The sequence below is a fragment of the Salmo salar genome, chromosome ssa23 (assembly GCF_905237065.1).
Source record: "Salmo salar chromosome ssa23, Ssal_v3.1, whole genome shotgun sequence".
In the NCBI taxonomy this organism is placed as follows: domain Eukaryota; kingdom Metazoa; phylum Chordata; class Actinopteri; order Salmoniformes; family Salmonidae; genus Salmo; species Salmo salar.
In genome coordinates, this window is record NC_059464.1 from 32,485,864 (window position 1) to 32,546,811 (window position 60,948).

Genomic DNA, 60,948 nt, shown 5'->3' on the forward strand with positions numbered 1-60,948 from the left:
GATAGGCCTTCCTATGATTCCCCTGATTGCCATTAAAGGTCCAATGCAGCCGTTTTGATCTAAATATCAAATAATTTCTGGGTAACAATTAAGTACTTTACTGTGATTGTTTAAAAAAAAAAAAAGCTTCTTAGCAAAAAGCAATTTCTCAAGCAAGAATTTTGCTAGAACTGTCTGGGAGTGGTCTGAGTGAGGGTCCTAATTGGACGAGCCTAATAGGAGGGATATGTAACCTGAACTAGCTGTTATTGGCAGAGAGGTTTGAAATTCGCTTTGTTATTGGTCTATTAACTTATACCACCTGGTGATGTCGCCAGGCTAGCCAAAACTCCCACCAAAACAGGCTGAAATTTCAGGTGGTCTTTTCAAACAGCTCTTACACAAAAACGATCATAATTTTCACAATTTCACAGTATTTTTCCAATCTCAGGAAAATCAAGTTTGACTGCATTGGGCCTTTAACATACACAGCACCACAGAGATGGCAATGCAATAACATTTTCCGGTGAGTTCTATATATGCACAATTTCATTCTGTATATGCCCCTTGCTTGGGGATTAGTGTTTGGAAGGTGCTCTGACTCCAGAATGTAGGGCAGAGAGATGAAGGGAGAACTGGGATGGTAAGGAGGCCAGCGCTGGATAGAGATACACCATCCAGGAGATCTCATTCCCTCACTTTTAGGGTTGCAAAATTCCAGTAATCTTCCCAAAATGTACAGGTTCTCCAGAAATCCCAGTTGGAAAATTCTTGTAATTGGGAGGGAATAAGCAAGAAATCCAGGAATCGTCTAACCATGACTTCTGGAAAACCTAGGGGTTTTTGGAAAGTTACTCACTTTTAAGGCTTTTTTTATACTTTACAAAAATAGCAGCTTCAGTTTTTCTAGTTTTATAGAATATGGTTAATTTATGTGAAATATGATAGCACAGTGGAGGGTATTAGTCCATTATTAATGGGGTGGATACAGATGTTTATAGCCTTATGTACTATATAGTGTCAGTTCATTACCATTTCTCATGTAGTCCCCTATTCCTCAGTCTGTGGGCTCTACGCAATATAAACAAAGGTTATGCAACGTCTCTAGTGAATGTTTGTTTTTGTCTCCCCCAACGGCCACTCATAAATGTTCTCTGCCTGACAGTACAGTAGCAGACAGGGTTGGGTGACAGTGATGGTAATATGCAGTGTGTGTGTACCTCCCCCTTTAGTCAGAGGCCCTACCTCAGCTCTTTGATGTGCCCACCGGAGGTAATGGGATTTGTCATGTCTTCAGACTTCACTGTATCTTCACTCACTCCTGTTCTGTCTGTGTACAAGAGATACAACTGGCCATGTCCCTGTTGCCTGAGTGATGCTAGGAGACAACCGATGAATGATTCAGCTCATTACAAATATGGATTTCCTCTCTGGACCTGTACACACAAAGTAAAGTTTGGTATTTGAGATGAGAGCATCGCCTTAGTTTTATTTGATGGAGCTGGGGGAGAGGATGTGGAGGAGTGGAGTGTTACACTCATGTTTCAATAACCTCATCGAGAGCTCATTTTCACTGACTTAGTGTCTGGAGATGAGATTTCTGATTGGTCTGCCTTGCCAGCAGGAAATTAAAGTTGGATGGTGTGAGATTTCTGTGACGATGTCTATGTGAAGTGAGCAAAAACCACTTCTGTTTCTGACAATAATTTCAAAAGAAAGTAGGCCTATGCCGTCAGAAAATAAAATATCCCCCAGCCTTAGTGCTCTGTATAGCTTGGTGATCTCATTTGATAATTTTCTCACAAAAGGCCATTTTGTGTGAAGTAAGTTTTCATCCTGCCTTGCCTTGGCTGGCAGTTGATCATTGGACATAATAACAGCTATTTATTTATTTGTGCAGGTAAGAGAGAATTTATGGCTCTCTAAAAGCGTGTGATGGATATAAACTCTGGAAGGCCAAAACAATCTACCTTTCCTTTATGCTTGTGTGCTCCCAATATTGGTATTTGTCATATTGAATAGAATGAATGCTCTGCCAGTCATGTTTTTTGTTTTAGAATGGGAAAATGAAAACCGATACTAAGACTAAGATGAATGCAGAACCAGGAACGTGTCAGGCCAGGGTGAGTGCAGCCATGTGTTTTTGAAGCACCATGGCCTATAGAGAGACCGGAGGAGGGAGTTTTGTGAGTCATCAGTCTGGTTTTATAGTGCTGCTGGTACGCCAAACGAACATGGCAACTACAGCCAGGGTTATTATGTAAGAAGCTGTGAGCAGGGAGCTCTGAATAGGACTGTTGAACCGCTAATCATGAAAAGGAGTCCAACTACCTACACTCACAACAAAACAAACCATTTGACTGAAAATAAGCTGGAAGGGAAAAAATGTGGAAAGGGGAGCGGTTACATAATGGCAGCTATTTGTTTCCTTTTTCTACTATGAAATTAACTGCGGTTTTTTTTTTTGGGGGGGGGGTTCGAGTCATTCAGAGCACTGTGCTCTGACAATACAATAGCTGATATATATTATACACTGTACGTACATACATACACACATACATACATACATACATACATACATACATACATACATACATACATACATACATACATACATACAGTTGAAGTCGGAAGTTTACATATACCTTAGTCAAATACATTTAAACTCAGTTTTTCACAATTCCTGAAATGTATTCTAAGTAAACATTCCCTGTCTTAGGTCAGTTAGGATCACCACTTTATTTTAATAATGTGAAATGTCAGAATAATAGTAGAGACAATAATTTATTTCAGATTTTATTTCTTTAATTGCATTCCCAGTGGGTCAGAAGTTTCCATCCACTCAATTAGTATTTGGTAGCATTGACTTTAAATTGTTTAACTTGGGTCAAATGTTTCAGGTAGCCTTCCACAAGCTTCCCAGAATAAGTTGGGTGAATTTTGGCCCATTCCTCCTGACAGAGCTGGTGTAACTGAGTCAGGTTTGTAGGCCTCCTTGCTCGCATATGCTTTTTCAGTTCTGCCCACAAATGTTCAATAGGATCGAGGTCAGGGCTTTCTGATGGCCACTCCAATACCTTGACTTTGTTGTCCTTAAGCCATTTTGCCACAACTTTGGAAGTATGCTTGGGGTCATTGTCCATTTGGAAGACCCATTTGCGACCAAGCTTTAACTTCCTGACTGATGTCTTGAGATGTTGCTTCAATATATCCACATAATTTTACTTCCTCATGATGTCATCTATTTTGTGAAGTGCACCAGTCCCTCCTGCAGGAAAGCACTCCCACAACATGATGCTGCCACCCATGTGCTTCACGGTTGGGATGGTGTTCTTCGGCTTGCAAGCGTCCCCCTTTTTCCTCCAAACATAACAATGGTCATTATGGCCAAACAGTTCTATTTTTGTTTCATCAGACCAGAGGACATTTCTCCAAAAAGTACAATCTTTGTTCCCATGTGCAGTTGCAAACCGTAGTCTGGCTTTTTTATGGCGGTTTTGGAGCAGTGGCTTCTTCCTTGCTGAGCAGCCTTTCAGGTTATGTCGATATAGGACTCGTTTTACTGTGGATATAGATACTTTTGTACTTGTTTCCTCCAGCATCTTCACAAGGTCTTTTGCTGTTGTTCTGGGATTGACTTGCACTTTTCACACCAAAGTACGTTCATCTCTAGGAGACAGAATGCGTCTCCTTCCTAAGCGGTATGACGGCTGCGTGGTCCCATGGTGTTTATACTCGCGTACTATTGTTTGTACAGATAAACGTGGTACATTCAGGTGTTTGGAAATTGCTCCCAAGGATGAACCAGACTTGTGGAGGTCTACAATTTTCTTTCTGAGGTCTTGGCTGATTTCTTTTGATTTTCCCATTATGTCAAGCAAAGAGGCACTGAGTTTGAAGGTAGGCGTTGAAATACATCCACAGGTACACATCCAATTGACTCAAATTATGTCAATTAGCCTATCAGAATCTTCTAAAGCCATGACATCATTTTCTGGAATTTTCCAAGCTGTATAAAGGCACAGACAACTTAGTGTATGTAATCTTCTGACCCAGTGAAATTGTGATACAGTGAATTATAAATGAAATAATCTGTCTGTAAACAATTGTTGGAAGAATTACTTGTGTCATGCACAAAGTATATGTCCTACTTGGCAAAACTATAGTTTGTTAACAAGAAATTTGTGGAGTGGTTGAAAAACGAGTTTTAATGATTCCAACCTAAGTGTATATAAACTTCCGACTTCAACTGTACATACACTAGAAACACAAAGCCATCTTGTCTTGCCCAAGTTTGTATTTTGTATAGCAATGCCCACACTAATGCCAACAGTATATGCTAGCACAAACAGAGTAAAAGCAGGCATAGAAAAGTGATTTAGTTGTGCTTAACACCACACCACCTAATCGGTTCTCATGGCCTGACTGGAGCACTTCCAGGCTAAAACAAAATGAAGCAGTGGTCAGCACACTCTACAGCACACACTCTCTCACAAAACTAGCAAAAGAACCCAGTCCGGGATATTCATGCCTTGCATTTGATCTTTGTGTTTGTGTGTGTGTGCATGAGAGTGTGGACAAGTGCACGGTATGCATGGGTGTGTGTATCAGTGTATATCCATAGAGAGAATCATTCTGCAAGTGAGATTGATTCTCATGAAGCTCACTTAACGTTATCTGAAAACCATTCAGCACTGAGCACCCAGTGATACCATTTTTTTTTACACAGCCTGGAGGTGTGTTGGGTCATTGTCCTGTTGAAAAACAATTGATCGTCCCACTAAGCGCAAACCAGACGGGATTACGTATCGCCGCAGAATGCTGTGGTAGCCATGCCTTGAATTCTAAATATATCACAGACAGTGTCACTAGCAAAGCACTCCCACACCATTACACCTCCTCTTCCATGCTTCACGGTGGGATCCACACATGCAGAGATCATCCGTTCACCTACTCTGCTTCTCACAAAGACATGGCGGATGGAACCAAAAATCGCAAATTATGACTCGGCAGACATAAGGACAGATTTCCACCGGTCTAATGTTCATTGCTCGTGTTTCTTGGCCCAAGCAAGTCTCTTCTTATTATTGTTGTCCTTTAGTAGTGGTTTCTTTGCAATAATTCGATCATGAAGGCCTGATTCATGCATTCTCCTCTGAACAGTTGATGTTGAGATGTGTCTGTTACTTGAACTCTGTGAAGCATTTATTTCGGCTGCAATTTCTGAGGCTGGTAACGCTAATGAACTTATCCTCTGCAGCAGAGGTAACTCTGGGTCTTCCTTTCCTATGGCGGTCCTCATGAGAGCCAGTTTCATCATAGCGCTTGATGGTTTTTGCGACTGCACTTGAAGAAACGTTCAAAGTTCTTGAAATGTTCCGTATTGACTGAACTTCATGTCTTAAAGTAATGATGGACCTTCGTTTCTCTTTGCTTATTTGAGCTGTTCTTTCCATAATATGGACTTGGTCTTTTACCAAATAGGGCTATCTTCTGTATACCACCCCTACCTTGTCACAACACACCTGATTGGCTCAAACGCATTAAGATGGAAAGATATTCCACAAATTAACTTTTAACAAGGCACACCTATTAATTTAAATGCATTTCAGGTGACTACCTCATAAAGCTGGTTGAGAGAATGCCAAGAATGTGCAAAGCTGTCATCAAGGCAAAGGATGGCTACTTTGAAGAATCTCAAATATAAAATATATTTTGATTTGTTTAACACTTTTTTGGTTACTACATGATTCCATATGTGTTATTTAATGGTTTTGATGTCTTCACTATTATTCTACAATGTAGAAAATAGTAAAAAAAAACAAAAATAAACCTTGAATGAGTAGGTGTGTCCAAAGTTTTGACTGGTACTGTACATACACATATAAATACATATATATATATTTTCCTTTATTACTTTCTAACCCTATCACCCCTCCCCTAATTGGAGTAAACTAGTGAACAACAGCGCTTAGGCCTCTACTTCCAGCTTATATATACTAAACTCAGCAAAAAAAGAAACATCCCATTTTCAGGACCCTATCTTTCAAAGATAATTTGTAAAAATCAAAATAACTTCACAGTTTAAACACTGTTTCCCATTCTTGTTCATTGAACCATAAACAATGAATGAACATGTCACAGGGGTCGTTGAAAGGGGACCAAGGCGCAGCGTGTAAAGTGCTCATATTTCTTTTATTTATGATAACACTTCAACAAAATAACAAAACGATAGCCAACAGTTCCGTCAGGTATTAAGACTAAAACGGAAAACAACTACCCACAAACCCCAAAGGAAAACAGGCTGCCTAAGTATGGCTTCCAATCAGACAACGAAAGACACCTGCCTCTGATTGGAAACCATACCTGGCCAAAACCTGGAAAACAAAGCATAGAAATAGAATATTAGAAAAACCCCACCTATAAACAGAAAACCAAAAACCACCCAACACAACCACCTGTCACGCCCTGACCGCTCTACTATAGCAAATTACCTGTGGAACGGTCGTTAAGACACTAACAGCTTAGACTGTAGGCAATTAAGGTCACAGTTATGAAAACTTAGGACACTAAAGAGGCGTTTCTACTGACTCTGAAAAACACCAAAAGAATGATACCCAGGGTCCCTGCTCATCTGCGTGAATAAATTGCAATGTCCGTACTGTGAGACGCCTAAGACAGCGCTACAGGGAGACAGGACGGACAGCTGATCGTCCTCACTGTGGCAGACCACGTGTAACAACACCTGCACAGGATCGTTACATCTGAACATCACACCTGTGGGACAGGTACAGGATGACAACAACAACTGCCCGAGTTACACCAGGAACGCACAATCCCTCCATCAGTGCTCAGACTGTCCGCAATAGGCTGAGAGAGGCTGGACTGAGGGCTTGTAGGCCTGTTGTAAGGCAGGTCCTCACCAGACATCACCGGCAACAACGTTGCCTAACCCACCGTCGCTGGACCAGACAGGACTGGCAAAAAGTGCTCTTCACTGACGAGTCGGGGTTTTGTCTCACCAGGGCTGATGGTCGGATTGCCGTTTAAGACATCCTCCTCCCTCATGTGGTACCCTCCTGCAAGTTCATCCTGACATGACCCTCCAGCATGACAATGCCACCAGCCATGCTGCTCGTTCTGTGCGTGATTTCCTGCAAGACAGGAATGTCAGTGTTCTGCCATGGCCAGCGAAGAGCCCGGATCTCAATCCCATTGAGCACGTCTGGGACCTGCTGGATCGGAGGGTGAGGGCCATTCCCCCCAGATATGTCCAGGAACTTTGCAGGTGCCTTGGTGGAAGAGTGGGGCAACATCTCACAGCAAGAACGGGCAAATCTGGTGCAGTCCATGAGGAGGAGATGCACTGCAGTACTTAATGCAGCTGGTGGCCACACCAGATACTGACTGTTACTTTTTATTTTGACCCCCCCTTCGTTCAGGTACACATTATTCAATTTCTGTTAGTCACATGTCTGTGGAACTTGTTCAGTTTATGTCTCAGTTGTTGAACCTTGTTACGTTCATACAAATATCTACACATGTTAAGTTTGCTGAAAATAAACGCAGTTGACAGTGAGAGGATGTTTCCTGTATATACGATCTTTACTGTATATACTGTATATACTGTTTACTGTATATACATTTTGTGGACACAGTCTATTTTAATAGTTGTAGATTGTTTGTTTTTGCTCCTGTTCTTCCTCTACCCTCAACCTCTCCCATCTATTTCTAAAGTCCATCCGGTTTGATGTCTTTTTGCCATATCTTTGAAACTGTGCTCTTTCACAAAAATTCTTAACCCATATACATTTTATTGTCACAGTATGTTTTACATAGTTATCTTGTTATTATTTGTTGTTATTAGTCCCAACCTTAAGCTTCATTCAACTCCTCCCGTCTATCTCTTAACACCATTCATATTGGATACCATTTTTCTAGTAAATTCAGATTGTATAAACTAACTCCTTTGTGTTCATCTAATTGTGAAATCATGTGAATTCCTATCCTCGTGTGAAATCCTCCTGGAAACCACAGAGAAATGTGACCCTCTCCACCGCTTTCTAATCCACCCACCATCCTCTTGTCTCAGCTCTGCCTCAATCTGCATACTGTGTGGGTGGCCATTGTGTGGCCTCACTGATCTGTGTGAATAGTTACATTACTCTCAGGTACACATGTATGTGGACACGCACGCACGCACGCACGCACACACACACACACACACACACATAAATCACTCCCAGGGACATTGGGGGCTATAATCAAGGCCTGGAGAGAAACAAAATCATTTACATTGTCAGAACTCCGCAAAAAGGGAAACATTTCTATTGCAGATTTTAGAAATAACTTAATAAATAACTCCCTTATTAAGCCTTGAACGTCATATCTGATGTCATATCTAAAAGCACATTGGAATTTCAAATTAATTTCCCAAACACATTGAGCCCAATGCTTTACATTGTTGCTGTTTGCATGTTGAGAGGCACTCACACTGCCATGGGCTAAGGCTAGTATGACACTGTTGCTGTTCAGGGCATATTTCTGCTAGATTTTGACGTCGCATGCTAATCTCAATTAGCCAATTTAATTTAACATCTGAAATAATACCCAGAGGATAGTGCAGCATGAGCAATTGTTACCATCCAGTGGCATCTCGTACTGTAGCTGCAGTGTTCGGGGAACGGCACCTCCGTACCTTCAGGCTCTGATCAGGCCCTACACCCAAACAAGGGCACTGCGCTCATCCACCTCTGGCCTGCTCACCTCCCTACCTCTGAGGAAGCACAGTTCCCGCTCAGCCCAGTCAAAACTGTTCGCTGCTCTGGCACCCCAATGGTGGAACAAGCTCCCTCACGACGCCAGGACAGCGGAGTCAATCACCACCTTCCGGAGACACCTGAAACCCCACCTATTTAAGGAATACCTAGGATAGGATAAAGTAATCCTTCTAACCCCCCCCCCCCTTAAAAGATTTAGATGCACTATTGTAAAGTGGTTGTTCCACTGGATATCATAAGGTGAATCCACCAATTTGTAAGTCGCTCTGGATAACAGCGTCTGCTAAATGACTTAAATGTAAATGTCATGTAAATACGCTTGACCTAACACTTTCAAATAAGAGGATACACATGTTGCTGAGAGGAAGTTTATCAAGGAAAAACCAGAGACATATTTTTGGGCTCTGTGAAACTGTTGCTGGGAATAGCCTATCTCCCTCTTTCTCTAAGCTCCTGTATGACTTTACCTTCCTGCTGAGTATAATTCACTGGTGGAATATTTTAGACCTGAATTTTCTGGGATTCTTTACAGACTTCAGAAGTTCCTTCCGAATGAGGAGGAATGGGATAATTGAGAAGCTGATTGCAGGCATGATGCTAGAGCTCTAGTAATAAGAGAGAGTGCTTTGTATCTGGAATGAGCAGAATGCCTTTAAGGAGTAGACAGTCCTCATGAAATATATTTTCTCCATAATCCCCACTTAGCTCATAAATTTCCATCGTTCGGATATTTGCGTTTGAAATCTGTATTGTGTTCAGGCTATCTCTTTCCGGTTCCAAGCGGTTTAAAGGCTCTCTTCCTTTGATAGTAATGGTAGGAATGAGCTGCCTCAGAAGGCAAAGCGGGGTTCACTAATCCTGCCCTCTATCTCCTTCCACCCATACACTTCTTATTTACTCCTGACAGCTCCAAATTGAAACTGTGATCACATTTTCCACACCATCCCTCATCCCCCACTTCAATCTTTAAGCTGCTCTCTTCCCGAACACAGAAGTAGCATTTTTGCTTTCTCTCTTCCTGGCTGTCTCCTCCAAGGTTGCCTTCGTGCCTTGAGGGCGCTATCAATATCTGACCCCTGTGCGCCCTTGTTCACCCTGTCACAGTCTTTGGAGAACACTTCATCTGTTAAGATGGAGGACTGCGGTGTTGGTGGAGAGCAGTGGGGTGGATTAATCACAGCTGATGTATTTCTCCCTCTGACAGCTACAGCCAGTCTTGTCATTACTAGCAGATAAAGATGAAGAGAACCAGCGGCTGGGAATTGACTGGGCCATTTGTCCTACCATTCCTCTATCGCTGGTCACACTTGGTGTAAGGTTTAAAGTGTAAACAGTGACAGACCTCTGCCAGGCTCAGCCCAACAACCTCTGGGTGAAATGCATGAGTTAGGAATGGTGTATATTGGATAAATACTATACTATAGCCCAATGCAATGTATATAGCCTAAAGCACATTTTTGTGTACACACACACATGCGCGCACACACACACACACACACACACACACACACACACACACACACACACACACACACACACACACACACACACACACACACACACACACACACACACACACACACACACACACACACACACACACACTTAATGGGATAACACAATGTATAAACAGCCATGGCCTGTTGGTGGAGCGTAAACTGGGTGGCTGTGACAGCCGGTTTGTGTGAGCTCTGGCCCTGAGCCCAGGCTTGCTCTGGCATGTGGTTGTGGGCAGTGCGCTTGACTAGGCTTTGTGTTGCTCATAAAAGTGGCACACAGGCCAGCTCTCAGGCAGGCTTCAAACAGAGACCGAGACGGGCAGCTCAGCTGTCCATAGGGAATCCTCTCCCTCTATCTCTACACTGCAGGACTGCATCAGGGCTCCCCACTCATTAGTCTACCACGACCTGCTGCTGCCAGATCCACCTGCCTCTGATGAGAACTAATAACTAGCTAGAGGAATGCTGATACACAATTCATTTGCATGATCATTCAGCACAGCAGCCTGATTCATGGAGGGGACAATGAGTGGGATTAACAGCCATTTTATAGAACATAGCTGAATGGATTATGTTTTAGACTACAGTAGTACATAAGCTGGCATGTGAATAGAGAAGCCAAACAATTATTACAATTCCGGTGAAGAAATTAAAGCAGCTGTAAAGTTCAGAGGACAAAGCAATACAGACATATGTTTCTCAAATCAATCACATGCGTTGGCGGCGGGGGTTGGAGCCAGGCCCTGATGACTGAGGTCCTCCTCCTGCTGTCCTGTGTTACTACAGAAAAGGAAGTCTAATTCATGTTGACTGTGCCATGCCTGTGCTCCCCAACTTGCCCCGATGTCTCTATTCCCATTAGGTTTTAATGAACTGCTACTGCAGAACTACAGGGAATGAGAAAGGGGTGAAATGATCCCATAGAGCTAAATGTAATTGTTTTGATAATGCTGCATTGTTTTGCTGCCAGGGGCCCAATAATTGTCTTACCCATGCTCTACATTTGCATATAAAAATAGAGAAACAACCAATTAAAGGTGACTTTTTCCTTGTTTAAATATAATCCATTTCCGTATGCCATTGTACCTTGTCGTTGCTACAAATCAAGTACACAACTCACAACACCTACACTGTCTTCACTACAGAGCTTTCACTGTCCTTTGAATTAAAATTCATGTTTTCATTTCAGTAGAGAATTGCTGTGTCTGAATGTGAATTTTGTGTACAGTTGGCAAATATGTCTACTTGCATAATTCACTTAGCCGAGGATAATATGTGCTTTGTTGAAAAACATAATGGACAGCTGTGTATACACCATGAGCATCAAATACATTTTGATTTGTCACATGCTTTGTAAACAACAGGTGTAGACTAACAGTGAAATTCTTACTTACGGCCAGAGAAGAATTATAGAAAAAATAAATAAATAAATAAATAAATACACAATGAGTAACTATAACTTGGCTGTGAACACGGGGTACCAGAACATTATACAAAATCCATGTTAGAGCATGTAAATACCACGACTGTCCGGCAGGATCTGTCCCTACTGTGTTGAGCAGAGCGGCAGGGTAGGAGATCCCTGTGGGTTAGCCACTACTAATACAGGGCTTTGCTGACCTAGTGGCCAGGGCCAAGTTTAGCTGTGTTTAAGCCAGTGATGAGGGACATACAGCATCTGACTAGACAGGTGGGTGATGATGGTAATGACCCAGTGAGCTCCAGACACTATCCCCCCTACTATAACTATAACACTCCCAGGGACTGGACAAACCAATACAGACTAAACAGCATACTAAACAGCATAGATAGGCTATTTCCCATGTGGTCTGGGTGCCTGTTGTCTTGCATGGCAGTTACTACCGTAATTTCCGGACTATTAAGCGCACCTGAATATAAGCCGCACCCACTGAATTAAAAAATATATATTATTTTGAACATAAATAATCCGCACGTCTATAAGCTGCAGGTGCCTACCGGTACATTGAAACAAATGGACTTTACACAGGCTTTAACGAAACACGGCTTGCAACAAAAATAAATAGGCTTTAACGAAACACGGCTTGTTACAACTTTTATTTTTTGTTACAAGCTGTGTTTCGTTAAAGCCTATTTATTTTTGTTACAAGCCGTGTTTCGTTAAAGCCTATTTATTTTTGTTACAAGCCGTGTTTCGTTAAAGCCTGTGTAAAGTTCATTTGTTTCAATGCTTTAGTTGTCTTTTTGCACTGAGTCAATTCCTCACGCTGCTGTTTCCAACGTCTTATCATCGACTCATTAAGACCCGTGCAGCAGCTCTATTTCCTTTTCCAACAGCCAGATCAATCGCCTTCAACTTGAAAGCTGCATCACATGCATTTCTCTGTGTCTTTGCCATGATGAGGGTGACAAAATGACTACCGTAATCAGAATGATGGGAAGTTTGAGAGTGCTCAATTTAATCTAAACAGTAAACAAAAAGTTGTTTGACCTTAACCCGTTCGGCAATTTCATTGGTCTAATGAAAGCTTCATGCCGCCAAAAAACTGAGCACGTCACAGAATGTGTTTTATTGGAGAAAAAAAAATTGAAAGCGTGAAAAATCCATATATTAGCCGGGTCATTGTTTAAGCCGTGAGGTTCAAAGCCTGGGAAAAAAGTTGCGGCTTATAGTCCGGAATTTACGGTATGTATCCTTGTTGAATACAGATACAGCCAGGTACCCAGGTTATTTCTCATGGTGATCTCAGTGTGTTTATAATTAATTTTCCAGACCCTCGCCTCCCTCTTCCTTTTCTGTCGACTTCAGCATTATCGGGGCACATGTTCCTGACTGATATTCACCTTAATTTGCTGAGTCAGCTGTTTCCCGCTAGAAGCGTAGGGGATAGATGTTTCATGCTGTCGTGTGAACGTATAGCTGCAGTCATGTTTTGTGTATTATTTTGTTTCAATTATGTATCTGTCTGTCGTGAGGATATCCATATCGAACTACTAAAGCAGGAAAATCCCTGCTCTCTCTCTCTGTCTCTCTCTCTCTGTGTGTGTGTGTGTGTGTGTGTGTGTGTGTGTGTGCGCGTTTACTCCACAATAAATCACAGATTTTAAAACATTAAAATCTTCTGCTCTTTCCATGACAGAGTGACCAGGTGAAATCTATGATCCCTTATTGATGTCACTTGTTAAATCCACTTCAATCAGTGTAGATGAAGGGGAGTAGACAGGTGAAAGAAGGATTTTTCAGCATTGAGACAGTGTACTTGTGCCATTGAAAGGGTGAATGGGCAAAACAAAAGATTTAAGTGCCTTTGAACAGGGTATGGTAGTAGATGCCAGGCGCACTGATTTGACGGTGTCAAGAACTACAACGCTGCTGGGTTTTTCACGCTCAAAAGTTTCCCGTGTTTATCAAGAATGGTCCACCACCCAAAGGACATTCAGTCAACTTGACACAAGTCAACTTGGATGAAATGGGTCCCATTTATGCCTGGCAAAAACCAAACACTTCATTCCACAGTAAGAACCTCATACCAACGGTCAAGCATCATCAAAATCAAATGTATTTATAAAGCCCTTCTTATATCAGCTGATATCTCAAAGTGCTGTACAGAAACCCAACCTAAAACCCCAAACAACAAGCAATGCAGGTGTAGAAGCACGGTGGCTAGGAAAAACTCCCTAGAAAGACCAGAACCTAGGAAGAAACCTAGAGAGAAACCAGGCTATGAGGGGTGGCCAGTCTTCTTCTGGCTGTGCCGGGTGGAGATTATAACAGAACATGGCCAAGATGTTCAAATGTTCAAAGATGACCAGCAGGGTCAAATAATAATAATCACAGTGGTTGTCGAGGGTGCAACAGGTCAGCACCTCAGGAGTAAATGTCAGTTGGCTTTTCATAGCCGATCATTCAGAGTATCTCTACCGCTCCTGCTGTCTCTAGAGAGTTGAAAACAGCAGGTCTGGAACAGGTAGCACGTCCGGTGAACAGGTCAGGGTTCCATAGCCGCAGGCAGAACAGTTGAAACTGGAGCAGCAGCACGGCCAGGTGGACTGGGGACAGCAAGGAGTCATCAGACCAGGTAGCCTTCCCTGTAGCTCAGTTGGTAGAGCATGGTGTTTGCAACGCCAGGGTTGTGGGTTCGATTCCCACGGGGGGCCAGCACAGGAAAAAAAAAAAATGTATGAAATGAAATGTATGCATTCACTACTGTAAGTCGCTCTGGATAAGAGCGTCTGCTAAATGACTAAAATGTAAATGTAAATGTAGTCCTGAGGCATCAGGTCCTCCGAGGTCCTCCGAGAGAAAGAAAGAATTAGAGAGAGCATACTTAAATTCACACAGGACACCAGATAAGACAGGAAAAATACTCCAGATATAACAGACTGACCCTAGCCCCCACGACACATAAACTACTGCAGCATAAATACTGGAGGCTGAGACAGGAGGGGTCGGGAGACACTGTGGCCCCGTCCGACGATATCCCCGGACAGGGCCAAACAGGCAGGATATAACCCCACCCACTTTGCCAAAGCACAGCCCCCACACCACTCGAGGGATATCTTCAACCACCAACTTACCATCCTGAGACAAGGCCGAGGATAGCCCACAAAGATCTCCGCCACGGCACAACCCAAGGGGGGGCTCCAACCCAGACAGGAAGATCACGTCAGTGACTCAACCCACTCAAGTGACGCACCCCTCCTAGGGACAGCATGGAAGAGCACCAGTAAGCCAGTGACTCAGCCCCTGTAATAGGGTTAGAGGCAGATAAATATGTATCCATTCTTTGTTGCTGTTATTTGTAAACTCAGGTTCCCTGTATCTACTATTAGGTTTGTTTGAAGATCTGAAATCATTCAGAATTCAGCAAATACTTTTTCACGACACTGTACATATCAACCTCAATTACCTCCTACCCCTGCACATCAACTCGGTTCTGGTACTCCGTGAATTAAACGGTATTATCATTACACAGGTGCACCTTGTGCTGGGAACAATTAAAGGCCACTCTAAAATGTGCAGTTTTGTCACACAACACAATGCCACAGATGTCTCAAGTTTTGAGGGAGCGTGCAATTACCATGCTGAGTGCAGGAATGACCACCAGAGCTGTTGCCAGAGAATTTAATGTTCATTTCTCTACCATAAGCCGCCTCCAACGTTGTTTTAGGGAATTTGGCAGTGCGTCCAATCGGCTTTACAACCGCAGACCATGTGTAACCACGCCAGCCTAGGACCTCCACATCTGACTTCTTCACCTGCGGGATCGTCTGAGACCAGCCACCTGGACAGCTGATGAAACTGTGGGTTTGCAAAAACAAATAGTTTTTGCACAAACTGTCAGAAACCGTCTCGGTGAAGCTCATCTGCATGCTCATCGTCCTCACCCTGGTCTTGACCTGACAGAGGTACAGCGGTACAGCGAAGCCTAATCATTACAACAATTATAATCTGGCCTGTGGTTTTTTGTTGTTGTTGTTGGTTATTTATTAATTCTAGACACGTTTCATGGGAACATTGCAGGAACATTTCTGTGTATCAGTTGTTAGGGCGTCACCTGATGGTCCCAAAGAAACGTTCTCCCCCCCAAAAAAATTCATTAGACATCACTCCTTGTTACGGTTGCCAAGCCAATCAAGGCCCTGAACCACTGATCAATTTGTAGCTCTTTGTCTGTTGGTAAGGTTAGGGATACTCACACACAGTGCTTTTAACGTACAGTGTTTTCAAGTTACATATTTGAAGTAGGTGATTATTATTCATGTCCTCACCTGGGTTTCTCAACCTCTTGGTTCACGGTACCCCGGTCTTCCCGCTACGCCACTATGTCCATGTAAGGTATCGGTTAATCTGACTATTTTCATAATTTGACTTGATTTACAGTACTTTTTTTTTGCGATTTAAGGGCATTCTGTATAGTTGTCTAATGTTGGTGGGGCATATTAACATGTTTTAATGAAACTCCTGAATCACTATAATAAATAAAATAGCTTTTCTTGAGTGTTCTTTTAACAGAGCTGAGATTTACTTCAAAGTGCATTCACCCTATTGTGTACACCAATCAAGTTGTTTCATCTACATAAGTGCCTAGGGAGGCAAGGTTAAGGTTTATTCTGGACAGGGCCTAACTATACTTGCCCAATAAGCACATGCCCTAAAGATATCCCTTATTTGCACAATGGTTAGGGTGTTCAACGTTGGTGCTGGTGGCCTGGGTTTGAGACCTGCTGGTGGAGTCACCCTACTCTCACATTCTTAGCGATATACAATGTGTACACACAACATTAAGAACAAATGCTCTTTCCATGACATAGACCGACCAGTTGAATCCAGGTGAAAGCTATGATCCCTTATTGATGTCACTTGTTATTTTTAAGCCTTGAAACATGAATTGTGTACATTATGTGTGCCATTCAGAGGGTGAATGGACAAGACAAATATTTAAGTGCCTTTGAACTGTGTATGGTAGTAGGTGCCAGGTGCACTGGAACTGCAACGCTGCTGGGTTTTGCTATGCTCAACAGTTTCCTGTGTGTATGAAAAGGACATCCATACAATTTGACACAACTGTGGGAAGCATTGGAGTCAACATGGGCCAGCATCCCTGTGGAACGCTTTCGACACCTTGTAGAGTCCAGGCCCCGACGAATTGTTGCTGTTCTGAGGGCAAAAGGGGGTGTAACTGAATATTAGGAAGGTGTTCCTAATGATTTGTCCGCTCAGTGTAAGTAGACAGTATAACCTGCACCCATTCATCCTCCCTGTGCTCCTGTTGCAGAAGTAATTATTCAGTAATGATAAGGCTTTGCTGCTGGTAAATGGTGTGTGTAGTGTAATCACATTCACACAGAGAGGCAGTCTCCCAGTGGGGATCTGTATTTAGTAAACATGGCCCCCCGCCCACCGAGCGCCCTCCTTCAGCGTGTAGGCCTGCGGGTGCAGCTAGCGTTGTCTGTCTCCCTCCACGGCGCTACCTGCTCTGCCAATCCCTCCGGAGGCTCCAGGGCCCACAGACTTCCCTTCCCTTCTCTCTGCAAGCTGGCAGTCTCTGTGGATGTTGCAGGATGCATAGCCTACACACTCTCCCCACAGACCCCTCTTTATCTCTCCCTCGTCATCCAGCTTTCACTCCGCCTCCTACCCTGTTTTCCATTTCATTCTTTCCCTGCTCCCATTTTTACTCACTCTCCCTCGTCTACCATCTCTCTCTCCTAGTCTCTGTGGAGGCTACAGGGTACACACACTCCACACCCGCCTTTCTTCCTCCCCTCCCTCCTTCCCCTCGCTCCCTCCTTCTCTCCCCTCCCTCCTCACAGGCCACAGGGTCTCCAGCATCAGCTCAGGCCAGTGTGAGTCACCACCTTTCTCGCATAAACCACCTCCGAATCACGCACGCGGACACACACTCACCCTCCACTAGTACGCTAATCACCATGACTCTGCACCAAGGCACACATTTGTTCAGTTTGGGAATATGTTTCAGGTGCCAGAGGCAGTGACACTTGCAATAACCCAGCTTCACTCCACAGGTGTCAGATGCTGCACCTTTCTGCTGCTAACATCTGAAGCCTTGTCTCAGTAATCGGGATTTGATCAGAGATGTGTTTCTCTTCCCCCACAATGACCTTCCTACTGATTTCTGTAGTGAGCATGCTCCTTATGTTTTGATAGTGTTTGGCCAGTCACACAAATCATACAGCACCCTAGTTGAGGTCAGCATACCACCCTCCCAGTCCTGGGAGTGTGTGTTACTGTGTTGCTGTGTGCCACCCCAGATCGGCCTGGTCCGCAGGGCGTGAAAGAGCAGCAGAATTACTCGGCCCCTTTCACAGCTGCAGTGAGGGAACAGTCAGGCTGCAAAAGCTGTTAACCCCCCAGCACAGCAGCTTCCTCCCTAGGGCAGATATGCAGTTGATAACAGCAGTCACACTGTTGTGTCTGAGCCACACAGACAAACTCGTGCATGTATGCTCACGCATGTATGCACATACAAATTCCAGTGCCCCTCATTATAAAAGCTGCACTCATCTGTGATTGTAAGGGCACATAGTTGCAATCCGGTACATTTATCAGTTTCCTCAGTCTATTAAACTTCTCTCTCTCTTCTTTCCCTTCTCTCTTCCTTCTCTCAGTCTTTTGCATCTGGTGTGCGAGGATGTTTGTGAGTGTACTTAAAGTTTCTCAGGGCCAGTAGATAGACTATTACTTACTTCAAAAATGAGTGTGTTGGCTTGAACATATCGAGAGCATCTGTATGGGCTTGTTGACTGCATTGATTAGAAACTCTCACTCAAGGTGAAATGTGATGGTTGACTTTGCACCAACATATGTATGCTTCTCAATATCACAATAGCTCAGCATCACATGCAAGACATTGACTCAGAGAACATTTGACTCCAACATCCCTGAGTACACTTGACTCCAACATCCCTGAGTACACTTGACTCCAACATCCCTGAGAACATTTGACTCCAACATCCCTGAGTACACTTGACTCCAACATCCATGAGTACACTTGACTCCAAGATGGTGCCAACTTATGCCTGCCTCTTGCTCAACAGAAGGCTAGAGTGTTTCCTCACAAAACCCAGACATAAAAATACCATAATTTTTTTTCTCACTAAATGTAATCCATAGAATAGTCTCTTGGAGGAAGGATTGTTGACATACACTTGTATGTGGACACCCCTTCAAATTAGTGGATTCGGCAATTTCAGCCACACCTGTTGCTGACAGGTGTATACAATTGAGCACACAGTAATGCAATGTCCATAGACGAACATTGGCTGTTGAATGGCCCGTACTGAATAGCTCAGTGACTTTGAACATGGCACCGTCATTGTGCTGAAGCACGAAACGCATAAAAATCGTCTGTCTTCGGTTACAATACTCACTACGAGTTCCAAACTGCCTCTGGAAGCAATGTCAGCACAAGAACTGTTCGTCGGGAGCTTCATGAAATGGGTGTCCATGGCCAAGCAGCCACACACAAGCCTAAGATTACCATGCGCAATGCCAAGCATCGGCTGGACTGGTGTAAAGCTTGCCGCCATTGGACTCTGGAGCAGTGGAAACATGTTCTCTGGAGTGATGAATCACGCTTCACCATCTGGCAGTCCGACGGACCAATCTGGGTTTGGCGGATGCCAGGAGATGCTACATGCCCCAATGCATAGTGCCAACTGTAAAGTTTGGTGGAGGAGGAATAATGGCCTGGGGCTGTTTTTCATGGTTCGGGCTAGGCCCCTTAGTTCCAGTGATGGGAAATCTTAACGCTAGAGCATAAAATTACATTCTAGACGATTCTGTGCTTCCAACTTTGTGGCAACAGTTTGGGGAAGGACCTTTCCTGTTTCAGCATGACAATGCTCCTGTGCACAAAGCTAGGTCTATACAAAAATGATTTGTCGAGATTGGTGTAAAAAAAAATATTTAAAAAATAACTCCCTCACACGCCTTTTGCCAACCCCTGCTATAAGAGATCAAATGTAAACCCTCAGATAAAACAGCAGAACTATCATGTAGGCTGTAATATGATTATGAACATACATTTTTGGAATGACATTGTCCGCCAATGAGTAGGAATCGTGCTAGTACAGAAACAGAAAAAAAATGATCACCCTTCCATGTGATCATTACTGGGTGGTTCCTTACATAATATAACTGTGTTCGCATTTTCTTAGCTTTGCATAGAGATTCTGCATCAGTGCACCTGAAGTGTTGTCTCTTAGGGACAATAAATGGACAATAAGGGGTGAAATAAGGTACAGTCTATGCGTTCACCTGAATATGACGCTCTTGCACTGCCTCAGACTCCGATTTACTCTGTTATTTAACACCATGGCTGAAGTATAAAATATATGTTTGAACAGCCTGGAGGTAAAGTTATCTCCTCATTCTCAGCTTCTGAGCTCCCAGGGGGGATAAAATGTGACTCCTATGTTGCTTGTCTGGGGTTATGTAGAGGGAGAGAGTAAATGTGCTTTTTTACTGTCTGATCAGCAGAAGTTTAGAAATATATTATAATATCAAGAAAAAAAGTATATTTCCATGTTCAAGCAATCTCAAATGCAATGTATTGAACCTCTCTATTTTCCATCATTCCATTGCCATCTGGCCCTTTGTGGATGAGCTAAACCTTTTGTCTATGTTTTTCCTGTTTTCCAGACTTTTGAGATGATCCCTAAGCCGTTAGTTTGCTAGCAGAGTGAGTTGTGAAGCTGAACAACCGGAGTAGTGGAGAGGCAGCAACAGCACAGATGTGCTCCACTGAACAGCAGCAGCAGGGCTGTCTCTCTCCCTCACACACACATGCGCACACACACACACTCACATGCCCCTGTAGTGAAAGAGCACACCATCACCAGCTCAGGCTGTCACAGTGGCAGAGACACAAAGCCCTGTGCCCAATGGGAACCAGAAGCTGACTCTGGAACACAAAGAAGAGAGAGAGGGGGAAAGAGACTTCAGTTGCCTTTTCATCTGCAGAGGCAGAGGGAAGGGGTTGATGCACTATAGATAGCGGGAGCGAGGGGGAGCGAGAGGGGGAGCGAAGCAATTGCAGTCAGGCTCAGTTGCTGCTGTCACAGGCTGGAGGCTCAGTGAGTATTATCATAGGAAGCTGGTGGAGCAACATTACAGTCCAACACACACACACTCTCTGGACAGACGGACTGCAGAACCGAGGCGCAGAGGCAACACACACACGCCGAGTGAGGACCAGGCTTGCGAACGTGGATGGACCACCGGTCAAGATCTGGGTAAGACAACTTCTACTGATGCAAAAGCCACACATTCACACAGGCATGCACCCAGCACAGACATTGAACACATGGGATCCCCATAGCACTTGGGACAGGACTCCCTGTCACTGACATCCACCTGTGATCAACTGAAGGTGTAATAGCATTAATTAATTAGGGTGTAACACCACATGTTAGATTGGAGCTAAATGAATGGATACTGTATAATCATCCTCTTTTCTCTCCCTGCCTTGTGGACTTTTGTGCAGTTTTCCGATCACATCAGTGTCGTCCCATTCCCAACCCTTCTGTTATCACTTCCAGAGGCTCTGTGTGTTGTTTCTCCATCAGCCTCAGGTCAAAGTGGGTTTGTGCAGTCATAACAGATTGTTTTCCAAGGAGCTAGACAGACATCTGATGTTGTTATCACTGTGGGTGGGTATTTTCTCTCTGTCCCTAAATGTGTCTTCTGTGTTTTCTTCCTCTGTGCCACCACGTTCTGCCCGTGTCTTTGCTCATCCTCACACAATTAGAGCTTGATTACCAGGACAGAGAGGAGGCTGCACCCGGGATCGACCCCACAGGCGTCTCACTGTGAGGCGGACGTGTTGTTGGACTGACTCCCTGTCCTGCCACAGTCAGACTGACTGGCTTAGTGGGATTGACTGAATGACTGACTCTGGAGCTCTAGGGCTTCTAGCCGCCCTAGTCAGACAGACAGGCATGCAGTCAGACACAGACAGACATGCAGTCAGACATGCAGTCAGACACAGACAGACATGCAGTCAGCCATGCAGTCAGACAAACAGACAGACATGCAGATGTACAGACAGACATGCAGTCAGACACAGACAGACATGCAGTCAGACACAGACAGACATGCAGTCAGACACAGACAGACATGCAGTCAGACATGCAGTCAGACAAACAGACAGACATGCAGATGTACAGACAGACATGCAGTCAGTCAGACAGACAGACAGACAGGCATGCAGTCAGTCAGACAGACAGACAGACATACAGACAGACAGACATGCAATCAGACATTCAGTCAGGCATGCAGTCAGACAGACAGACAGACAGACAGACATGCAGCCAGACAGACAGACAGACAGACAGACAGACAGACAGACAGACAGACAGACAGACAGACAGACAGACAGACAGACAGACAGACAGACAGACAGACAGACAGACAGACAGACAGACAGACAGACAGACAGACAGACAAACATTCAGTCAGACAGACAGACAGACAGACAGACAGACATGCATTCAATCAAACAGACATTCAGAAAGACAGGCAGTCAGTCAGACAGACATGCAGTCAGTCAGACAGACATTGAGACAGACAGTCAGACAGACAGTCAGTCAGACAGTCAGACAGCAGGAACAATAGCTGCTGGTGAAACAGTCTAGTTCTCCTATCCAATCTGCCTGCCTGTATGCCTGGACTTATTTCTGATACCAGTTTTTATTGGTTTTCCTGATGGATTTTTATGTGAGAGATGAGATAAGATGCAATGAGACAAGATGATACTTTGTCTGTTATGGGATATTGGATGGGATATTGGTTAATCAGAGACAGGAGAGCACCGGTAGCAATTGCACTTATAACCCTCAGTCAATTGCGTTTAACAGCACCTAGCCACAGTATAACCCTGCCCATCCATAATGAAATGGCCTAATGAATTGTTATGGCACCCATGGTGCCTCCGAGTGCAATGTATCCATTACGCCTACGGATCTCTGCCATCTCCTGCTGTTGCATATAAAGCTGTCCACTGTGCTCAAATGTGACATTACATCTCCTCAGCACTGGCAGAGCCGAGCCTCATTGTTTCCCAGCATGGCTTTGAGGACAGTAAAACAGCCATGCATCCCCTGTAAGTAAACTTAGAGCACCACTACTGTCACAGTGGGCGAAGAGAATGAGGGAGTGGAAAAGTGGTGGAGGACAGCAGAACACTGCCCCTGTGTGCTGTCAAACGCCCGAGGGCTACTAGTAGCATGTAAGTGGCAACAGTGAAAATATCCAGCTGGACAGTTCGCTCTTGAAATATGGGCATTCTACTTAAGTTGACTTCCCACTCTCTCACTGCTTCAGCTGCATAATGAATGTTCAGAATGACCTGTCCTGGACCAACTGCAGCGCTGTGAGTCGGCAACATCAATCATACCTTAAGAACATCAATTCTGGTTCACACCTCATAGAGGTCATTGAACAGACAGGCTCCTTTCAATATTTTAATTTAACCTTTATTTAACTAGACAAGTCAGTTAAGAACAAATTCTTATTTACAATGACGGCCTACCCCGGCCAAAACCTAACACAGACGACGCTGGGCCAATTGTGCGCCACCCTATGGGACTCCCAATCACGGCCGGTTGTGATACAGCCTGGAATCTAACCAGGGTCTGTAGTGACACCTCTAGTACTGAGATGCAGTGCCTTAGACCACTGCACCACTCGGGAGCCCAATATTGTCAACCTGTGTTACAGTTTTACGTGTCAGGGTTGTCATTTGCTACATTGCCTTGTTATGAAGGTGTAATACGAACAATAGAGGTGTAGTGATTGGAATTAGCACCATTATGTAACTTGATTCAGTATTGTACTATGATGTCTTTGGATGTCCACCAGCTGGAGACTAAAGCCAATAAAGGAGATTACAGAAGGAGCCCTGCTCGTGTTCGCAGGCAATATTCCTCAGTTTTGTCACACCACCACAATCCCATCATCATACCACACCTATCCACCAGTCATTTCACATCCTCCAACCATAATGCATTTCCTCTGTTCTCGCTTTGAGCGGAACCCTTGTAACAACATGGCCGGTTCATTTGGCATCTGAGCTAATGAGTTTGCCTGTGACCTCTTTGTAGCACCCAGAGCATCTGCCAACGCAGATACTACAATAGCAGGTCAGAACAGAGGAGAGGGTGAGACAGAGATTTGTATTCCTCGGGGGCAGCGTTTTGACATGAAAGAGAGTGGAATGAACTAGAGTGGAATGAAAGAGAGTGGAATGAACTAGTCATGTCTTTACAAGGGTGCTAAAAGAGAGAGCTAGGACTGATTAGTAGCGGTTTGTATGCTTTAGCTGGTTCACTGTAGCTGGTTATCATATCTATAGGCTATTTCTGTTCCATGGTCAATGTAATCTGCTACAGCCTGGACTCTGTTAAGCGCTGATAAGTAATTTGTTAATGGTTGGTTTCTCATCACATTTCAGGGATGTCAATTATTGGTCAACCATAAACTTCGTTCCTTACCCATACACAGCCTTTAAAAACAAAGACCTAATCCTGTTGTTTTCAGAAGGTATACAAAATGGCAGAAGATAGGGGCATGGAAGTGTGAGAGGCTGACAGTTAAAAACATGAACCTGTAAGTGTAACTGAGTGTGGCCGCAGAGCCGCTAAATCACCTAGTGGGCAGTGGAGAGCCGGAGGAGGTGGTCAGGGGCTGTGAGTTTATATACTCGTCAGTCTCCACCTCATTTCATTTTATGTATTTTCTTTGCCTGGCAGCTCGACTTGAAATAGTGTGACTTTCTGGCCATAAAACAGATCTCTCTCCAGTATGGATGTACATGAGTGGGTTGTGGGGGCAGCAGGGTGAGTTATACAGGCTCTATGCTACAGTAGCTGATTCACTCATCATAGGCCATAGCCCCTCTGGCATTCCTGTTTTAGAACACCTGTTTACTGTGGCCTTTGGGGGACAATGGCTCAGGTTCCTCTTTGTCTCTCAGTGGGTCTGTTGCTTGGGCCAGCTCTTTAATTACAAAATGAATGATCTAGTCATCAAACAAGCCACAAGCTGGTTGTACCATTGTGCCATAATGTGATTGATGTGGGGGCACAGGGTATTTGATTACCCTACCCATTGTCTGCCCACCACTTGTCAGCTGCAGGTGGCATTCATTTAATAGATTTTTAAGTGTTTGTCCAAAATAGCTATTTTATTGTTTAAATGTTCCCACACACAGCCCCGACCCTGGCGAGAAGTTATAATAGATCCCTTTTGTCTGGTGTGACCAGACTTAAACCGATTGCTGCTTTGATTAATCGGTTTTCTTATGAAGCATTTCACGCATGTTAGTTAATAGTTCACAGGGTATTAGACTGAGCTGATTGAGCTTGGGACCGACAACCTTCAGCAGGGGAGCTGAGTGAGTGTGATGATGAAAGGTGAAGATGGATGATCAGTCAGATTGTGCTGGAGCTCAGCCATCCACCGGCATTCTCCTCAATCAGCCTCTCTGTCCAATGCATGACTCCTATCTATCACCTAAAGCAGGGGATCATGGTATCAGTTCAGAAGCATGCCATCTTTCCTCTGTGTTAAATAATAATGAGTCAGATCCTCAAATCGTCTCCAGAGGAGGCAGCAGATACAACAGCAGGAGAGCAGAGCAGACACAGCTATATAGCAGCAGGATGTCGGGTACATTTATATTTTATATAAGTGCTATGGCAGAGTGTGGTAGTGAGGACAGCTAATGATGGAAACTGAACCCAGTTATTTCCTTCATTATGCCGGGTTAATGTACATGTGTGGGGCGGAAGTCAGCCTCCTCGTCTCTCCAAGTGTCCCAGGAGTTGGAGTGTATTTTTAGGGTCATGTTTTTTACTACTCTATCTCTATCTGTGTCATTTTATAAGGCTGCCTACGAGCAGCGGGAAGGGACCTATTCCATTCTCCTATTCCATTTTTTTCTGGATGTTTTGAACGAATAAATCAAATGTGGTCCTTTGTGTCTGTCTGTACATTTTGGTGACAGTTGGATGGTGAGAACCTTCTAAGCATTTTGGTGACAGTTGGATGGTGAGAACCTTCTAAGCAGGCTACCTCATCCTCAGGGAACATGAATTCAGCTTCATTGTCAGAGAGAGTGGAGCTGTTTGATCAGAAATACTGTACCTAGGCTTTTTCAGATCCTAGGCTTTTTTTATTTGTATTTAGGCAGCAGCTACAATCGTGGCCAAAAGTTTTGAGAATGACACAAATATTAATTTTCACAAAGTCTGCTGCCTCAGTTTGTATGATGGCAATGCATATACTCCAGAATGTTATGGAGAGTGATCAGATGAATTGAAATTAATTGCAAAGTCCCTCTTTGCCATGCAAATGAACTGAATCCCGCAAAAACATTTCCACTGCATTTCAGCCCTGCCACAAAAGGACCAGCTGACATCATGTCAGTGATTCTCTCGTTAACACAGGTGTGAGTGTTGTCGAGGACAAGGCTGGAGATCACTCTGTCATGCTGATTGAGTTCGAATAACAGACTGGAAGCTTCAAAAGGAGGGTGGTGCTTGGAATCATTGCACTTCCTCTGTCAACCATGTTTACCTACAAGGAAACACATGGCGTCATCATTGCTTTGCACAAAAAGGGCTTCACAGGCAAGGATATTGCTGCCAGTAAGATTGCAGCTGAACCAACCATTTATCGGATCATCAAGAACTTCAAGGAGAGCGGTTCAAATGTTGGGAAGAAGGCTTCAGGGCGCCCAAGAAAGTCTAGCAAGCGCCAGGACCGTCTCCTAATGTTGATTCAGCTGCGGGATCGGGGCACCACGAGTACAGAGCTTTCTCAGGAATGGCAGCAGGCAGGTGTGAGTGCATCTACACGGACAGTGAGGCGAAGACTTGTGGAGGATGGCCTGGTGTCAAGAAGGACAGCAAAGAAGCCACTTCTCTCCAGGAAAAACATCAGGAACAGACTGATATTCTGCAAAAGGTACAGGGATTTGACTGCTGAGGACTGGGGTAAAGTCATTTTCTCTGATGAATCCCATTTCCGATTGTTTGGGGCATCTGGAAAAAAGCTTGTCCGGAGAAGACAAGGTGAGCGCTACCATCAGTCCTGTGTCATGCCAACAGTAAAGCATCCTGAGACCATTCATGTGTGGGGTTGCTTCTCAGCCAAGGGAGTGGGCTCACTCACAATTTTGCCTAAAGAATGGTACCAACACATCCTCCGAGAGCAACTTCTTCCAACCATCCAGGAACAGTTTGGTGACGAACAATGCCTTTTCCAGCATGATGGAGCACCTTGCCATAAGGCAAAAGTGATAACTAAGTGGCTCGGGGAACAAAACATCGATATTTTGGGTCCATGGCCAGGAAACTCCCCAGACCTTAATCCCATTGAGAACTTGTGGTCAATCCTCAAGAGGCGGGTGGACAAACAAAAACCCACAAATTCTGACAAACTCCAAGCATTGATTATGCAAGAATGGGCTGCCATCAGTCAGGATGTGGCCCAGAAGTTAATTGACAGCATGCCAGGGCGAATTGCAGAGGTCTTGAAAAAGAAGGGTCAACACTGCATGTCACGCCCTGACCTTAGATCCTTTTTATTCTCTATTTTGGTTAGGTCAGGGTGTGACTAGGGTGGGTACTCTAGTTTTGTATTTCTATGTTGGCCTGATATGGTTCCCAATCAGAGGCAGCTGTATCTCGTTGTCTCTGATTGGGCATCATATTTAGGCAGCCTCTTCCCACCTATTGTTTTTGGGATCTTGTTTTGAGTCAGTGCATGTAGCACCTCTGTCGTCACGGTTTGTTGGTTGTTTCTTTTTTTGTTGTTGTTGTTGTTGTTGTTGTTGTTGGTTGCAAGTTTCGCTAAAATAAAATGTGGAACTCAGAGCACGCTACGCCTTGGTCCTTCTCTACACACAATCGTGACACTGCAAATATTGACTCTTTGCATCAACTTCATGTAATTGTCAATAAAAGCCTTTGACACGTATGAAATGCTTGTAATTATACTTCAGTATTCCATAGTAACATCTGACAAAAATATTTAAAGACACTGAGGCAGCAGACTTTGTGAAAATTAATATTTGTGTCATTCCCAAAACTTTTGGCCATGACTGTACTCTTCCTCGGGTCCAGCAAAATTAAGGTTATATTTAATTTTAAAATATTATCCCAGAAAGGAGAGTGTAGAACGGTGTAACTCGGACTTCTCCACTTTCACAAATAACTGGTTTTCCAGGAGGCGCTGAAGGACTTGTCGAACATGAAGAACGTGTTCTTGGGCAGAACGGGAAAACACCAGGATGTAGTTGAGGTAGACGAACACGAAACGATTTAACAAGTCCCGGAGCACATCATTTATCAGGGCCTGGAAGACAGCGTGGCCGTTGGTGAGTACCTGGTCATGCTGTTTGGACTAATATCCACTGGCAGTGTTGAATGCTGTCATGTCCTTCGCGTATCTGAACCAGGTGCTAGGCATTCCGAAGGTCCAGCTTGGAGAAGATGGTGGCCCCCTGGAGAGGTTCGAAAGCCGAGGAGAGGAGTGGTATGGGGTAACGATTCTTGATCATTATGTCATTAAGACCCCGGTAGTCAATGCACAGACACAGGGTCTTGTCCTTCTTTTCCACAAAGAAAAACCCTGCACCGGCAGGAGATGCAGACGGACGGATGCCTCCAGCAGCCAGAGATTCCTCAATGTACTCCTCCATGGCCTTGGTCTCCGGGCCGGATAGGGAATATAGCTGACCACAAGGCGGTGTGGTGCCTGGGAGAAGGTCAATGGCACAATCGTAGAGACGATGCGGGGAAAGAGAAGTATCCCGTGCCCTGCTGAAGACCTCCAGGAGGTCATGGTACTCTGCGGGAATGGCAGAGAAATCCGAGGCTTTACTTAAGCCCTGAGGAGGACGTCTCGGGGAAGTCTGCGCCGCTTTGAGACAATGGGAATGACAGAACGGACTCCAACCCAGGGTTGAACTCGTGGTCCAGTCAATAACGGGGTTGTGGTTTTGGAGCCAAGAAAATCCCCAAACAACAGGAACATGGGGGGAATCAATGAGGATAAGCTGTATAGCCTCACTGTGATTTCCTGAATCCCGCAGATTAACAGGAACAGTGCTGTGGGTAACTCTTCCAATGGAGCGGCCGTCCAGTGCCCTAGCGTCCATGGGAACAGAGAGGAGTTGAGTGGGGATACCTAACTCAGAAACTAGGGTAGCGTCCATAAAACTCTCATCCGACAACAGTTGGAGCAGGAACGTTCCCTAGGCGATAATCCAGCTCTGCCCAGTTGCACAGTCTTAGGGGTAACCGACTCACTCATCGCCGATGATTCTCGAGGGAACTCGGGTGGCTTCGGCTCTTCTCGGAAGTGCACGCTTTGGGGACCTCCGGATTCCTTCAGAGGTGAGCAAGCAGCAGTGGATGAACGAATGTTCCCGAGACCCAACCTCCTCTCACTCCGGTGTTCTCGTAGATGCCCATCAATCCTAATCGTAAGGGCGATGAGGGAATCGAGGTTCAATGGTAACTCCTGCACTGCAAGCTCATCTTTTATTTCCTCCGATAGTCCGTGAAGGAAGGTATCGAACAGAGCCTCCGGATTCCAGGCACTCTTGGCGGCCAATGTGCGAAACTCTACCGCGTAGTCTGTCACACTACGGGAGTTCTGATGTACCTTCAGTAGTTTTCGGGCCACCTCTCTCCCGGGCACCGGCGAATCGAATACCTTCCTCACCTCCGCCATGAAATCTTCCAGGTTATGACAAACAGTGGATTGTTGCTCCCAAACAGCCGTCGCCCAGGAGAGTGCCCTTCCGGACTTTAGCTTAATTAGATAAGCTATCTTCGATCAATCCGAAGGGAACGAAGATGGCTGTAGCTCAAAAATGAAGGAGCACTGGGAAAGAAACGCCCGGCAGGTTCCAGGATCGCCAGCATATCGCTCCGGAGGAGGTAAGCAGGGTTCTCGGGGAGCCGGAGTAGGCTGAACAAACCCACCACTAGTAGGGAAGTTACTGAGTGGCTGGGAGGTCTCAGATGTGGCATGCTGCTTGCGAGCTAATTCACGGAATTGCTCTGTTAATGTCTTGAACCCCTGGTTGTGGCGTTCCGCCAGAGATCGGAGCCCCTCCATCAGGTTCTGAAGTAGCTCCTCCTGTCTCTTAATGGTAGCTCCCTGCAGGGAGACAGCGTGATGGAGCTGGTCCAAGTCTGCTTGGTCAGTCATGGCCCGTTCGTACTATAACGACACAAGGTGAGACCCAGATGCAGATACAGGAGGCAGATGGTTTGAGCTCTGATATTTATTATAATCCAAGGGTAGGCAAAAGGCGGGTCGGGGACAGGCAAGAGTTCATAACCAGGGCAGTCCAAAACGGTACAGGGCGGCAGGCAGGCTCGAGGTCAGGGGCAGGCAGAGTGGTCATGCAGGCGTGCTCAGTGTCAGGACAGGCAAGGGTCAGAACCAGGAATGACGAGAAAAAGAGAGACTGGGAAACTGGCACAGACAGACAGAAAACACAGGTATAAATACACAGGGGATAATGGGGAAGATGGGTGAGACCTGGAGGGGGGTGGAGACAGCACAAGGACAGGTGTGACAAGATCATTCATTTAAAAAAATGTAATCTAAAATATTTTTCGGCACAGTGCACACACTGCATATTTATGTGTGTCAACACACATGAGAGAATTTGACTTCACTGGCTGCTTAAAAAGTAGAGTAGAGTGAGGAGAATACTTTGGTTCTTGAGTGTGTGTGTGTGTGTGTGTGTGTGTGTGTGTGTGTGTGTGTGTGTGTGTGTGTGCGTGTGTGTGTGTGTGTGTGTGTGTGTGTGTGTGTGTGTGTGTGTCACCTCTCTCAGAGCCTTTTCAAACAGGGCTGAGGCACGTTGGGTATGCGTTGTGTGTGTGTTTTTTTCTTGGATGGCGTTCACTGTTCTCTCTGTTTGACAGGTGTACTCTCGTCTGTGTGTACTGGGTTGCCACACTTAAGGTTAAGAGGACAGAGTGCCTTTGGACCACTGGGATATGCTATGAATTTATCATGCACCGGTGCCTCTCTCCACTCCAGCATGTCATTGGTTGAAATGAATTATTCAGCTTTCTTAGAAATACACAACCATCACAGATTCAGAGATTGGTCGGTTGTATGGCAGTAAACTGTCAGAACCTATCCCATAACCCTCTCCAATCCCCCCCCCCTCTCTTGCTCTTTTTCTCGCTCTGATCTCAGATCAGTTGATCTCTCATCCTTCGGATGAAGAGCTGCCTTTCTTCCAAATGTGGTGAAGGTTGATTGGTGGATGAGTCGGGATAAACATTGTCTAAGGGGCCTATTATCTGTGTGATGGCCGGGAGTTTGCTGTTTGTTTGTTTGTGTGCTTGGCTGTGCTGTGCTGTTTGTTGACACTAACTGCCTGTGTGCTTTTATACAGCATACTGTATTATCCCTGCTCCAGTGAGTTCCTGTGTGATGTCAGAAGAGATCTGCATTTCATGTGCAGCACCCAATTACCCAGAGATCTCATTGTACAGAGTGGACCATAGCATGCTGCCTAGCCAAGCCTATGGGAGGCTATGAAGTGAATATGGGATCTCTGTTAGCAGCTGCCCCAATCCAGGGTCAGTGAAATTACATGCTTAGACAGGTTTAGTGTGATTTCAATAGACAGTTTTAGTTTTACTCTGCTGTGAGCATAGCATTTTGTTGATTATCATAATGCTAGATATGCTACAGACTGTCACCATTGTTATTTGAGACTCAATTGTTGGCCTTTTGCTGGCATTTTCTATAAGGCAAATACTCAATAATGTATGACCTACTGTATGTTGCAGATTAAAATTATATATGATTGTAAAAAACATATGATACACGTCACATAGTACTATTCCTGTTCCTGTTGGGAGGCAGGACCAAGGTGCTAGGGTAGGAATCACATACTGAGCGAGAGAGAGAGCAGCTGAGTCCTCCTAAGCTTTCATCTGGGAGAACTCAGAACCTCTGTTATTTACCACGGCTCAGTGTTACCTCTCCATGGAGCATGAGGCAGACTTTAGTATGGCCACTGCACAGTGGGGTAGGATTTCTCTCGAGCTGAGATTTACACCAGAGATACAGGAGAGAACACCTGTCAAATACCCATCTAGTCACGCACGTCTGCATTCTCCGCAGCGCTTCAATTTAGACAAATCCATTTCTTCCACTCTCTCCTTCCCTGGTTCTATCAAGTTGTATAATCCCTCACCTTCCTTTAAACCAGGGGTGGGGAACCTTTTTGCCATCAAGGGCCATTTGGATATTTATAAATTAATTTGGGGGCCATATTATTAAAATCTGCTATTTTCTGCTTTATTCATGTTTTAATGTGACTTTAATCACTGACATTGGTTGTATAGTTTAAATATTACTTGTATGATGTTTCTTGTGCCCTTGAGTATTAAGACAAGTGCTAGTCCTATTTAAATAAATATTAGTATTGTAAATAATGTTGTTATCATGATTACTTGTTCAAACTCACCTCTAATGCGATGGCTGAAACTGCTTATCTTTGACGAGCGTATGATGTCAGCTGGCAGTGAAGATGACGCTACTCGCAGCTGGTTTTCCAGGTTTGTATCAGTCAGTCTTGAGCGGGAAATCGAAACTTTGCAAGAATCAGTTTGGAAAAGAACTGCTCACAACAGTAGGTCGTCCAGAACACAGATGCAAATTTAAGTGCATGTCTCCTCAGAACAGGAAAATGCTCAGCACTAACGTACATTTTGTAGAACTCAAGGAGAGTGAGGTTGTTGTACCTGGCTTTGAGCTCGTCTTTGCTTTGCAGCTCAATGACTTCGTGTTGTAGGCCATCAGGCACATCCGCTGGTTCGACGTTAAACGGGGCCGCAAATATGTTCAACTCCAGTTGTTTACTTTTCACATCCTTATACTGCTCACAAAATGCCTTCGCAAGCTTTCCGCACTCACTGGCATTTCCAACGTAATATCAGGCTCTTGTCCTTGCAGAGTAGGAAAATGCACTGTGTTAAGCCTTTCTAGTTGGACTTGCCACAGCTTTAATTTCGCTTTGAACAATTTCACGTTTGATAGAAGATCGCTGAGAAGCTATTTTGGCCCATGGAGCTTCAAGTCAGACAGATACTTGGTTATGTCCACCATGAAGGCCAAATCACACATCCACTTGTCATCACTCAGTTCTGCAACAGGTTTCCCCTTCATCTCCATGAATAGTTTTACTTCCTCCTTCAGTCTGTAAAACCATGCAAGCATGTTTCCACGGCTCAACCATCGCACCTCACAGTGGTAAACCACATCACCATACTCCGATTCAAGATCACTCAATAGCTCCTTAAACTGGTGGTTGTTCAGCCTTTTGCTTTTGATAAAATTGATGGTCGACACTACAGTTGCCATTACGTTGTTCGGCATCAGGGACTGTGCACACAGACTTTCTTGATGTATGATGCAGTTGCATACAATTAAATCACTTGAATCAAGACTGAGGCAACTAATTTCTTTTTTCACTAATGTGGTTAACCCCTTTTTCGAGCCAACCATGGCTGGCGCTCCATCTGTAGTAAGGCCACTTAGTTTTTCAAACCGTAGCTCATATTTGCTCATGGCCGAGACAAGTCTCTCAAACAAGTCCTCACCTCTTGTAATAAGGGTCGTCTAAAGGAGACCAAAATGCTGCGTGTGAAGTGCTCATATTTACTTTTAATGAAAACACTTTGCAAAATAACAAAACGACCAACAACAGTCCCGCCAGGTACAAACAACGAAATGGAAAACAACCACCCACAAAACCCCATGAAAAACAGGCTGCCTAAGTATGGCTTCCAATCAGAGACAACGAAAAACACCTGCCTCTGATTGGAAACCATACCCGGCCACAACATAGAAAATACAACATAGAACGACAATCTAGACAACCCACATAGAAAACCCAAAATACATAGACAAAAACACCCCCCTGTCACGCCCTGACCAATCTACTATGGAAGAATTACCTCATACTAAGGTCAGAACGTGACACCTCTGGTGGTGCCATGCATGGCTTCCAACAACAGCAATTCCCCCCTTGTGTAAAACTCAGCGGTAATCCCACGCACAAAAATTGCAAATTGGGCGGTATTTGTTATGTCAGTTATTTGATCACATGCCAAAGAGAAAAACTCAAAATATCTTTGCGGAGTCCGTCAATGTTTTTTCGAAATCTTGTGCCATGTCAGTTATCCGCTCCGTGACGATTCTTCGAGACAAACTGACACTTGACACAATTTACTTTTGTCTGGTGCTAGCAAATCTGCAGTGGCAAGGAGACACTCTTTTACAAATTCTCCTTCCGAATGAGGCTTTAGTTTCTTTGCGATAAGCTCGCTCACCACAAAACTTGCTTGCATAACATTTTCCCCATCCAAACGAGGTTTTGTAAAGGCGGCTTGTTGGGCACCCAAACACTGCTGAAGAGCAATGACTTCATCCACACGAAGTTGTCCTTGCAACTCATTCAGTTTAGCATGTTTCGAGCTGTAATGACGCTCCAAATAGGCCTTTTTCATTACTGCAAGTGCATCCCCACAAACTAGGCATACAGGTTTGCCTTTCACTTCAACAAAAAAACATGAATTTGTCCATTTGTCTTGGAAAACGCAACACTCTGCATCTACTTTTCTTTTCTTTACTGTAGCCATTTTTCTGATGTACAGGTGCTGAGCACCTGAATTTTTTATTTTATTTTAGTGGAAAAACGACATCTAGAGCTTTTTTTATATTAAAAAAATGATATTTATGAATTGGCTTTGGGGCCTGATCAAACGTTCTCGTAGGCCGTATACGGCCCGGATGCCGGACGTCCCCCACCCCTGCTTTAAACCCTCTCTCTCCTATTCTCTTTGTTTCTTCAGTTTTTTTATTATTTCTTTCTTCAGGAAAGACTGTTTTCTCTCTTCCTCTCTGTCATCCTGCAGGCTTGTCTCTTTTCTTGCCCTTTGTTGAACATTTTCCTTTTGATTTTCACTGGATCGTTCATCTGCTGTTTACTCTACATGGTCAATCGGTCTCTCCACACCTCTATTTTCCCTTCTCTTATTCTCTGTAACAAGAGGCGGTATCAGATGGTGTTAAATTAATTTCTCTGTAGACGTGGCCCAGATACTTCATTTGAATTCACTCCTCCGCAGTGGCGGTGCATGGGGAAAATCACTGGGGAAACCAAGCCAGAAAAAAAAGCCATATTACAACATGTTGTGATAATTGCGTTGTTTGCTCTATAACCTGTTAGTTCATATGACACAGTGGCAGAATAAATTCAACCACACCTTTTTGTTTCATTACAAAACCGGAGAGCAACCAGGAGCTGCCTCCACTATTCCAGCAAGTTTCACGTTTTAATGTCACATGCACAAGTACAGTGAAATGCCTTTATTGCAAACTCAAAATCCAACAATGTAATAATCAATGACAATATAATACTAGAAGAAAAACACACAAGAAATAAGAAATAAGAAATATATAAGAACACAATAAGTAAGTAAGTAAGCATACCATAATACAGGGTCAGTTCCAATACCATATTTAAAATGTGCATGGATACTAGAGTGATGGAGGTAGGTATGTATAGGGGTAAGGTGACTAGGCAACAGGATATAAGATAAACAAAGTAGCAGCAGCTTGTATGTGAGTGGGTATGCAGGTATGTAGAGTCAGTATAAATGTATGTGCCTTATTATGTGTGAGTGAGCAGATGATGGAGTTAGTGTGTGTGAGTGTGTAGCTCCTTGGTCTTACTGACATTGAGGGAGAGGTTGTTGTTCTGGCACCACACTGCCAGGTCACTGACCTCCTCCCTATAGGCTGATTCATCGTCACCGGTGATCAGGCCTACCACTGTCGTGTTGTCAGCAAACTTGATGATGGTGTTTGAGTTGTGCGTGCCCACACAGTCGTGTGTGAACGGGGAGTACAGGAGGGGACTAAGCACACACCCCTGTGGGGCCTCTGTGTTGATGACCTCCGCAATCGGGGGTCGTCCATCTTATTATCGAGTGACTGTACATTGGCCAGTTGAATAGAGGGAAAAGGTGGCCGGTGTTCCCTTCGCCTTAATCACACCAGGTCCCCCCCTGCCTCTGTAATGCCGGTGTTGCTCGCAAGCCTAACTTCCTTCCATGGGCAACGTTAGCTAGTTAACATTAGCCTTCTACATCTAGCTACATATTGAACTTCCATCCTCTCAGTCCAGGGGCACAATGTATTTCATGGTTGGATCAGAATCGCTGTTGTAATCATTAGCCAGTACGGAGAATTAAGTAAAGCCACAAGTCTAAATCTCAATCTCCAGCCATGGCTAATTTAGGAAAACACAGAGAAGAAAGATACATCATTTTTTTTCTTCTTTTTTTTAGGAAGCCTGGCTTCCCTTCGCATCCATGAATATATGCCACTGCTCCTCCATAGCCCTTTTACCAGATGGGTTTTCCTCTGAAATATGTTCTCCTCTCATTTGTGTATTTGGCTAAGCATGTAATAGATACAGTGAAATGGGACAGTAATTATGTTTGTAGATTAATTACCAATCACTATCTATGATGTAATTAGAGATTTTCTTCCCTATGTGCCTTGAGAAAAGTTTGTGAATGTTTTCTGTGGCGCTTAATTGCATTAGCAGTCTTAGTGTAATTAACGTAATCTTGTCAAATAGCATTGGCATGAAGACCTCATTACTTGGCATTATCAAGAAATAGATGTTATTAACACTCAGAGTATAGCTCACTAAACTAACAAATAAATTATCCAACAGTGTTACCTCATAGCAAAATATTACATCAATGCTGGACTGTGAAGCGGACCATATTCTGCCTTTTTGGTGAACAAACAAAAAGCTAAATGCAATTTCTATTACAACTGCACCACAATAATTGCCTGTTGTAATTTCCGTGGCCTGGAATGGAGTCATTTTGGATCAGTCCAAACGTCCCCTAGGCTCCACCCAGCTCAACCAGTTCACATCAGACACGTCTCTCCCTGCATACCTTGGTCACAGTGCTACGTGTCCCTTGTGATTGAATGAGGTGAGTTCCCCAAGGGATTTACAATGATACCGTCAACTTAATTCGTCAGAATTTTGTGGCCTTGTGACCCACTAGATATATTGTACTGGCTGGTGTGCATGAGATGGGGAGAACAGAGATTAACCAGTCAAGTAGCTCATACAAAGCTAAGTTAGCGAGTGTGCAAAAATAGAGTAAGGGAATGGAGACGCTAGCTAGATACAACGAGAGGATGACAACGATGATTGTTTCCGGAGTGGAGGAATATGGAAGGTGGATGGATGAACTTGATAGTGAAAGAGAGTAGAAGACGGTGATAAAGGAAAATGAAAAAAAAGGGCTAAAGTTGTAAATGAACATAGGTTTTTGGTTGGATTACGATACACTAACGATTATGCTTTTTTTGGGCGATCCTTTTGAAGTATCACGGATGCGTTAGGAAAGCTGGAGTCGGTCAGAGTGACTAGAGGTGGTTTAGTTCGGATTTGTTGTGTGTCAAAAGAGCAGAAGCAGAAGGCATTATGGCTCTACAAACTACTGACATAAAAAGTGGAGAGTTTAGATTGTGGGGGCAGAACACAGATAAAAGGTGTCATCTCTGGCGTCACGTCGGATGTTGAGGCCTCGTGGTTTACAAGAAACATACCAGGAGTAGTTGAAGCACGCCATCTGAACCGTGTAGTGGAAAGAGGAAAGCCTGCCGGTATCATTGATGTTGGACGAACAGCATCTCCCTTATCATGTGAAGCTGGGATATGTGAGGTACGCGGTGAATTTTCAAGTCCAAGCCATTTTGCCGGAATTGCAAAAAGTATGGCCATGTATCAAGTGTGTGCGGAAAGAATATTATTGAAGAAAGTGAGGATGAATGGTGTTGCACTTTCCCAATTCCCAAGAGTGCCCGGTTAGGGAGTATGAAGTGACAAGGGTCAGGGCCATACAGCAGGTCTCCTACATGGAGGCACAGGAAGTAGTTAGAGGAGCGAGTGGAGCTGAAGATAATAGTGGTGGATGCCCCACAGCCTGTGGAGATTAAGGGTTGTTCAACAGTTGAGGGAAAGTGATCATGAAGAAGGTGGATTTTGTGGCATTTTATTGCGCATGTGATTAATTGTACTGCCCAAACGAACCAGAAGTCCCAGAAAATGCCTTTAATTTTATCTGCGGCTTCTCAGGCCCTAGAGCCTGTTGACATTTGAATCTGACTAAAGGAGTACATTGATTTATTTGTTGTTTATTTTGTATTTTCCTGAATATACACCTGTAAAAATATAAATGTTATCTCATATAACACCCCATACAATACGGTGGGTGGTGGCAGGCACCTCTAACATATGTTTCTGAACAGCAATAATACCATAATCCCAAACTGTCCTGTCACTAGGGGGCAGGCAGCATAGCAGAGACACCATTTTGGATGTTTAACCTTTTGTTCCAGTGTTTAGACAGTTTTCTGTGTTGTCATTTTCCTAGAGGCTGCCAGCTGTCCACAATAGCTGTCTGTTTTGGCAGCGGTGAGATTACCAGGGGTGTAGAAGGCAGAGTGGGCTGGGCGGAAAGAGCACCCCCGGATTAGATGGAGTACATTGAAGTAGGCCAGGCAAACATGCCAGGCTGAAATATTGACAACACAGCCCTACATTCCATCACAATAACATTATATAATAATCCTTCTCAGTGTGCCTCAGATGTGTGTGTGTGACAATTCTAAATAGTTGGTCAGTAGTAGTTATTGTCTGAACTGCACATTTTGCTGTTTAGAATTAACATTTAGAAAAATGTTTCTATGATCACATTTTTATCTCAAGGGTAAAGACAAAGCTCAAAATAATAAACATAAACCAATCCCTCTGAATATAGACTAAAATAGCCTTCTGTATCTCATGCTGTTGTACTGTCATTATGCTAACTAGGAGTAGGCTATTGCTTGAGAGGGGCAATCAGGTGACCTATTCTGCTTTGGTTTTTGAGCCCTACTGCACTAGCAGGCTGTGAGAGAGCCTTTCATGTGGGTGAGGGCCGGAGTATCAGGTGTTGCCTATGTTGTTGGTAATGAGAGCCCAGGCTCAGCCTCAGTCTGTCAGCGCCTCTGGTGCAGTGGTGACCTGTTCCCTGGCCCCTAGGGCCCCCTGTTGTCCCCTGTGGCGTTGTCCACCTCTTGTTGGCCCTTTACTCTTCCACTCTGCCCTTCAGTCACCTTCTTCCTCCTCCTTCTCTCCCCCTCATTACTCCAGGTCAGTACTGCAGGGGGCCAGTCTGCTGCAGGATCGCTGTGTCCAACAAGCCACTCAACCTTGACAACCAAAGTCACTTCACCAAGATGTGCCATCAGTGGACACGATGTACATTTCACTTTACCTCTGTTTAATTTAGAAAGGATGTTTTTGACATAGTTTGCTTGAATTTTCTTTAGCACCTTGAAATTTGATTTTTGCTCATTAAGCAACCTGACATCTGGTCCTCTTTGGAAATAGAGCAGTGTAAGACCATTAACTTGGAGGGTTATTCTGTTCTCTCAATGAATGGCTTTCCAATTCAGTACTGGTACATGAGAGTGTATGTGGAAGGCTGTTGTGAGTGAGATCGTTTATTGTTCAGTTTAAAGTGCTATGTATTTTCCCCTAAGTGTCTATGGCATGAGTTTGTGGATTACGACTAATATGTTTTATCCAGCTGAGTGACTTCCTGTGTCACTTCAGAGGGAAACTGCATCATCTGTAATATATTTTATATTTCATACTCTGAGAGCCAACCTGATCAGGTTGGGTAACCATAGTACCTTTATAATTACTTTGATTTTTCTTTACGGTTCCCTTTAGGCTTCATAATAAAGACAAAACCACTCTCCTCTTAAAAGGGAAAGGGGATACCTAGTCAGTTGCACAAATGAATGCATTCAACTGAAATGTGTGTCCAACATTTAACCCAACCTCTGAATCAGAGAGGTGCGAGGGGCTGCCTTAATCGACGTCCACGCCATCGTCGCCCGGGGAGCAGTTCTTGTTGGGGGTTAACTGCTTTGCTCAAGGGCAGAACGGCAGATATTTCCACCTTGCCTGCTATTACAATGTTGGAATGCGTTGCACAGGTAGCAGTGAAATACAGATCTTACTGAAAGTAGATCAATATCTCTGTGAGCTCAGTTAAGCTTAGAAGTTTGACGGACAAAAGAGTGGCGTATAGACTTTAGAGAGATTGACTGTAGCTCCGATAAGTGGTCTTTTCCTACACTAAACGGTTGGCTGAGCTTGATAAGGCTAATGGATAAGCAATAGACATATTTCTATACGGTCTTGGCTGGCTCCTTGTCACAGAACTACTTCAGCGTTCTCATGACAACTATTCTCACCAGAGCGTTTGATTGGACTTTCTCTTCTGGAGATGTCTTTGCATGGACTATTATACTGAACTTCCACATTGCTTCTGAGAGTTTGAATCCCCCAGCATTTGCCCGAGCAAAAGGAAAGGGATTACTTTCAATTTACATACCACTCCCTCTCTGGTAGACCTCTTCCTCAATGAGGTTAAAATGCAGTATTGGATTGCCTGAAATACTAGCCTGCCATTCTTCATAGCAGTTTGAGAAACGTGCATGAGCAACTAGTTACTGTAAATTTCCTCATGTTACTGACTCTCTATTTGACTCCTCCACTCATAGTTCTCAATTTACTGACAGAAGCTAAAGGAAGAACCATCCGTAACCCTCACAGATGCTCAATGACTCCTGTTAACTGTGCTTAATTGCCCTTGTTGATTTGCTTGCAGTGAAAGCTATAGACTCAATGACGGAGAGTCCGAGATACTCTTAATGGACGCGGCGATGAGAACGACACCGAGCGCCTGTGGGTCCCATCCGATTACATAATCTGTTACGTGTCACTGAACTGTCCTTGGCACCAATTAGAACCCAGAGAATGCAAAGAGGGTGCTCTGTGGTGTTCTGGCATTCCAGAATCCCAACTTCATTAGCTCAACATGGATATGTTTGCAAACAAGGACTCTTCTTGTGACCCCGTGTGTTCTCTCTCTGCCTGCAGACACTAGACACTGACCTTTAGAGGGAACAGTCACAGTCACGCTGACTGCACAGGAGATGGTGTGTGTTTGAGTGGTGTGTGTGCGTGTGTTGTCGTGTCTCTGACTTGTCATTAAATGGGAAGACTGTTATTTTATCATATCAATTCTCTATATGTAATTATTATTACGTGATTAAACTAATCATGTAAAGTTTAATTAACTAGGAAGTCGGGGCACGGGGGGAAATGTTTATAGAGTCTATTTCCTGAATCGACTCTAAAGATATTTTCATATCTTATCAAGTACAGTCTCCTATTAATGAATTATTACCTCATCAGTTCTCATTCCAAACATCGTCAAATTATTGGTTATCTGCATGGACCCAGCCTTTACTTATGAATCATCCATACACAAATTGCCTAAATTATTTATTTACTAACTAATTAAACAATTACAGAATATACTAATGCAATTACAGAATATACTAATGCAGTAAATACCGTCCCTAGTGGACTAAACAAAAACAGTTTGGTTATAACACGATGGATTCAGAGAGAAGAGAAGGGGGTTTTGGTAGGAAGACTAAGGAACATGGGTCTCTATCGGACCTGGGAAGCTATTCTCACATAAATACATATGCCACCAACAATCGCTCAGTTGGAAAAGCAATGCATTGTATTTACGTGAAGCTGGCTTCGATAGTTGAGCTGGTGTTGTGAGGCTCTGGTTTGTCCAGTCAATGTCCCCCTCGTCCTTTGTGGAATCTACCGGGTCATCGTGTGAGAGGTTCACATGGTCTGAGAGGTCATCTCACTCTAGAGATGCTTCCTCGTCGGTCATTGTTTTCGTACTAAATTTGCGCATATGGTCAGCTGCAGTCTGAAATACAGCGGAAGTCGAAAGTTTACATACATTTAGGTTGGAGTCATTAAAACTCGTTTTTCAACCACTCCACAAATTTCTTGATAACAAACTATAGTTTTGGCAAGTCGGTTAGAACATCTACTTTGTGCATGACACAAGTAATCTTTCCAACAATTGTTTACAGACAGATTACTTCACTTATAATTCACTGTATCACAATTCTGGTGGGTCAGAAGTTTACATACACTAAGTTGACTGTGCCTTTAAACAGCTTGGAAAATTCCAGAAAATGATGTCATGGCTTTAGAAACTTCTGATAGGCTAATTGACATCATTTGAGTCAATTGGAGGTGTACCTATGGATGTATTTCAAGGCCTACCTTCAAACTCAGTGCCTCTTTGCTTGACATCATGGGAAAATCAAAAGAAATCAGCCAAGACCTCAGAAAAAAATGGTAGACCTCCACAAGTCTGGTTCATCCTTGGGAGCAATTTCCAAACACCTGAAGGTACCACGTTCATCTGTACAAACAATTGTACGCGAGTATAAACACCATGGGACCACGCAGCCATCATAGAGCTCAGGAAGGAGACGTGTTCTGTCTCCTAGAGATGAACGTACTTTGTTGCGAAAAGTGCAAATCAATCTCAGAACAACAGCAAAGGACCTTGTGAAGATGCTGGAGGAAACAGGTACAAAGCATACTTCCAAAGTTGTGGCAAAATGGCTTAAGGACAACAACGTCAAGGTATTGGAGTGGCCATCACAAAGCCCTGACCTCAATCCCATAGAAAATTTGTGGGCAGAACTGAAAAAGTGTGTGTGAGTAAAGAGGCCTAAAAACCTGACTCAGTTACACCAGCTCTTGTCAGGAGGAATGGGCCAAAATTCACCCAACTTATTGTGGGAAGCTTGTGGAAGGCCACCCAAAACATTTGACCCAAGTTAAACGATTTGAAGGCAATGCAATCAAATACTAATTGAGTGTATGTAAAATAAATAAATAAATACAATCTGAAATCATTGTCTCTACTATTAATCTGACATTTCACATTCTTAAAATAAAGTGGTGATCCTAACTGACCTAAGACAGGGAATTTCTACTAGGATTAAATACCAGGAGTGGAAAAACTGAGTTTAAATGTATTTGGCTAAGGTGAATGTCAACTTCTGACTTCAACTGTATGCTAGTTTAGTATGCACTTCTTCTTTAGGTGATAAATAGTTCAGAGTTCATACCATTTCACATGTGGAGCAAGCTCTCAAGTTTCCTGCCCGGTAGAGTTGAAATTAGTCCTTTTCAACGTGGAGGACAAGTCCTCCTGTTATTTGGAACTGAGGTGACTTTTCGTCACGGAGGATTTTATTCAAGAGTGGAAAAGGGGTTGGTTCATCATTGCCAAGCACTGTCTGTTGACTTGGGCATGGCTACTGACTTAGTTAAACTTTACATGGAGGCCAATTCTCTCATTTTAAAGGTTAACATCACATTACATCATTTCGCAAATAGTTTCATCTTTACTCATTCATTTTATACAAGAATTAGATGCAAGCCTCATAACTGAGGAACCTGTATAAACAGAGTTAGGGTAATGTGGCTGTATTGTCTTTCATGAGGTCACAAACATGAAACAAAACGGACCGGGTCGTAGCTGGCTTCTCCACCAACCGTTTACACATTCTCTAAAATAGGAATATTGTTCAATTCTCAAATTCTGGGATGTAATAGAATTTGGCGGGAGAGTTCCTTTGTTCTACTGTGACCCTCTCTCTCCCATACTGCATGGTCAGGGAGACAAGAGTCTCTGCAAGGAATTTACAATGTGGTTGTAAAGTTATAAAACTTTAGGGGGAGGGGGTTGTTCACATCTCTGCTAGCCAATTCACTGAAAGGGTTAGCATCATGACAGTGTGTGTTCATGAGAGTGTGTGCAAGTGTGAATGATTGTGCATTTGTGCATTTGCACAAGTATGAGTGTGAATGTGAGTGCGAGTGTGGACAGGACTGTTTTGTGTCTTTTTCTGTCTGTGAATATGTGTAATCAAGTGCTCTAGTGGCTTTATATGCCCCATCTCTGTCTGCATCTATTCTAATGTGATGCCAAGTGAAACAAATGTGCAATGCCCAGCCCTGGTGAAGTGATAACTCTTGACAGGGGATTGAGGCCAGCTGAGGAAGGCTGAATGTCAAGCAAGATGGCTGCTCTCACTCACTTTCACCCTCTTGCCTCCAAGCTATCTACAGTGAACAAAAATATTAACGCAACATGTAAAGTGTTGGTCCCATGTTTCTTGAGCTGAAATAAGAGGCCATACACACAAAAACATCCCTGTTAATGAGCATTTCTCCTTTGCCAAAATAATCCATCCACTTGACAGGTGTAGAATATCAAGAAGCTGATTAAACAGCATGATCATTACACAGGAAACAGCAGAGAGAGCACCGCCCCCATCCACATCGAAGGGACAGCAGTGGAGAAGGTGGAAAGTTTTAAGTTCCTCGGCGTACACATCAAAGACAAACTGAAGGCGTAACAGCGCCTCTTCAACCTCAGGAGGCTGAAGAGATTTGGCTTGTCACCCAAAACCCTGATAAACTTTTACAGATGCACAATCAAAAGCATCCTGTCGGGCTGTATCACAGCCTGGTATGGCAACTGCACCACCCTCAACTGCAAGGCTCCAGAGGGTGATGTGGTCTGCACAATACATCACCGGGGGCAAACTACTTGCCCTCCATGACACCTACAGCATCTGATGTCACAGGAAGGCCAAAAAGATCATCAAGGACAACAACCACCCGAGCCACTGCCTGTTCACACCGCTACTATCCAGAAGGCGAGGTCAGTACAGGTGCATCAAAGCTGGGACCGAGAGACTGAAAAACAGCTTCTATCTCAAGGCCATCAGACTGTTAAACAGCCATCACTAACACAGAGAGGCTGCTGCCTACATACAGACTTGAAATCATTTGCAACTTTAATAAATGGAACACTAGTCATTTTAATAATGCCACTTTAATAATGTTTACATATCTGGCATTACTCATCTCATATGTATATACTCTATTCTATACTATCTATACTATCTATTGCATCTTAACCTATGCCTCTCTGTCATTGCTCATCCATATATTTATAAGTATATATTCTTATTCCATTCCTTTACTTAGATTTGTGTGTATTAGGTATTTGTTGTGGAATTGTTAGATATTACTTGTTAGATATTGCTGCACTGTTGGAACTAGAAGCACAAGCATTTCGCTACACTCACAATAACATCTGCTAACCATGTGTATGTGACCAATACAATTTGATTTGATTTGACAGGTGCACCCTTGAGCTTGGGACAATAAAAGGCCACTCTAAAATGTGCAGTTTTGTCACAACACAATGCCACAGATGTCTCAAGTTTTGAGGGAGCGTGCAATTGGCATGCTGACTGCAGAAAACGTCCACCAGAGTTGTTGCCAGATAACTGAATGTTCATTTCTCTACTATAAGCGGCCTCCAACGTCATTTAAAAAAAGAATTGGCAGTACGTCCAACCGGCCTCACAACCCAGACCACGTGTAACCACGCCAGCCCAGGACCTCCACATCTGGCTTCTTCACCTGCGGGACCGTCTGAGACCAGCCACCTGGACAGATGATGAAACTGTGGGTTTGCACAACCAAAATATTTCTGCACAAACTGTCAGAAACCATCTCAGGGAAGCTAATCTGTGTGCTCATCATCCTCACCAGGGTCTTGACCTGACAGCAGTTCTGTGTCGTAACCGACCTCAGTGGGCAAACGCTCACCTTTGATGGCCACTGGCACGCTGGATCAGTGTGCTCTTCACAGATGAATCCCCGTTTCAAATGTACCGGGCAGATGGCAGACAGCATGTATGGCGTCGTGTGGGCGAGCGGTTTGCTGATGTCAACGTTGTGAACAGAGTGCCCCATGGTGGCGGTGGGGTTATGGTATGGGCAGCCATAAGCTACAGACAACAAACACAGTTGCTTTTTATCAATGGCAATTTGAATGCACAGAGATACCGTGAGGAGATCCTGAAACCCATTGTCGTGCCATTCATCCATTGCCATCACCTTATGTTTCAGCATGATAATGCACGGCCCCAAGTTGCAAGGAACGGTACACAATTCCTGGAAGCTGAAAATGTCCCAGTTCTTCCATGGCCTGCATACTCACCAGACATGTCACCCATTGACCATGTTTGGGATGCTCTGGATCTACACGTACGACAGCATATTCCAGTTCCCGACAATATCCATTAACATCGCAAAGCCATTGAAGAGGAGTGGGACAACATTTCACAGGCCACAATCAACAGCCTGATCAACTATGCAAAGGAGAAGTGTTGCGCTGCATGAGGCAATTGGTGGTCACACCAGATACTGACTGGTTTTCCAATCCATGCCCCTACTTTTTCTTAAGGTATCTGTGACCAACAGATGGATATCTGTTGTCCCAGTCATGTGAAATCCATAGATTAGGTCCTAATGAATTTATTTCACTTATTTCTTTATGTGAACTCTAACTCAGTAAAATCTTTGAAATTGTTGAATGTTGCGTTTGTATTTTGGTCCTGCACTGTACAGTGCACTTTGTCCCCCTGCCAGAAATCAATGGACATCCTTATGCAGTTATAAAGCTCCCGCTGTTCATCCTCAATGTCAACATTTTCTGGCTGAAGATTTACTACCTTCAATTGTTAGCCATTATTCTGCCACACATTATAAGCTATAAAACTAATTTTAGTTTTCAACTCCTCGACAGGAAATGGAAATAGAATGAAGGTATTTCAGCGTGGTTGAACAGGTACCATGTATACATAAACAATCAGAGCACTTCACAGAAATTGTGCAGGGCCAAGGATGTTTGCAAGTCATTACATTTGGTAATATATGAACACACTTTTCAAGGACAGACATTTACATTTTTGTCATTTAGCAGATGCTCTTATCCAGAGTGACTTACAGTAAGTAGTGAGTGCCTACATTTTCATTCTGGTCCCCCGTGGGAATCAAACCCACAACCCTGGCATTTCAAGTGCATGCCCTACCAACTGAGCTACACAGGACATCCAAGTCCATTGAGTTCTTTCCAAATGGATTTTCTACAATGACTTAATAGTAATCAACGGCTATAAGAGGACATTCTATTTTTTCTGTTTTTATACTGCAAGTTGCCCAGACAACTGTGCAATATATAGCTAGACACACACACCTACTATTTTCATATACTCTACTACTTCTCTTTGTCTGATGAAGATGTAGGGTTGCACTACTAGTCCGTTGTCATCCCTCCACCATGTCTGTGTTGATGTTGTGTAACGGGTAGAGGATTCATTTAAGAGTCCTACTGCCGGTGGCTGCGCCTACATGCCTCAGGTGCCACATATGCTTATTTACTGTACCACAGCCCAGTCCTCTGTTTCCCTGTCTCTGTCTCTAGACGACCCTCTGTCACTAACTACAACGCTATTCGCCTTGTCCTGCCTGCTCACACCCACATCTGGAAAGCACAGCCACCCCACTGGACAAAAACTAGTTGAATCAAAATTGTTTCCACTTCATTTCAAAGTCATCAATGTAAGGGCATTTCGTCTTTTTTTTTTACCCCACTTTTAACCTAAATCCAATGATATGATGAAATGTTTTGTTGATGTCACAGTGAATTCACGTTAGTTGACAACTCAGCCAAATGAAAATCAAAACTAGATGTTGAACTGTGCCTAGTGGGACAAGTGTCTCAACCCTCTAAATTTCCAAAGGCCCAGAGTGAAATCTGACACTCTGGAGGTAATTTACGAACGCACCCTTTAGAGCATATGAGAAAATATTTATTGCATTGAGTCATTTCGGGAAAGAATATTGCTCCAAAATGTTTTTAATAACAACAGAGAGAAGAAACCACAGTGAGGTGATAATGAAAGAGCTACGATTTAGCCGGAGGTTGGTAGTTGGTAAGATAACACAATTGGATGCACAGCCAAGAAGGTTGGTAGTTGGTAAGATAACACAATTGGGTGCACAGCCAAGAAGGTTGGTAGTTGGTAAGATAACATCATTGGATGCATAGCCAAGAAGGTTGGTAGTTGGTAAGATAACATCATTGGATGCATAGCCAAGAAGGTTGGTAGGTTGTAAGATAACATCATTGGATGCATAGCCAAGAAGGTTGGTAGTTGGTAAGATAACATCATTGGGTACACAGCCAAGAAGGTTGGTAGTTGGTAAGATAACATCATTGGATGCACAGCCAAGAAGGGTGGTAGTTGGTAAGATAACATCATTGGATGCACAGCCAAGAAGGGTGGTAGTTGGTAAGATAACATCATTGGGTGCACAGCCAAGAAGGTTGGTAGTTGGTAAGATAACATCATTGCATGCATTTTAAAAGCCACCCTGGCTTCATGGCATCATTGTGTGCAACTGGGGGAGGATATTTCACATAGCATTACGGTGATGGAGTGTGGGTCATTGGAGGGTGACATTTAACTTAATGTTCTTTTGAGCAACAACTCTGTGGCGTTAACTCAAACTGACTTTGCTTAGACGGATAGATCGTTTGGAAGTGTTTGTCAAGGACCTCACCCTATCCCGGTTTAACCTCGGAGCAATGCTGTCTGAATGCTGCCCATACAAAATGTCAGCTTACCATTTGTCACCCAACAATGAGGTACCGTTTATAGTCAGTCAACATAGTCAATGCAATATTTTGTTTGTAAAAACAATGAAGAAAATAAAGATAAGAAAATGGTTGCTGGTGAAGGGGCTGGTCTGGACCATTGTCTTGTCTATGGATCTAGTATCCATACATTATCCATATCCACCCATCTATCGTATATTGTGAATCAGCGGTGGTAGTGGTATGGGTAGATGGGGGGTCTAATGACACAGGTAAGGTTATGTCACTGTCAGTGTGTCATGACCGTGGACTGTGCCATTTTTTTATTTGTATTATTCAGCGGCTGTTTCGAGAACCCCTCACGTATACAGTAAGGGTCTTTCTATAAACTAGGGTACCAGTGAGGATTTCCTACACTGGGCAACTTGTTACAGCTGTTGATAAGTCATTGATAATTAATCAGCAAATTGTTTTAATGTCATTACATTCAGATTACAATTTCACACATAATCCAATCTAGGAAGGAATTTTCCTAATGACAGTCAAGTGATGAACAGCTGGTGTGTGCAACAACAACCCGAGTGCTGGAAAAAAGGTGTTTGCAAGTAATGTCCAGAATATTTTGGAGTCTCATTTGTTAATGATCTAATACTCCTAGAAAATGGATGTTGATAATCTGTTGTTGTCTGCTTGATTTACAGTAGGGTCTCGTTAGATTTAACAGAATAAGCATCAAGACAATAAATTCATGTTTTCACATGTTTTTGTGTGTTTTTGTGTGTTTTTGTGCGCAATTGTGTAGGATAGACTACCCAACGCTATTCCTTCTAAGTATTCTGTTTATTATGACAACGGATTACATGGCCTAGCGGGCTTCTTCACAACATCATCTGGTAATGAAATATCATGACAAATACATTTTGCTTTCTATGTTGCACCTGCAATTTGAAACAATATAAGGGGCTTGAAGTAGCCTACTTTACTTGAACTTGAATGTGGAGCTCAGAAATTCAAGTATTGGAAAAGGCCTCAATTTGGAAAAGTCCTCAATTTGGTGCTTGAAAATGCATTGTAATTACTGTAGCCAATTTAGAAGTTCTCCTGCTCCCTTATAATTATCCTTGATATCATTCTTGATCCATTTTTGTGAGAGATGTGGCCACTTTCATTTCGTTTCCAGCTGCTTCAATTGAAGGATGGTGTACCACTCTGTAGCATTAGTTGCAATACGTATGTAACATTTTGGGCAACCTGACCAAATTCACATAGACATATGAGTTATAGATCTATAAATCTATGCTTACCGTTCTTAAGTTTTGTTTTTGCGTAAACACCAGCTTAAACAGCTGAAACAACAATATTTTGGGTGTAATGGAAAATATATTTCACAGCGGTTTAGATGGTACAATGATTCTCTACACTATACTAGCTTATTTTGTCATACCCCCTTAAAATATTTAGATGCACTATTGTAAAGTGGTTGTTCCACTGGATATCATAAGGTGAATTCACCAATTTGTAAGTCGCTCTGGATAAGAGCGTCTGCTAAATGACTTAAATGTAAATGTAAATGTAATTAGGAGAACTATTAAAGTTTCAGCAACTAGGAAATGGCTGAGTGATTTCTGCATAGTGCACCTTTAAAACCACGTGTGGCTGTTATGAGGATGACAGCGTCTAATGTTGGCTTCAACTTTGCTTTCCAGAGAATTTCTTCCATTAAAAAAGGAACCTTGTTTTTGGTCAGTTTGTCATTATAAAAACAGTGATGGTGATATTCAAATGGTGAGATGAATACTACCCCTATTCAGGGCTTTGTTATGTGTGCCTGCGGCGGTCAAATAGGCTACAGAAAAATTGCAATGCATGCATCAAATCTAATTAGTCAGGCAATGTCTACATTATTTTCACGTATTTTAGAATGTAATAATATTTTGAATAACAATGCATTGGCAAGGCCCCCAGAAAATGCATTCTTCTTAAATTGGGAATTGCCTACAATTTGGGAAGGGGGGATAAAAGTTAGGCCCTATATGTCAAATAATATAAGTTGGCCCCATTATTTATAAAAAAGACCCATAAGCCCCCTCCGTTTCTTCCTTATCAAATATGCATGTTGGACAACATCACATTCTTACTCCCATCCGCTGTGTGCCATTGGGTTTCTCCATACGATACAAAGTAATCCCTGATGATTTTAATAGAAAGTCTCTATAAAGTCCCTCTATAAAGCCTTTAAACAGTACCTCTTAGTCCCTCTATAAAGCCTCTATACAGTACCTCTTAGTCCCTCTATAAAGCCTCTATACAGTACATCTTAGTCCCTCTATAAAGCCTCTATACAGTACCTCTTAGTCCCTCTATAAAGCCTCTATACAGTACATCTTAGTCCCTCTATAAAGCCTCTATACAGTACCTCTTAGTCCCTCTATAAAGCCTCTATACAGTACCTCTTAGTCCCTCTATAAAGCCTCTATACAGTACCTCTTAGTCCCTCTATAAAGCCTCTATACAGTACCTCTTAGTCCCTCTATAAAGCCTCTATACAGTACATCTTAGTCCCTCTAGAAAGCCTCTATACAGTACCTCTTAGTCCCTCTATAAAGCCTCTATACAGTACCTCTTAGTCCCTCTATAAAGCCTCTATACAGTACCTCTTAGTCCCTCTATAAAGCCTCTATACAGTACCTCTTAGTCCCTCTATAAAGCCTTTATACAGTACCTCTTAGTCCCTCTATAAAGCCTCTATACAGTACCTCTTAGTCCCTCTATAAAGCCTCTATACAGTACCTCTTAGTCCCTCTATAAAGCCTCTATACAGTACCTCTTAGTCCCTCTATAAAGCCTCTATACAGTACCTCTTAGTCCCTCTATAAAGCCTCTATACAGTACCTCTTAGTCCCTCTAGAAAGCCTCTATACATTACCTCTTAGTCCCTCTATAAAGCCTCTATACAGTACCTCTTAGTCCCTCTATAAAGCCTCTATACAGTACCTCTTAGTCCCTCTATAAAGCCTCAAAACAGTACCTCTTAGTCCCTCTATAAAGCCTCTATACAGTACCTCTTAGTCCCTCTATAAAGCCTCTATACAGTACCTCTTAGTCCCTCTATAAAGCCTCTATACAGTACCTCTTAGTCCCTCTATAAAGCCTCTATACAGTACCTCTTAGTCCATCTATAAAGCCTCTATACAGTACCTCTTAGTCCCTCTATAAAGCCTCTATACAGTACCTCTTAGTCCCTCTATAAAGCCTCTATACAGTACCTCTTAGTCCCTCTATAAAGCCTCTATACAGTACCTCTTAGTCCCTCTATAAAGCCTCTATACAGTACCTCTTAGTCCATCTATAAAGCCTGAAGAACACATGAACGTAATATGACATCCATTATAGAGAGCAGACAGCAGCCATCATCAGTCACAGTACTTTGCATATCGCCTGAGGACAAAAACACACTTACGTGTGCTATTTACCTCATTGTCCATCTCCTCCGACCTGCCCTGTCACCATAATGTCCACAGTGGTTCCCCATACCACTCCTGGCCTGCTGTCCTCCAGTGGTGGCTGTGTGTCCTTGCCTGCTGTGGAGGGCCCAAGGCCCAGGCTGGTAGTGCAGCAGTGATCCATCATAGGACTATGAGGTGGAAGGTAGAGGGGAAGTCTGGGAAATAGAGCCCATCCAGAGAATCAATCTTCATGCTGGCCTACTATGCCAGGTGCCCCCGGGCTTCCCCATGCTGGCTGGGTATTACTACTTCTGATGATGGAACCTCAGAGAGGAGAGCTGTGTTTCAGACTGAGGAGGACATGCTTATGTAAAGTGTGAGTGTTCATGGTGGTGGAGCTGAAATCGATGCGAGTCCATCACTTGCAGTGGAAACGCTGGAGAGATTAGATGATGTGCTGCCTGCTGGAGAGATTAGATGATGTGCTGCCTGCTGGAGAGATTAGATGATGTGCTGCATGCTGGAGAGATTAGATGATGTGCTGCCTGCTGGAGAGATTAGATGATGTGCTGCCTGCTGGAGGGATTAGATGATGTGCTGCCTGCTGGAGAGATTAGATGATGTGCTGCCTGCTGGAGAGATTAGATAATGTGCTGCCTGCTGGAGAGATTAGATGATGTGCTGCCTGCTGGAGAGCACTACACACACCCACACCTCTTCCTTGCTACCTCTAAGCAGTATCCATCACCCACATAGCATCATCACTCCGGCAACTTAACCTACTGTAGACACAGTCAATTCAACCCAGTGTCCCAACAACAACTGCTGACGTTTGAGAGACATATTGAGAGAAAGAACATTGTGATTGAACTACATTGATCCTATCAACATCTCTGTTATGTTCGGTTTGAGATATCGAATGAGTTGGAAATGTTTGTAAACACCTTATCATTCAACATTTTCATGGATTAGAGTCCATGAACAAACACCTCTGTTCTCCTGTGGAGAGGCTGGATGCTCTATGCATTACAATACATTATAGGGGGCTCACAAACCCATCGTGAGTAATGTGCTCGATTGTCCCCCACGATGAAATCGGGAAGGGGACTGTGGATCTGTCTCCGTCTCTGTCCGATAGTACGATAGTCACGCGATATCTCAGACAGCACTGGCATTTACAATTACACTGATTGGCTCAAGACGGGAGCTATAGTAATAAGCAGTGGAGCAAAGTACTTAAGTAAAAATATTTTAAATTACTACTTTAGTCGTTTTTTGTGGTCTCTGTACTTTACTTGACTATTTATATTTTGGACAACTTTTACTTTTACTCCACTACATTCCTAAATAAAACAATGTACTTTTTACTCCATACATTTTCCAAATGGGCACTCAATCATTCATGGGGGACGATATGTTTACGTCAGTCTTGTTTGGCAGAACTTCTGCAGCGCCCTCTTGCCCTGTCCTCTCTTAATGTCCCTCATGTTTCATCATGTGGAGGCCTCACAACACAGGCCCTCAGGTCAGCCTTTCAACTCCATAACTCTGAATTGGTATCTGTAAATAAGGACAGACATCATTTGGTAAACGGCTCCTCTCATTTACACATTTTCTTAATTTGCCATCCACTTTGTCCGCTAATAGCTGTTATGCAATCACAGGTGAACGAGGAGAAGCGGACAAATGAGGCTGAGGTGGATATAGTGTTGCAAAGATAGAGGGGTGCAACACAACCCACTCTATATTCTAAATCTGTCTCTGTTGCTAACCTGTGCTTGGAACTTTGCAGCTGAAAAGCCACACTTTGCCAGAATCTCCCTGGGTGTTTTCGGGGGCTGCTAGGTAATTCGCTCCTGCCAGAGAACTGATGAGTTCAGGGTCACTGTATCCACCCACTCCACGGTCTGTGTTTATCTGGCTGACGCTGTACTGTATAGTATGGTCTCTGTAGGAGAAATGGGAGAACTATTGTTCTTGGCTGTGTGCCCCCCATAAGTACAATGACTTAATATATTATTCATTCGTTTTTACATCGACCCATGCCTGGGGAATTGCCATATGATATTACACTCCCATTGTTCATTCAATACCTCTGCAGCTTAAATTTGATGAATTTGAAAATCACACAGGGTACATAGAAAGATATATTAACAAGACAAGTAGGCCATCATTTTATTTTGCTCAAAAGGACCTTGTATGGTCTTTCCAGGAAGAGGCTGTAACATTTAAAGGGCAATTAGATTGCGTTGTGTGGCAATCTGGCAAAATAAATCCTTGAAATCGATAGCATTTGCATTTCCTAAATATGCCTCGCATGCATTTCCTGTGTCTCTTCAAAGCTGTACTGTACGAGCACATTTATGCCTTTAAACTGATCAGAAGACATTATTATCAGCTAGTTTTAGGCTCTGACAGGTTGACTAATGGGTATACTTATTCCTATGTCTCAAGATCAATTTAAATCAGAGCGTGTAGATCTTAGGAACATGAAAAGAAGGATTAAATCATCCGTGGGAGTTGAAAATCCTCAGACATTTTCTGTTTCCTTTCAAGTGTCACTGGTCCTCTCTGATCACACCCTGTGTTGTGTGTGTGAAGGTGTGAGGGGTTTGGGTGTGTGCATACAATATTGTGTCAGAGGGGAGGAGACTATAACACAGTGTTAGAGTTCTCAGAATTCTTACTAATAACCCCCCACAGGAAATTACATTAATCTGAGACTTTAGCAGCATTTCTGTCTAATTGATTCATACATTTATGGCACACTGTGTTGAGTGCATATTTCATGAGGCGTTGCTATGTTTAACCATTCTAGGGCATGCTCCTCTGTTCATGATTTCACTGCGTTCATTTATGGCCTGTAGTAAGTAGAGTATCTGTGTGCTCGGGTGACACACAGAACACATGGCTTGGGGACTTCCTCATGCATGAACTAATGGGAGTGACAGGTCTCATGGGGTTTTAATACATTTACTCCTCCGTAAGCCCACCATTTAATGAATATGACGTTATGGAACATGTTAATCCTGGGATGTTTCATGTCAAAGGTATAAACTGGAGAAAATGATGGATTGAGGAAGGGATTAACGCTCTGATGCAGGTGGTCATTATCCTGTGGAGTGGTCTGTTATATGAGATCCAGGCAGAGTTCTTTCAAGCTTCAGAGAGACAATATGGAGATGTAATGGAAGTATTATAGTGCTGTGCGCTGGGTCGTAGCCTTGTGTGATGGGTGACCTTGCCTGAGAGCTACACTAAAGAGTCATTTGAACACAATGACACTCGCACCCGGATTGAACACTAGATTTTCTGCCCAGCGGTATTGGCTGATGTTGGAGCATGGAGGCATGACAAACAGGGTATGAGTCAGTTAGACAGAGTCTTGGTGTGATCTTTAGATCACACCATTGTTTCTGACCTATTCATGATGAGTAAATTAACTTTTCACTCATTATCTTCTGGGGTCGTTCCTCTAAACAGAATAATAATTTACTGGAAACTCAGGCCGGGTTTCCCATGGTGTGTAACCCTCTGAGACTTGACTCAGAGCACTAGCTGTAATTGTACTTCAGTGCGAAGTTAATTAAAACCAGTAATTGTAATTCTACTAATTTACAGTGTTTGATCTCAACTGTTGGAGGGAATATACATGCACTGATTTGTCTTTGTTTGTTTCATTCTCTCTCTTGGTCTCTGTGGACAGGTGTCTGGTGCAGTGATCCAGCCCCAGCGGTGCAAAGGTAGAGAGGGGGCATGGCAGCCGTTCCAGGCCTGGGGTGGCCTGGCCTGCTACTGTTGCTGCTGACTACTGTGGCCTCCACTCAGACTCAAGGCTGTCCCCAGCGCTGTGAGTGCATGGCCAAGCTCAAGTCTGTGGCATGCCAGGGCAAGCGCCTGTCTGCCTTCCCCGACGGCATCTCCTCGGACACACGTCTGCTGGACCTGAGTGGGAACAGGCTTCGCTGGGTGGAGCATGGCGACCTCCTCTCCTTCCCTCGGCTGGAGGAGCTGGACCTGAGTGAGAACATCATCACCGTCCTGGAGCCCAACGCTTTCTCCAGCCTGCAGAGCCTGAGGGTGCTGTCGCTGAGGGGGAATCAGCTCAAACTGGTCCCCATGGGCGCCTTCTCACGCCTCACCAACCTCACCACACTGGACCTGAGCGGGAACAAGATTGTCATCCTGTTGGACTTCACCTTCCAGGACCTGAAAAGCCTGAGGAACCTGGAGGTTGGTGACAATGACCTGGTCTACATCTCCAACAAGGCCTTCCTGGGCCTGGTGGGTCTGAGGCAGCTCACCATTGAGAGGTGTAACCTGACCTCCATCTCCAGCCAGTCTCTGTCCTATCTCCGCAGCCTGGTCACTCTGCGCCTGCGCTACCTCAGCATCTCCTCCCTGGAGGACCAGAACTTCCGTAAACTGGGCGGGCTGCGGGGGCTGGAGATCGACCACTGGCCTTTCCTGGAGCACATCTCCCCCCACAGCCTCCAGGGCCTTAACCTGTCCTGGCTGTCCATCACCAACACCAACATCACTTCCGTGCCCACGGCTGCCCTGCGCAGCCTGCCCCACCTCATCAGCCTCAATCTCTCATACAACCCCATCTCCGTGCTGGAGTCCTGGGCCCTGAGGGACTTGGTCCATCTGAAGGAGCTGCACCTGGTCAACACCAACCTGATGACGGTACAGCCGTACGCCCTCGGCGGCCTTCGGCAGATCCGCCTGCTCAACTTGTCCACTAACGCCCTGGTAACCCTGGAGGAGGGCGCCTTCCAGTCTGTCAATACCCTGGAGACGCTGCGTGTGGATGGGAACCCTCTGTCCTGCGACTGCCGCCTGCTCTGGATCCTCCAGCGCAGGAAGACCCTCAACTTTGAAGGGAAGTCCCCAGTGTGTGCGGGTCCCATGGAGGTGCAGGGCAGGGCCCTCAGCGCGTTCTCAGACTCTGCCCTGTTCGACCACTTTACCTGCCAGAAGCCCAAGATACGCAACAGGAAGCTGCAGCCAGTGACTGCCAGGGAGGGCCAGGTAGTGTCTTTTGTGTGCCGGGCGGAGGGTGAGCCCACACCTATCATCTTCTGGGTATCTCCCCAGCGCCGCCGGATCACTACCAAGAGTACTGGACGTGTCACCGTCCTACCCGAGGGAACGCTGGAGATCCGCTACGCCCAGCTGACCGATACCGGCACCTACATCTGCATTGCCAGCAATGCTGGGGGCAATGCCACCTACTTTGCCACGCTGACCGTGAGCGCACTGCCTCTAGACGCTGCGCTCATGGCCAACCGAACATACTACACAGGTGACCTCAACGAGACCAATCTGAACGACACCAAGGTCTTCCTCAAGTTCACCTTGGACCTCAAGACAATTCTGATATCCACAGCCATGGGGTGTTGCTTGTTCCTTGGCGTGGTGGTTTTCTGTTTCCTGATGCTGTTTGCATGGAGCCAGGGCCGGGGACAGCACAAGAATAACTTCTCAGTTGAGTACTCTTTCAGAAAGGTGGACGGCCCTGCAGCCAGTGGCGGACAAGGAGGGGCCCGCAAGTTCAACATGAAGATGATTTGAGTCAGACAGGTCACTCTGTTTACTAGTAGACTCAGATGGTGACACAATAATAACTTTGGACTTTATGATTCGGTTCCCTTGTTGGTTCAGAAATCAACACATTAGGTGATCTAAGACAATGTACTAAAACTTTGTTTTGTATTTGTAAATGTCTGTATCAACAAAAAGTAAATAGGTAAATGGATTTGGTACAGACACATTTTTTCTCATTGCTATTTGTGTATTGTGGTTTATCTTGTGCAGAGGAGTCTGGATGATAGTTAAAGATGTCACTAAATCCTATTGACTGTTAAGATTCAAAACACAACACCCCTGCACAGCTCCATCTGTCTCTCTGCAGTGCACCCTCCCCTTTTAAGAACCTTAAAAGGGGAGGGTGACCTGGGGCTCTGAGGTATGGGTACGCATGGGAAAAGAATGACCTTTATATTAAAGCATTGCATGAATTATCACCGCTTTTGCTTATTGGCATAGAGCAGTATAGTAGAGGCGCTTGTAGAAGTCGCACACATGGAGCAAACATTTGTAGCCTGGGGTCCGGGAAAAATGTGGCCTTTTATATTTCATGCAATTCCACATCATTTTAGATGACTGGAGACTAGCAGAATCTTTTTTATACCTCACAAATGATTAAATTGTCAGGCTACTTTGACACTGACAAACTGAGAATCTGATATCAATAAAAACGACCTTGTCTTGAATCCATCAATAGCCTAGGTGTGTGGAGACGCATATTGTACAATATGAGGAGGAAATGATAGTCCTAAAAAGGTTTCCAGTTTCACTGACTCACCTAATGATGAGCAGCTCACTCATGGAGATGGCTGATGCGCTCGTGCCAAAAGCTTGTCGCTCTCTTGTTTTACTTTGTAAGACAATGCTGTTCGCTCAATAGGCCTATTTGGAAGTTGATAACTTGGTAGCCTACAATCAGATTAGTATTGTCTTTTCGGCAGGATCCATTTGATTTCCAACCTGTGTTTTCTCACGATTGCATTTTAAATATTGCGAAAGGCCTGTTTTGGCTGCATGCTGTTCACTGACAGATTTGCCTCGCGTTCCTGACTGTCAGCATGCCTTGTGATTGGGCTACACACAATCCACAGCAAGGCTATTTAAAAAATAAAAAAAATATTGATTGGCTGTGGCTAAATTATAGTCCAACTCCTGATGTAGTATTCAGAATTATGTAATTTCTTTCTGAACACGGAAGTAATTCTATTACTTTGGAAAATGTATTTGAATTCATCATGGGTGCTGTGGCACCTTCAGCACCCCTCCTGCACCTATGATTTTATAAGGAAATAAATGATGAAGTGCAACTCTGGAGAGAGGAGAGTTGCAGGCTCATGTCTATCAGAACAGAGAGAGGGAGAGGGAGAGCGATGATAGAAAGTGAATCTCATTCTAGTTATGTGAGTGATAGAGGCTGTCTTTCTCTCACTGCAGTTATGGCCATGCGTTGGTGTATAAAGGTTACAGTGTTGCGCAAACCATAAACCCCCGCTGGCCAACACAAATCAATTCTTAGAATATTAGGCACGTTTTAACAGTACGTTTTTCAGGGTGCCGCCAGGAGAATTACAAAGGAGAACTTGAATTAATTCTGATAGGTTTTATTAGGATTTTTACATTTCAAACAGTGAAAATGATTTGTCATGCCATGAGAGGTACCGGATCCTGACAAATGGGTTCTGGAAAGAAGCAGTCAAAAACTGAGAGGTGCCGGCTCACTCAAATGAAGCCTTGCTTAACAGTATTGTATCCTGTACACTCCCAAGCTATAACCATACAGAATGACTCCAAATGCAAACTACATTACAGGAGACTTCCAACCTCATCTGTCATTCAACAACATTAAATGCTGCTACACATTTTACTAGTTTCATTTTTCAAATGGATTTGTTACGCAAAGTACCCTAAATGACACAGTGAAAAATATTTAAACCTGGTGTACAGGTGAGTAATCACAAACAAAACCAGACACAACTTCCTATGGGATCAGATACCCTCGTGGTGGTGTATTTAGCAATAGTGACATGCCCTCAGCCTGCACCCCATCTGAAAATGTATACAAAACGTTTTGTGTATGTATATTGTTGTTGTTGTTGTTGGGTGTTCAGATTCGTTGTCTAATTTTCTAAATTACTTGCTATATAACCTTTGTTAATTCGTCATTGTCTGATTGCAACTCAATATTAGGCATGTGTTCTTAATGTTTTGTACCCCCAGTGCATTTTGTAATCTTTAAAAGCTATTGTGGTTGTTCATAATGTGTTGTAAGTCAGATTTTATGTGGATAATTCTAAGTATAATTTCCTAACTGGTAATACCCAGTAATTTAATTATTATCAGACACAGATTGCATGGCACAGAGATTTGAACTTTCTGTGCTTTCTAAACAACTTATAAAGGGCAAGCGTGCAGTGTATTTGATCAGTTTCCTCTTTTAGGTTTAGGAAAGCAGTGGGAAGCCTGGTGACCAGCAGTGACAGTGTTTCTCATCAGGACCCAAGTCTCAGAGATATGCAGGAAAATGCTAATGTGACAGAGACCTTGGATGCTGGAAGAGAGGTCACAATGGAATGGAGCCAGGCTGTGCTAGAGGGCCTTCCGTGCCCAATCACAAGGGCTGACATCATTTGCTTTCTGCAGATGAATTAGAATAGGATCAGAAATGATGTGAAGATTACACTGTTCCTTGAATATCTGTAAAATGTGTATTTGATTATGATAGCAGTATTTTGTATATTTTAGAAGAGCAGTTATTGCTAAGTTTTTTGAACCAGTAATAGGTTTAATCATCCAGGTTCCTAGCACATACTGTAGTCAACATCCGTATTAGCACTGTGCAGCCGCCTAACACATAATCAATATTCTCTATCCACACTACAGGAGAAAATTCGTATTGGGATTTAGGGTGCTAACGTAGCGCGGAATGTGTGAAACTTACTTCTCAGCCTGAAGTGTCCCGATTTGCGCCAGCGAATAACTAGCATTTTGCACGGCGCTGACCTTTCAGGAGGGTGGTCACGTGTGCTAGCAAGGCAGAGGTCCTGAGTTTGCGCCAGGTATGGACCAAATCGTGAGAAAGTGGTACTTGCTAAGCAAGCAGCGTGACATCCTTTACACGCTCATTTCTGATCCGTCATCAGGCTGATTTAAAGTTAATATCAACATCTGCCTGTCTATCTGTGGTTTGGCACTACAGTGAGGGAAAAAAGTATTTGATCCCCTGCTGATTTTGTTCGTTTGCCCACTGACAAGGAAATTATCAGTCTATAATTTTAATGGTAGGTTTATTTGAACAGTGAGAGACAGAATAACAACCACAAAATCCAGAAAAACGCATGTCAAAAATGTTATAAATTGATTTGCATTTTAATGAGGGAAATAAGTATTTGACACCCTCTCAATCAGAAATGTATTTGGCTCCCAGGTGTCTTTTGTAAAGGTAACGAGCTGAGACTAGGAGCACACTCTTAAAGGGAGTGCTTCTAATCTCAGCTTGTTACCTGTATAAAAGACACCTGTCCACAGAAGCAATCAATCAATCCGATTCCAAACTCTCCACCGTGGCCAAGACCA

At 43.8% G+C, this 60,948-nt stretch overlaps 1 protein-coding gene across 1 annotated transcript; it reads left to right on the forward strand.

Annotated features, from left to right (window-relative positions):
- Positions 1–20,490: 20,490 nt before the first annotated feature.
- Positions 20,491–60,619, forward strand: LOC106584427 (leucine-rich repeat and immunoglobulin-like domain-containing nogo receptor-interacting protein 3). The gene is made up of 2 exons (XM_014169750.2): positions 20,491–20,998; positions 55,490–60,619. The coding sequence occupies exon 2, from the start codon at positions 55,540–55,542 to the stop codon at positions 57,358–57,360; it is 1,821 nt and encodes a 606-aa protein (XP_014025225.1). The 5' UTR covers positions 20,491–20,998; positions 55,490–55,539; the 3' UTR covers positions 57,361–60,619.
- The last annotated feature ends 329 nt before the right edge of the window (positions 60,620–60,948 follow it).

What these genes read in the sequence shown, in the direction of transcription:
- LOC106584427 (XM_014169750.2), top strand. Translation starts at nt 55,540, where the DNA reads ATGGCAGCCGTTCCAGGCCTGGGGTGGCCTGGCCTGCTACTGTTGCTG.